This window comes from Schistocerca gregaria, unplaced genomic scaffold (assembly GCF_023897955.1).
Source record: "Schistocerca gregaria isolate iqSchGreg1 unplaced genomic scaffold, iqSchGreg1.2 ptg000454l, whole genome shotgun sequence".
Taxonomy (NCBI): Eukaryota; Metazoa; Arthropoda; class Insecta; order Orthoptera; family Acrididae; genus Schistocerca; species Schistocerca gregaria.
The window spans coordinates 103,163-175,251 of record NW_026061873.1 but is presented as its reverse complement, the minus strand read 5'-3'; positions in this window follow the sequence as shown (position 1 = coordinate 175,251).

Here is a 72,089-nt window from a genome sequence, read left to right as displayed (position 1 = left end):
ATGCAAGAAAATAACTGTGCACTCACTAACAATGCTGTCTCTGATCATGGTGCACAGTCAGTTAGAATAAAAACGACAGTGCCTCTGCTCAGTGAAAATCCGAATAATTAATGATTGAAGAACAAATGTTTCTTAGAATGCTTTACGAAAAAAAAACATGGGATGAAATTTATAATGAACTAAATGCTAACACAAAATTTAATTTATTCTATGATAAATTCATATAACTGTTTGAAAATAGTTTAAGAAGACAGAGGGATTCATATTGACAATGTTTCCTTTGATGAAGCTCAAAGCCAGGTAATAGCTGCATAACTAATAATAAATTTTCTCTCAGTTCATGATGCACAGTTACTCAGGATAAATAAGACACTGCCTTACTGTATAAGACGTCTAAGTCGATACCAATTAGAGTAATTAATGACGCTAGGACAAATATTTTTGAGAATGGTTTACAAGCAATGACATGGGATAAAATTTAGAACGAGCCAAATGTTGACTTAAAATTTAATTTATGGAACTATAAATTGATATCAGAATTAGAAGACAGCTTTCAACATAAGCAAATTAGAAAGAACATTAACAAGCGTATAAAACACATGGATCACTAGAGGAATTTAATCATTTTGTGAAAGGAAAATGGAAATATATACACTCCTGGAAATGGAAAAAAGAACACATTGACACCGGTGTGTCAGACCCACCATACTTGCTCCGCACACTGCGAGAGGGCTGTACAAGCAATGATCACACGCATGGCACAGCGGACACACCAGGAACAGCGGTGTTGGCCGTCGAATGGCGCCAGCTGCGCAGCATTTGTGCACCGCCCCCGTCAGTGTCAGCCAGTTTGCCGTGGCATACGGAGCTCCATCGCAGTCTTTAACACTAGTAGCATGCCGCGACAGCGTGGACGTGAACCTTATGTGCATTTGACGGACTTTGAGCGAGGGCGTATAGTGGGCATGCGGGAGGCCGGGTGGACGTACCGCCGAATTGCTCAACACGTGGGGCGTGAGGTCTCCACAGTACATCGATGTTGTCGTCAGTGGTCGGCGGAAGGTGCACGTGCCCGTCGACCTGGGACTGGGCCGCAGCGACGCACGGATGCACGCCAAGACTGTAGGATCCTACTCAGTTCCGTAGGGGACCGCACCGCCACTTCACAGCAAATTAGGGACACTGTTGCTCCTGGGGTATCGGCGAGGACCATTCGCAACCGTCTCCATGAAGCTGGGCTACGGACCCGTACACCGTTAGGCCGTCTTCCGCTCACGCCCCAACATCGTGCTGCCCGCCTCCAGTGGTGTCGCGACAGGCGTGAATGGAGGGACGAATGGAGACGTGTCGTCTGCAGCGATGTGAGTCGCTTCTGCCTTGGTGCCAATGATGGTCGTATGCGTGTTTGGCGCCGTGCAGGTGAGCTCCACAATCAGGACTGCATACGACTGAGGCACACAGGGCCAACACCCTGCATCATGGTGTGGGGAGCGATCTCCTATACTGGCCGTACACCTCTGGTGATCGTCGAGGGGACACTGAATAGTGCACGGTACATCCAAACCGTCATTGAATCCATCGTTCTACCATTCCTAGACCGGCAAGGGAACTTGCTGTTCCAACAGGACAATGCACGTCCGCATGTATCCCGTGCCACCAAACATGCTCTAGAAGGTGTAAGTCAACTACCCTGGCCAGCAAGATCTCCGGATCTGTCCCCCATTGAGCATGTTTGGGACTGGATGAAGCGTCGTCTCACGTGGTTGCACGTCCAGCACGAACGCTGGTCCAACTGAGGCGCCAGGTGGAAATGGCTTGGCAAGCCGTTCCACAGGATTACATCCAGCATCTCTACGATCGTCTCCATGGGAGAATAGCAGCCTGCATTGCTGCTAAAGGTGGATATACACTGTACTAGTGCCGACATTGTGCATGGTCTGTTTCCTGTGTCTATGTGCCTGTGGTTCTGTCAGTGTGATCATGTGATGTATCTGACCCCAGGAGTGTGTCAATAAAGTTTCCCCTTCCTGGGAGAATGCATTCACGGCGTTCTTATTTCAATTTCCAGGAGTGTATGTTGGGAAGAACAAGTAGAGATTCTGCAGTGATTGAACATTACAAAAGTTTTTCATAATAATCACATAGGGAGTCTCCCAATGCTCAATCTTAGGTCTGCTATGGTTCCACATATATGTAAACGATTTTTGGTCTAATATACAGCAAGTGGAATTGGTTATTTTTGTGGATGACACTAGTATGGTAATCGTTCCAAGCATACATATCTTAACAAATGAGATGGTAAACAAGATTCTTAAAAGTATAATTGTTTTTCTGCTTACAGGCTTACCGTCTATTATAAAAAGACACATACTCAGTTTTGAACATCTAGGGATACTATATCAATGATCAGGGTAAGGCACATAGTGGGGAAATAATAAGTAGGGTGGAAACTTCAGTATTCTTAGGTGCCCAAACTAAAGTTAATTTAAACTGCAAAAGCACATTTCGTTGCTCCCGAAAAAACTTTGTCCATGTAAACACACTTAGAATCATTGTAAATTTAGGGAGAAACAAAACAGAAAGTTGACATTTACATGTATTTTCATTCAATAACCTCTATGGAATAATGTTCTGGTATAACTCATCATTAAGGAAGCAAGTCTTCATTGGTCAAAAATGTCGTGCAAGAATGATATATAGTGCTCACCCATAATCATCTTGTTGACATCTGTTTAAGGAGTTGGGCGTTCTGACTACTTCTTCACAGTATTTTTATTACCTCATGAAGTTGACTATAAATAATCCAGTTCAGTTCAAAAGGAACAAATTACAATACCAGAACAAAAATGACATTCATTATTCCACATTAAAGTTTAGTTATCACAAAAAAGGGTGCACAACATTGCAACTAAAATTTTTGGTAACTTACCCAGTGATTTCAAATTTTACTTAGTTGTCTAAGATTATATTACAAACTGAAAAAGTTTCTAGAACGATAGTTTCTCTCCTCAATTATTATGGCCAATTGAGTCAATGATGAAGAGCTGGCAAATATTTTTCACGAAAATGTCCATTAACAACAGGAAATTATTCGTGACACATAACATGATTTGGTGGTATATTATGTCTTGCAGCAATATTTCGTTGTCTGAAAGTGTAACATGGACCATAGAAATTCTTCAGATAGTGAGGATGGAAGCATGAAGGAGAATGTTAAAACGTGATGGAACCACAAAATGCAGATGATAATGTATTAGAGTAACTAAGAAGAAATTAGAAGGGCTGCCGTAAGATGACCAGAATTAGAGGGCGGAGGTGTAAAGAGTATATACGAAAATGGACTCTTTGCAGCAGTAATTCAGTATGATGTGCGAAATAATCACCCACATTAGAACAGGAAGATATGTAAAAGATAACGAAATCAGTTGCTGGACAGTTGTCAGTTGAGTGAAACACACAAGACAACGTATTCTCAGGAGCTCCTCACACTACAAATTTCGCTTTCAGTAATTTTCTATACTGTTTGTTTCTATGAAAATGAGGTTAGCAAACGCAAGAGATGAAATATAAGTTATTTGTAAAATTAGGTTGAAGAGAATATTTGAGACTCCTAGTAATTAGAAAAAACTCACGTGTATGCATTTTTTGTGTTAAACGAATAATGATCTTGAGCAGCTGGTGGGCAAATTTCTTATCCTGAACATTGTCAGCTAACAAATTTTCGCACATAATCCGCTCAATGGAATAGTTATGCATCATTGACATCTGACATTCTTATTTATACAGGGTGTTAAAAAAGGTACGGTCAAACTTTCACGAAACATTCATCACACACAAAGAAAGATGATATATTATGTGGACATGTGTCCGGAAACGCTTACCTTTCATGTTAGAGCTCATTTTATTTCTTCTCTCCAACTCACATTAATCGTGGAATAGAAACACACAGCAACAGAACGTACCAGCGTGACTTCAAACACTTTGTTACAGGAAATGTTCAAAATGTCCTCCGTTACCGAGGATACATGCATCCACCCTCCGTCGCATCGAATCCCTGATGCGCTGATGCAATCCTGGAGAATGGCGTATTGTATCACAGCCGTCCACAATACGAGCACGAAGAGTCTCTACGTTTGGTACCGGGGTTGCGTAGACAAGGGCTTTCAAATGCCCCCATAAATGAAAGTCAAGAGGGTTGAGGTCCGGAGAGCGTGGAGGCCATGGAATTGGTCAGCCTCTACCAATGCATCGGTCACCGAATCTGTTGTTGAGAAGCGCACAAACACTTCGACTAAAATGTGCAGGACGCCGTGCGGGTTTGGGGGTTAGAATAGGTCCGCGGTATTCCTGCCTGTCCTAAGAGGCGACTAAAAGGAGTCTCAAACATTTGGGCCTTATATGATGGTCCCCTGTTGGGTTTGACCTCCATCTCTCAAAATTTTCCGAAGAGCGAGCCGATTGGGGAAGGGCGCTTTACTTGGTGCATTGTGTCCATCTTGCGATCAGACCGTTCGCTTGCTTATACACTGTTGAATTGCAGTCCTCTCCACTCTCCATCTCTTGGGCATGACTCTGTTTCTCCGTGCAGATTACACCTTGCACTGTGCAGTGCCTGTTTCTGCACCGACGGCGACCATGGACCACATGTTACCTAACATCCAGCACGGTAGCCAGGCTGTTGTGGTGGGGCCGCCATGTACCCTATTGATTGTAGCCCCCTGACTACACAGGGATCGCTCTACTGATGCCTGCGCCGTTAACTACCCACGTATGCCAAGGAGTAGATGCCTATCCTCCTGGGGTATCGGGACTCCCGGCAACAGCCATCCTGCCAGGTGGCTTTTGCCGTGGCTGGGTGGCACCTGTGGGGAGGGCCCTTGGTCGGAGTAGGTGGCATCAGGGCGGATGACCCGCAATGAAGCGTGGTACATCGTCTCTCGCTGGTGGCCAGCCGCCAGCAGTCTCTAAGCGTTCTCGGGCTCAGTTTAACGCTCAGAAGTACGATCCGAAAACGTTTCCCTCCCTGGCCACAGTGTGGGAGAAACGTCTGTCTCAGGATGGCAGTAGCAGTTATTCGCCCCGCTTCTTAGTTTGTATGAGGGCTGATGGGGAGTCTTTGCTCTCCACAAAGCCTCAATTCTTCGTCAAGCATTTAGAGGACAAGTTTGGGGAGGTGGAGGGCTTGTCAAAATGCGCTCTGGGTCAGTCCTGATATAAACGGCATCCTCTGCCCAGTCACGATGGTTACTCGCTTGTGAGAAGTTGGGGGATGTTGCCGTTATGTTCACACCCCATAAGAGTTTAAATATGGTCCAGGGAGTTATTTAACATAGGGATCTTCTTTTGCTGTCTGATGAAGAGCTGCGCGCCAATTTAGAGCGCCGAGGTGTACATTTCGTCCGGCACGTTCATCGGGGTCTGAAGGAAAATCAGATTGCTACCGTTGCCTTCATCTTGGCCTTAGAAGGGGATACATTACCGGAAAAGGTCAAGGTGATGGTCTACCGATGTGACGTTAAGCCCTATATCCCTCCCCCGATGCGGTTCTTTAAGTGCTGGAAGTTCGGCCATATGTCTTCTTGCTGCACTTCCAGCCTCACATGTCGAGATTGTGGACGGCCATCACATCCCAATACACCATGTGCCCCGCCTCCCATCTGTGTCAACTGCGGGGAGCACCATTCACCTTGCTCGCCAGACTGCCGAATTTTCCAGAAAGAGCGTAAAATCATGGAATACAAGACCCTGGGCAGACTAACCTATACTGAGGCCAAAAGGAAATACGACCGACTCCATCCTGTGAGAATGACATCTTCCTACACTGCTGCTACAACACCTGTGCTAGCCCTGTCTGTTTCTCCAATTGCGGCTGGATCGACGAGTAGTACAACTCCTCCTGCCCCCTCGCCAGTGGGGGCTCTACCCACCGGGTTGCTCCTGCGCCACCTACCTCAGGAGAAACACCATCCCACCCATCGGGGATGTCCATCCCCACTTCTAAGCCAGAGAAGTGTCCAACTTCTTCGGCTTCTCACGCTTGCAAGGGGTCCCTTGGGGGTCCCTCCCTTTCCAGGTTTCCGCCAGCGAGAAGGCTGACGACTGACAGTGGCGTAAGTGCCCGCAATCCGCTGGTCGTAGGGCTTCACGGTCCTCCTCCGTCCTGGAGACTGAATCGGTGAAGCCCTCCCAGCCGGTGCGACCCAAGGAACGGCGTGAGATATCCAAGAAGAGCTCTCAGCCCAAGGAACTCGTGGTGGCAGCCATCCCACCGCAACCTTCCAGCTCTGCGTCTGAGGATGAGGTGGAGATTCTGGCGTCCCCTGAGGACCTCAATCTCGCCGGTCCATCAGACGCCATGGAAAGCACTATCACAGGTGCTAAATCGGAGGCAGCAGGTGACCCAGTGGCGTAATCTCCCTTCCCAGTCCCGTCACGCCTTTCTCAGCCATGGACACACCATCCTCCAGTGGAACTGCGGTTTCTTCCACCATCTAGCTGAGCTCCGCCAACTTACCAGCCTTCACCCTTTCCTCTGCATTGCTCTGCAGGAAACTTGGTTTCCGGCAATGCGAACCCCCGCCCTCCATGGCTACCAGGGTTATTATAAGAACTGGGCAGCTTATGAAAGGGTGTCTGGTGGCGTCTGCATATATGTCCTGAACTCTCTTCACAGCGGGTCTGTACCTCTCCAAACACTTTTAGATGCTGTCGCTATTCGGGTGTGGACGCCACAGGCTGTTACCGTCAGCAATCTTTACCTTCCACTGGATGGTGATCTCGTGCAGCATGTCCTGGCTGCTCGGATAGCCCAATTGCCGCCACCTTTCTTGTTACTGGGCGACTTTAACGCCCATACCCATCTGTGAGGTTGGTCAGTGGCAACAGGTCGAGGCGCCATCGTTGAGCATTTATTGGCGCAGCTTGATCTCTCGATATTAAATGATGGTGCCTTCACACACTTCAGTGTGGCGCATGGCACATACCCCGACAAAGACCTTTCGATCTGTAGCCCTAGCCTCTTACCGTCTGTCCAATGGAGAGTGCATGACGACCTTTGTGGTAGTGACCAGTTTCCGATCTTTCTGTCACTACCACAGCGTCAGTCTTCTGGGCGCCCTAGCAGATGGGCTGTGAATAAGGCTGACTGGGACTTGTTCTCCTCCACTGCCGCTATTGAGCCTCTCTCTAACGATGACAGTAATGCAGTGGTTCAATCGGTCACCACCGGCATCGTTACTGCCGCCGAATCTGCGATTCCCCGTTCTTCTGGGTACCCTCGGCTGCGGACTGTGCCTTGGTGGTCGCCTGAGATCGCTGAAGCGATTAAAGCTCGCCGGCGGGCGCTCCAGCTTTACAAGCGACATTCCTCAATCGAACTCCTTATCGCCTTCAAACGGCTGCGTGCGCGAGCCCGCCGCATTATCCGCCAACACAAGCAGGAGTGCTGGGAGCTGTATGTGTCCACCATTGGCCTCCATGTCACTCCATCGCAGGTCTGGGTCAAGATTCGCCGCCCCTATGGCTATCGGACCCCTGTCAGCGTCCCTGCGCTCTCACCGAATGGAACAGTTTGTACTGACTCCGACGTCATTGCAAACCGCTTGGCAGAGCTCTTTGCTCTGAATTCCGCTTCTGCCAACTACCCCTTGGGCTTCCGCTCCATTAAAGAGCGGATAGAATGTCGGAGTCTTTCTTTTCGCACCCAGCATCCTGAATTGTACAATGTTCCATTCAGTGAGTGGGAATTCCGCAGTGACCTCGCCGCTTGTCCTGATACCGCTCCTGGCCCAGATAGCATCCACTCTCAGATGCTGAAACATCTTTCAGTGGACTGCCAGCGACACCTCCTCGACCTTTACAACTGCATTTGGGTCGAGTGTGAGTTTCTGTCGCAATGGCGGGAAAGCCTTGTTGTCCCCGTTCTGAAACCGGGGAAGAACCCTTTGGAGGTGGACAGCTACCGTCCCATTAGCCTCACCAACGTTCTTTGCAAGTTTCTTGAACAGATGGTGAGCCGGCGCTTGAATTGGATACTGGAGTCTCGCGGCCTTCTGGCTCCGTCTCAGGGTGGGTTCCGTAAAGGCCGCTCCACCACCGACAATCTGGTGAGCCTAGAGTCGGCCATCCGTACTGCCTTTGCCCGCCATCAGCATCTGGTCGCTGTCTTTTTCGACATGAGGAAGGCGTATGATACGACATGGCGTAATCACATCCTCTCTACGCTTTATGGATGGGGCCTTCGGGTCCCTCTGCCGATCTATACCCGTAATTTTCTGTCATATCGTACTTTCCGCGTGCACGTCGCGGCCTCATGTAGTTCCTCCGAAGTCCAGAAGAACGGTGTGCAACAGGGTTCTGTTCTAAGTGTCTGTCTGTTTTTAATAGCCATTAACGGGCTCGCTGCGGCCGTGGGAAATTCTGTCTCCGCTTCCCTGTATGCTGTCGACTTCTGCCTTTACTACAGCTCTATTGGCATTGCAGTTGCTGAACGTCAGCTACAGGGCGCAATCCGCAAGGCGCAGTCTTGGGCTGTAGCGCACGGTTTTCAGTTTTCGGCAGCCAAGACCTGCGTCATGCATTTCTGCCGGCGACGCACTGTTCACCCAGAGCCGCGGTTTTATCTCGACGGCGAGCTTCTTACAGTGGTGGAGTTACATAAGTTTTTGGGGTGGTTTTTGATGCCCGGTTGACTTGGCTGCAGCTTAAACAGGCGTGTTGGCGGCATGTAAATGCTCTGCGATGCCTGAGCCACACCAGGTGGGGCGCCGACCGATCTACTCTCCTACGGCTTTACCAGGCGTTAATCCAGTCCCGTCTGAACTATGGGAGTCTGGCTAATGGCTCAGCATCCCCATCTGCGCTGCGGGTGCTGGACCCAATCCTCCACAACGCGATACGCCTTGCCACTTGTGCCTTCCGGACCAGTCCTGTGGACGGCATACTTGTGGAGGCAGGTGTCCCTCCACTGCGGATACGACGCCAACAATTACTGGCTGCTTATGCTGCCCTTGTTTTTAGCTTGCCCGAGCATCCAAATTATCGTGTCCTGTTCCCGCAGTCCCTCGTCCATCTGCCAGAACGTCGGCCCAGGTCGGGTTGTCCGATCGCCGTACGCGTCAAACAGCTTCTCTACGGGCTTGGATGTTTCCCTGTACCACCTCCTTTCCGGGCCCCTCTGCGTACACCCCCATGCCTTCGGCTCGACTTGGCACAGGGCCCAAAGGACTCAGTTTCTCCGGTGGCCTTCCGACGCCGCTTTTATTCCATCCTGGACACGTATCAGGGCTCTGGCGTTGTCTATTCCGACGGTTCGATGGTTCCTGGTCGTGTCGGTTATGCACTAACTCTAGGGGACCATTCTGAACAACGTTCGTTGCCGGCTGGCTGCAGTGTTTACACTGCTGAGCTGGTCACCATCTTTAGCTCCCTAGAGTATATCCGCTCCTGCTCAGATGAATCCTTCATTATCTGTAGCGATTCCCTGAGCGGTTTACGAGCTCTCGACCAGTGTTTCCCTCGTTCTCGTCTGGTGATGGCTATCCAGGAGTCCCTGCATACTCTTACCCGTTGCGGCAGATATGTGGTCTTTGTTTGGACCCCGGGTCATGTTGGGATACCCAGAAATAAAACTGTTGACCGCCTGGCGAAAGAGGCCACTAGTGCACCATCTCTGGAGATTGGCCTCCCGGCGACTGATTTGCGGGCACTATTACGCCGCAAAGTTTTCGATTTATGGGACACTGATTGGCGCAACATGCCCGTGCCTAACAAACTCCGCCGTATCAAGGAGACGACTACTGTGTGGCGGTCATCCATGCGAGCTAACTGCAGGGAATCAGTCGTCCTTTGTCGGCTCCGCATTGGCCACACCTGACTGACGCACACTTATTTACTGTGTTGTCAAGATCCCCCTCTCTCTCGTTGTGGGGCGTCCTTGACGGTGGTCCATATTCTGTTTTAGTGCGCCCTTTTATCTGTGCTCAGGCAGACTTTTGCGCTGCCTGATACGCTCTCTGCGCTTTTATCTGACGACTCTTCCATAGCGGACGTAGTTCTGCGTTTTATTCGGGCAGGGAGATTTTATCGCTTAATGTAAGTGTGTGAGTTTTTGTGTTGATTCTGGCCTATGGCCTACGATTTGTCTGATTTTTTTTCATGTCTTTCTCGATGGTTGGCTTTTCCGTTTTTGTTTGTATGGTCGGCCAACCACCGTCATACTCTGTGTGATTTTAGTTCGTCTTGTCTGGTCTTTGTCTACGTTTCTCTTGTTCTGTGTCGTCTGTCTTATCGTCTGTCTTATCGTCCGTTGATCGTTTTATTCTCAGTGGGTGTTTTTAGTATTTGGAAAAAGGGACCGATGACGGTAGCAGTCTGGTCCCTTTAACCCCCACAAACCAACCAACCAAAATGTGCAGGACCTTCATCGTGCATGAACCACATGTTGTGTCACACTTGTAAAGGCACATGTTCTAGCAGCACAGGTAGTATCCTGTATGAAATCATGATTACGTGCTCCATTGAGCGTAGGTGGAAGAACATGGGGCCAAATGAAGACATCACCAACAATGCCTTCCCCAAACGTTCACAGAAAATCTGTGTTGATGACGTGATTGCACAACTGCGTGCGGATTCTCGTCAGGCCACACATGTCGATTGTGAAAATTTACAATTTGATCACGTTGGAATGAAGCCTCATACGTAAAGAGAACATTTGCACTGAAATGAGGACTTACACATTGTTGGATGAACCATTCGCAGAAGTGTACCTGTGGATGCCAATCAGCTGCTGATACATGGTACAGAAACAACTGGTTCTCCCGTAGCTTTCTCCATACAGTGACGTGGTCAATGCCTTGTACAGCAACAACTTCTCTCACATTGAAATTAGGGTTATCGTCAACTGCACGAAGAACAGCCTCGTCCATTGCACGTGTCCTCGTCGTTCTAGGTCTTCCCCAGTCGCGAGTCATAGGCTGGAATGTTTCGTGCTCCCTAAGACGCCGATCAATCGCTTCGAACGTCTTCCTGTCGGGACCCCTTCGTTCTGGAAATCTGTCTCGATACAAACGTACCGCGCCACGGCTTTTGCCCCGTGCTAATCCATACATCAAATGGGCATCTGCCAACTCCGCATTTGTAAACATTGCACTGACTGCAAAACCACGTTCGTGATGAACACTAACCTGTTGATGCTACGTACTGACGTGCTTGATGCTAGTACTGTAGAGGAATGAGTCGCATGTCAACACAAGCACCGAAGTCAACTTTACCCTCCTTCAATTGGGCCAACTGGCGGTGAATCGATGAGGTACGGTACACACGGATGGAACTAAAATGAGCTCTAACATGGAAATTGAGCGTTTCCGGACACATGTCCACATAACATATTTTCTTTATATGTGTCTGCGGAATGTTTCCTGAAAGTTTGGCCGTACCTTTTTGTAACACCCTGTATAGGTTCTATGTGTATCTATAAACGTTTATAGCTTCTACGAAATTTGGAAGGTATCAGTGTATGAAAAATATGATGAACAATCAAAGATTATTTCCAAATGAAGAAAGTGAAATAGCAGAAGACCTTCTAAAACAATGGCTTAGAGGCATTTCGGAACTAGCGAGGAGGCGCAGTGGTTAGCACAATGGACTCGCTTTCGGGAGGACGACGGTTCAAATTCTGATTTAGGTTTTCTGTGATTTCCCTAAATCGCTTCAGGCAAATGCCAGGATGGTTCCCTTGAAAGGGCACGGCCGGCTCCCTTCCCTAAGCCGACGAGACCGGTGGCCTCGCTGTCTGGTCCCCTCCCCAAATCAACCAACCAACAGAGACATCGGAAGAATCATATTGGAATACAGTTTTGTTATCGATTTGTAGACATATTAGATTTATTCTCTCTATGACTCCTTTCCCCTGTCTTCTTTATCTTCGTGGATGCATATTTATTTTTTCCTCGACACTTGGACGATAGTTTACATATGAACGGCGGCTTTCGTCAACGAATTAGACTATCACATGTGGCGATAAAATTGGGAAGTTGTAAGGCTGCAAGTATATGTCTTGGTGGGATTGTTAGAAAAATACGAAGCAGGATCCGCTTTGTACTTCGTACCTTGTATTTTAGATCGATAACCTATGTCTGGGGAATAAATAAATTACTGTAGTTATTGAGTCTGTCTAGTCTTGCTGTTCGTTGAGTGCAATAATGATTTCTTCAGATTTACTTACCTCATTAGTAACCTCAACAAGGGTATGTCAGTATAATACTCAGTATGTGATTAGTTCACGTTGTTTGATCATAATAAACAAAGATCTGAACCGATTTGTAGCACCTATCACGTCAGTTGACCGGCATAAATATTGCCTCCTCTCGCTCTCAGAGAAAACGATATGGCCTACAAATTATTGCGAGATTACGTAGCTAAGGTCTTAAGCTTTAAAATCATCTAAGATTATTGTATGCATCATTTATAGTTTACTAGTTACTGTCGATCATGGACAATATAACGTTTATAACCCAAACTTTTTCGAACATGCCTAAGGGCCTCGAACACGTGTAGCCACTCGCTAAGTAAGCCTTCTCAGTGTTTGTGTGCTTTCTTAACTGCGCCCTCAGAGCTTCGGCGCAAAACAAATCTGGAGCTGCATTTTGTGGAGGGCCGGTGCTTTCCCAGAAGTGACCTCCTGCTGCGAGACTAGGGGTGGCGGCAGCCCGCCTTTGTTTGTTTGACGTTATATAAGACGTCACTCAGCGGTAGGGTGACGGGAGGGCGACGCCAGTTGTCTGCAGTAACCACATTAGCAATCTGCAGACAAACATGACACTTTGTCCTGTCGTCGTCCTTGTGCCTCCACAAACATTCCCTGGCCGCGGTTGTGTGTTTCGGACAACATAAAGAAGAGGTTCAGTCACCGAAGTAAAGGAACAGCACATATGTTAACTGCTTCTTGGAGTGAAAACTTTACAGTTCTCTGTTAATACATCGAAAGCGGAGTCATATGCCCTCCTGTAAAATTGCTGAAGGGAATGAAAACTGAACATCAATTAAGTTTGTCTGTTTTTTGAGGACGTTGGTGTAAGAGAAATCGTTACCCCTGTTCATAGATTTGAATCCACTTCTGTCATTTACGAACCCAGGGATTTCTAACGTGGTGAAGCCCTCTATTGGTGATTAAGTAGTTACACCAACGGAATAGAGTCTCAGTTGGACAATGATATGAATCTTTATTAAAGGTATTTTGGGATGATAGTGCTGAAATAATAATCTACTGTCAGAGATATTTCGAATCTTCGAATAAATTTTTACTTTGTTATTTACATTTCTAGTGGTGATCATGTCATCTGGTTGCACTACCATTCCCTGTTACTGAATAACCCACTTGCGTTATTCATTTGCGTGTATAAAAGAAAACGAAGAATGCTCAGAATGCTCACATGTGCATTTCACCAAGTGTCGTGTAGGTTGCACATATATCAGAAATTTTGTGATGACTAAATCTTATACAAATGGTCCGCCCCCGGTAGCTGATTCAGTCTGCTTTCCGCAGCGCTGTGGCGAGGACGTCTTGTTTACGTCCCGTCCGCGCGGTCGCGAGTGCTCGTAGTTGTTTACTACTGCGTTGTCGCTAGTTTAGCGTCCATGACTACCGACGGAACATGGCACATTCATACAGACAAACCACCATCAAGATCAGTTTTCAACCCGATAATGCACGACCGCGAGCTTTTGAAGTGGAACGTTTCCTTCATGACGACGTTAAAATTGACCCGCGAGACGTAATTGGTATCCATCTCTCTATCACGAGCAGTGTTGTCTACGTCAAGCTAGTAAGTGACGAGGTGTGCAACAGAATCGTGAGCGCACATGCCAACGGTCTGAAATTCAAACATTCTGATGGCCATATTCGGGCGGTCTCTATCGATCACGCTGGGCTTGGCCTACGTACGATACGCGTCTTCGAACTCCCTTTTGAAGTACCACTGGACGTAGTCACCGCGGCTTTCCAGCCCAACGGCAGAGTAATCAGCCATATGGCCGAAAAATGGACCACCTTTACAACGTACCCCGTTCTTAACGGGGTACGACAGATTAAAATTGAATTGACCAAACATGTTCCGTCATATCTGTCATCGGCGGATGTAGGGCGATCATTATGTATGACGGTCAGCCACGCACTTGCTCTGGTTGTGGCCAAGTAGGGCACGTCCGTTCGGATTGACTCCGACGACGGCTTACTCAAATCCCGACAGGTGAATCTATGACTCCTTCTACGGTGACGACCCTTCCTCTCAAATACGCCGAAGTTACACGGGCAGCAACCTTTACCTCTGCTGACGACATTAGTCCGATAACCGCCCTCGATGGTGAGAACATAATGGCTTCTGCAGTACAGGATCCGGCACCCCCACCTGAAGATAATCACCGACCGACCTTGCAAGAAGGCGTAGATGCCAGGATGGACACTGACCCACGGGTTGTGCCGACAGCAGCTTTTCTTCCAGACACCGGAGCAGCTGAAGAAATCTACCCACATTCAGATACTGAAGCACACGTCCGTAAACAGCGTTCCCCGCGAAAACACAAGAGACGGCGGCGTGCTCCATCGGACGAGTGTTTGCAGCAATCGTCTGCCATGGACTGTGGAAATTCCGACGACGGTACCGGCGGTACAGAGGCCGCTGTAACTTCAAACTCAACAGATCGCCGTGGTGACGGCTTCAGCCCCTCCGACCCCACAGAACAGCAGGATCACAAGCAGACAGCCGCTGCCGATTCCCAGCCAGAAGAGCCGATGGAGTCAGCGCCGAGTGCCACAGCAGCCACTAACAGCCACCAACAGCCGATGGTATTTCATGGCGACTGGGCAGACGACTGTGAGGCACACTCCTTGCCCATCGTGTCGGACGACACGGGGGGAAATTTATCCCACCAGTGCTGACGCTTTCCCGCCATTAGGTAGAGTGACGAGACAGCCTTACAGGGGTACTGATGGCCAACACAGATGCTGTGGATAGACCTCAAACTTATCGCATTGCAAATATAAACATCAACACTATACGGACGCGCGCTAAGTTATCATTGCTTCAGGATATGTTGAACTCGGCTTCCATCGACATAGCCCTCCTCCATGAAGTGTACGTCGACGACTTCCCAGACATGTACGGTTACGATGCTTGCGTCTCTCCAGCTTCCCCAAAAGGCAGCGGTGTCGCTGTACTTCTTCGGGAAGGGGTAGTGGCAGACGATATCCTGTTTCTGCCTGGGGCAAGAGGAACGGCACTCACAGTACTGGGTGTCCGCCTTATCAATATCTACGCACCTTCCGGGACGGACAAACGTCGCGAACGTTCACGATTCTTTGCGGAAGACGTCGCCCCGCTCTTCCAAGGCCCCCACGTCCATCTGTCGTTTGGAGGTGACTAAAATTGCGTACTGGCGCCCAGAGACCAACTCCCACGACATAATCCTTGCCCGGAACTGGAGACGCTAATTCGAGACCTGCAGATGGTGGACACTTGGGAACATCTTCACAGCCACCGACCGGGATTCACGCACTTCACGAGTCACTCTTCCAGTCGTATCGACAGGATTTATGTCTGACGCTCTCTCGCCGCTGGAACACAAGATGCGGAACTGTGGCCTGCAGCATTCTCGGACCACTCAGCTTACATTTGTACCGTCACCCTGCGGCGGCAACAAGTGTGGAGAAGCCGCAGCCCGTGGAAATTAAACATCGCTCACCTGTCGTACCCGGATTGCCCCCAAGCCGTTGAGGATACGTGGCATTCGTGTGAAAATCCCCTCCGTGCATATCCCCCAACGATCCGCTGGTGGTTGGACTGCGCCAAACCGTCACTGAGGCGAACGTTGATAACCTACGGTCGCGACCACGCTACTTGGCGAAGACATACACTCGACTTTTACTTCCGGGTCCAGCGCGACTGCGATACTATGGCGCCGTCTCCGGAACGACAAACGGCGGTCCACCGTGCCAAGGCTCATATTCTCGTTCATATGCGACGCCACCTAGGGGGGGTAGTCATCCGCTCGAGGACGTAGGATCGGATGTCTAGCGAACGCCCGTCAATGTTCCACGTCCTTCGTGAACGTAAACGACGCCAACGAGCGCTGATACGCTTCATCGACACGGAGGAGGGTCATCGCCTCACCACGCAACAAGACATAAACACAGCGTTCTACAGTCATTAATCCCAGCTCAATTCCGCACAGACCCCTGATCCGACAGCACTGGAGGACGTCTCTCAGACGATTTACGGCACCGTCACCCCGGTAATAGAAGCGGCCTTGATGGAAGAAATTACAGAAGAAGAAGTGATCAACGCCATTAGAAAAGGGGCTGTCAACAAGTCTCCGGGTCCTGATGGGCTCCCCTTGGAATTTTACCGGACTTTTCAATATTTATTAGCCTCCCGATGGACGGACATCTGTCGCGAACTACTATCCCCGGACGTGCCGCTCCCTGCGGCCCTTGTGGAAGGGATGATTATTCCTATTCACAAACCGTCCGGTGGCTCACGACTGCAGGACTACCGCCCGTTGACGCTATTGAACTGCGACTTTAAGATCTTTTCTCGACTGTTGGCGGCGCGGATACGCCAGACGCTACGCAATGTTATCTCACCCGATCAGACGTCATTGGGAGGCGACAATAATATTCAAACGGCACTCAGCGAATATCGTGACTTGATCTCACTGGCGAGGGCATGTAGTCTGAAGGGTGCACTGGCGACCATCGATTTTAGTCAAGCTTTCGACCACAACTATTTCGAAGCGGTCCTCCAACATATGCGGTACCCACAGCCATTCGTCACTGTCGTCATGCGACTACTCCGCGGCGCGACGTCCAAGGTGATAGTCAACGGCCGACCTACGCAGCCCCTCACCATTTCTCGATCGATACGCCAAAGCTGCCCTCTGTCCACTTATACTTTACGCTGTGGCCACAGAACCTCTCCTCTGCGGCCTGCGCCAACGACTAACGGGTATGACGTTACGAGGCCACACTTTCCGATGTAAAGCGTACGCTGACGACCTGGTGATTGTCATCCGCAACGGTGACGACACCGCTAGCGCACTAACTTGGATAGCGAAATATGGCATGGCCACTGGTAGTCGTATCAACGTCGCAAAATTGGTGGCGATGAACATCGGGGTCGGATTGTCTGAGAACAGTGTCACCCCCTTACAGCTCAGTGATAGTTTGAAATGTCTCGGCATTGATTTTACAGACGATATACGACGGACCGCTGCTCACAACTTTCGAAGGCTTTTACGAAATGTTCGGACTGGAATTGCCAACAACCGCCTACGAGCCCTGGATATCGTCCAACGGACCCAGTATGTCAACACACATTTAGCGTCACGCATTCCGCACTACGCCCATATATTACCTATACCGGTGATGTTAGCTCGCCGTATACTTGCGGCTTTTGGGTCCTTCGTGAGTTCTGGAATGATTTTCAAGATCAAATATGAGACTCTCACCCTTCCCCCGGATCGGGGAGGGCTTGGCCTTTATCACGTTTATGACAAAGCGGTCGCCCTATTTGTCAGCACATTAGTCAAACTATGGCACCGCCGTCCGGACAGTCTGACCAGTTTGTTAATAGAAGAACTAGCACCGCCCTCCCTGTTGCCGCCTGTGCCAATACACCACGTCCCCTCTTCGCTCTTCTACATCGGTGTCTTTTACCTCGAACTCAGTTACGTTCGACTTGCCTTACCAGCGACTCAACTGGCGACGGCAAAGACTCTTTGTAGGGTCCTGCAACGTGGACGACCCGATAACGTCGTGGAGAGGAAGCACCCAAACGTCAACTAGCGAGTAGTGTTGAGGACAATTCACCACGTAACACTAGACACTGACGTCACGGCGATATGGTATATCACTATCAACGGTAAGCAGGTGACCAGATCAAGGCTTCATGCGATCCACATGGTAGACTCACCCATGTGCACGAGCTGTGGCGTTCAAGACAACGATGAACACCGTCTCAGCTGTGGCGAGTCTACAGCAGTGTGGCACTTAGTGAGGCAAATGTCAGCATATTCCTTCGGGTAACGCCGCATCATATCGACCCCAAGACTATCTTATACCCGGATGAAACGTATTACCCACGCACTAAAACTAATGCAACGACGTGGCTTCGTGGACATGCAGTGCACTATTTGTTTCAAGACGGCACTAAGGACACTTTAGACTTTTGGAACTATTTGCAGGAACGGCATTGCAAGATCCTCCGTAACCCAAAGTATCGACAATATTTTTCCAATTTTTTGTGGAGTGCGTTCCACGACCCTCCACGTAGCTGGAACATCACGGGTAAGAGAAGCTAAAATTACAATACGATAATAGAACACTACACGGTACAAGGTGGGATCTACTTTCATCATTAAGAGAAGTCATACCTGGATGATACAGCAGATGGAGAGTTTCGTTGGGAACCCTCACACTCTGTAGCAGTATTTGTCCCATTTCCTCTTTTTGTCCCCGGTGCGAAAAGGTCTTCGCAGTTTTAGTTTTCCCATCCGGTGCAAGATGTAGCACTGGTTAATGGTGGTATGGATTCCACCCTTCAGTTTTGTTTCATGGTTTCCTTCGCCCCGCACTTTGCTCTCTTTCTTTATGCCCTTTTCTACAACTATTAGTATGGTTTTAGTTACGTGCGTCCCCAACTCGACGCAACGAGTGCACTTACTAGTTTTCTGTTCCTTACTGTTAAAAGAAATAAAAATAAAAATTAAAAAATAGTGGTCAGCGCGACAGACTGTCAATCCAAAGGGCCCGGGTTCGATTCCCGGCTGGGTCGGAGATTTTCTCCGCTCAGGGACTGGGTATTGTGTTGTCCTAATCATCATCATTTCATCCTCATCGACGCGCAAGTCACCGAAGTGGCGTCAAATCGAAAGACTTGCATCAGGCGAACGGTCTACCCGACTGGAGGACCTCGTCACACGACATTTCATTTCATTTTACAAATGAACTTGTCAGTTAGTTTTATATGTTGTCACATAGGATCGATATAGGATTTTAACACAATGGCATGTTCGATGTAGTTTTTTAATAGTATGATTGACAGTATAAAAGTGGTGACCAAAGCTCGTTTTGTTTAAAATCTTTCTGTTTGAATATGTTAGTCAAACATGAAACAGTTCCACGTATAACATAACAAAGAAATGAAATTATTGCGCTAGTCGTACACTGGTCTTACTCAAAGAGCCTAAACAGCCCATCACCCATAAAAACATAGAACCCAAAATATATTTTATTATTATTAGGTGGCATTGAAGTTAGTTGACTACAGGCATACAGTACAAGTACGGATCGATAATATGGTTTAATGTATATTAGCTAACGAGAAAATACCTATTATGTAAACGTAAACACCCCACGTAATGTAAAAAAAATAAAAAAAGATGTCCACTGGCTGCCAAACTAATGCAGCACGTGGTGCAGTTATAAAGCTACAAGAACACATGACAGGTAATGGAAAGTTAGCGCGCATCACTTATAATGGCGGACACCAAGCTTACTCAGTTAAAAGTGGAAGTATTTCATGTGTGTCGTCAGTCTCTCTTTCATTACTCATTATTTTCGCGCTGGTATTTTATTAAAACGCTCATTGTTAATGTGTAATCATCGACACAGACACTCTTTTATATATTTTGTGGAGTTGTTTAAATATTCCGATACAAAAGTGGCTATGTAACTTATAAACTATTAAAGAGTCCATTTTCTTCCGTTTTCAGTTTATATCATCTACACAGTCTCTCAACTTGTTAACTAATTTTTTTCGCCTCAGGTATGGATCCATTTTTGGTTCAACTGCGTCTTCTGCCACTCATGTACTGCACCCTCCCGAGACAGTTTAACAAAATTTAAGTTGTCAACAATTAATTTTGAACTAAAACGATTAACAAACCAGCTTACTGGTAACAATTGTTCAATATACATACGCTTTTATACTTCACACACGTCTTCTTTGCAACTTGGGCTGCAATCGAGTGTTAATATTCGATCCACCAAGTCTATACTGCCAAAAAAGGAAAGAATCGTACTTCAGTGCATCGTGATTCGTTTAGCTAGACTGAACTATCATTGTCTGTCACCAATAAATCAAACTCTCATACAACGCCTTCATCACACAACTAATGTAACACGAGAAAATCACAAAATTAAATTGATAGCTTCGAGTCGAGTAACGCGAATTATCAAATAAATCTAAATCATTTACTCAGTATCAGCTGCGAGAAATACCGTTAAATTAAAACACAATAGTGACGATCTACATTCCTGTGTTGAAACTGTCTTTTTTGTTGTACTTTTAACACTTCACGTCATCTAGTTAATATTTATTGTAAGCCTTCAGTAAGCTTTTCGATAATTGATGATAACTCTGTGTAGGGCATCTACGTATCTGTTCTTTGTTTTTCATACGATGGGTGCAACAGTTTTGTTTAGACAACGAAAAGAACGACGACTTACTTTCTCAGGTGAACTTCTTCCTCACTGACATCTCAACGGAAAGCCTTCCTCGCTGAGTAGCTCACTGTTTATAATGATCTTTGACAGACCGTGCGCTAAATTCGGCACCATTAACTGCAATAATAGAAAAATGCTAGTTGTTATATCAGATTATATGCCGTGTACAGACCTTCTCCATAAAATTTTGCTGATCTGAAAAATAAAATATAGTCTGTCAGATTCACTGCTCAGGATGTTAGCCCTAATTTTTGTGTATAAAATAGATTCATATATTGACGTCTCCGGTACGTGCACAGATACTGAAATTTTGGTAATTCCCAAGAATGATTGCCTATCGAAGTTGGTGGGGTCCAAACGATACATATCGAACGTGCGATAGTAAATCGATTACGGAAGTCTCGTGGCGGGCGTTATGAGTATGTTTCAAGTTGTCACTACAAAAACGACCAAAGAAAAGTGTTGGAGAAGCATTTGTAAATTCAAAGGAGACGACTTACCTTACTCGTCGTTGGTGTTATCGTCTTGTAACAGACCGTGTGATGTATAAAGTACAGGGGCAATTCCATTTTCCTGTGGCCAGGATAAACTCTGCCAATATCGCGCAGGAATATCGGAAGAGTGTCGCATGCATCGACTTTTCCCTGCAAACGCCAAGTTGTGGAAGTACAGGTACTGGAAGGAGTACAGTCCGTTCCTCTGTCCTGGACGCCCTTCTCTTTTTATGGGAGACTTGACAGACTTCCACAGCCATTCTATATTCTGGGTGTGGACACTGTGGAGTTTGTCTCTTTGGAAGACGCTAGAGTGGTTCACAAATTCGTGGTAGAACCCTTCAGCCTTCAGAGTCTGGTACGACTGAAATCTTGTGTGATTACTTTTGTTCGAGGCAGTATGAAGTGTTTTATGAGACCGATTAAACTCAACTTGTCTCGGGACAATACCCTCACAACACTTGCGGTACTCTCTTTGCCCGCATCTCGTGGTCGTGCGGTAGCGTTCTCGCTTTCCACGCCCGGGTTCCCGGGTTCGATTCCCGGCGGGGTCAGGGATTTTCTCTGCCTCGTGATGGCTGGGTGTTGTGTGATGTCCTTAGGTTAGTTAGGTTTAAGTAGTTCTAAGTTCTAGGGGACTGATGACCATAGATGTTAAGTCCCATAGCGCTCAGAGCCATTTTATTTGGACACCCTTTCTGTTCCACCGATAACCCAAATATGATCTACTTCACTTTTAGAAGGCCGTCCTCTCTGGTTCTTTCGTCTAATATATATAAGATTCGTCTACTTCTACTATTTTATTCGGTCCTCCAATTTAGTTTGAGTGTGGCTGATTAACGTCTCTGCAAGTTAGTTTTACACTTTACACATCACAGAAACTAAAAAGTGTTGTTACATTGGAGACGTACACGAATTCCGTTAAAAATATCTATTACATGCATAATTGTAACATGACAGTTTTGTTATCCGCATTAAATATTAGTTCACGTGTATATGTACTGCTTCAAAAATTGCCAGAAAAATGGTACCGTGGGAATGAATGTTGAGAAAAGGATTAACTTTGTGGTGTGTTTGGTGCGTTATGTGAGTGCAGTTCATATTCAGCCTTTGATGCCGGCGCCGTGCGCTGTGGCCGAGCACCAGTGCCCGCTGCACGCCGCATTTTTTGCGCGCCCTGCAGCTCTGCTCTGTCCTGCTTTCACACTCGTAGTGCTGTCGCCATTATTGGACTTTGTACTATATATTTATTAGGCAAGATTTATACAAATCACTCATAAGTGTTCCATATTAATCGTCAGATTCGGACGATGATTCCCTTTCATCTTCAGAGTCACTATCCAGTATGTGAGAAAGAGTTTCATCCACAGTATATCGCTTACCTGCCATATCACTTCTAGTAGAAACAGAAGTTAACAACACGTCACTTCAGATCAGAATCAAGGCGGGAAATGAGCGAAACAAACACTTTGAAAGTGATTGCAACTGCATCTAGCGACTGTTGTTAACTACAGACGTTGAACAAAGCCGCTAGATGGTGCATAGGTCAAGCTTCCACACAAGTCGAGCGTAGTGAAGCGGAGAAGTATGACGCGAAGCGGAACTGCTGCACCAGTCCACCGGTTGAGCGCCACATTCGCTCCCGACTTCTACAGAAGTTCATCGTAGCGAAAGGGTTACTCGCGGGGATTGGATCCGGTTTATAAGAATCAGTTTGGCACCTAATTGCAGCACTCTCTCATACCCTAGCCAATAGACACAGCCAGAGTTCGAGCTCTGCGACAGTTCCCAACTCAGGTCATGGGCGGCACTGTCAAGTTTGATTTCTGATATCCATCAAACTCACTCTGAGTTTCGATTTGTGTCATGTTAGCTTTATTGCCGACAGCATTGCAGTTACTAATCTGTTTCGTGCTGTCATTATTAATATTACTCCAAAATTGTTTCAACTGCGAGTAGACGACCTAACGTATTTAATTCACCGTGACAATGTAAACTTTAATCCGACTATGTCAGTGTTCGCCCGCCCGGTTGGCCGTGCGGTCTAACGCACGTCTTCGGGCGGGAAGGAGCGCCTGGTCCCCGGCACGAATCCGCCAGGCGGACTTGTGTCGAGGTCCGGTGAGCCGGCCAGTCTGTGGATGGTTTTCAGGCGGCTTTCCGTCTGCCTCGGCGAATGCGGGCTGGTTCCTCTTATTCCGCCTCAGCTACACTATGTCGGCGATTACTGCGCAAAACAGTTCTCAACGTACGCGTACATCACCATTACTCTACCACGCAAACATAGGGGCTACACTCGTCTGGTGCGAGACGTTCCCTGGGAGGTCCACCAGGGGCCGAACCGCACAATAACCCTGGGTTCGGTGTGGGGCGGCGGAGCGGTGAAGTGGACTGCGGTAGTCGTCGTGGGGTTGTGAACCACTGCGGCTGCGGCCGGGACGGAGCCTCTCCGTCGTTTCTAGGTCCCCGGTTAACATACAATACAATGCAATGCAATGTCACTGTTCTCCTGCGGTCGGTCAGAATCCACTCCACATGTTATTTTCAACTAGTATCCGCACTGCGCGACAATCTCGCTCCCCACTGTCTACTACCGATAGTTTATTCTCGAGTCTTGTACAAGCTTCCGTAAGGATCACATACTCACACAATGAAAATCTGGAACCTAGCAGTTACAATTGGAAACTGATTGATAAGGGTTATCAAATGTCTATTTCGTAAAAGTACCTGCAGATATTAATGAAATATGAAAAATAAATTACAAGGTCTTTTCTTTTTTACTGTTTCCTGTTCACCGCACTTGAGTAATCTTAACTCTGGTTACGGTTCTCCCACAGTTGAAGTGCGAAGGAATGGTTGGACCCTTATTTTGAAAATATAATTTTAAGCTAAACGTCAAAGCAGCAAAAATATTTCTGAATTTATATTTGATGACGAACTACAGTTTCAAACACAGAAACTTAGTTCTTCAATTCAACTTAACTGTAATATATAAGGTGTTCAACTTTGCTTCCGCCGTTTGCCGATAGGTGGCGGCAACGATAAGTAGCGGTCGAGAGAAACAGATCGCAGACGTCAGGCAGTTAGCCTTGACCTCGGTCAACATAACCTCATTCAGACATTAGTCGATTTGTGTCTGCGTAATAAAGTCAGTTTACGATCCTAATTCTCGTCATTTGCGGGAGGTGTTACTGTTTTGTTTTAATATGAACAAAACAGCGGCGAGTCTCATCGAATGTTCTCAAGCACGTATGGTAAGGACGCTATTAGTGAAAGAACGTTGCGTGAGTGGTTTCAACGATTCAAGAGCGGTGATTTTAACGTCTTAGACCGGCATAGTGGTGGAATAGAGAATGTTTTCGAAGATGCAGAATCGGAGGCATTGCTGAGTGAAGACTCTCGTCAAACTTAAGAAGAATTGGCACGATTAGTGGGAGTGACACAGCAAGATATTTCAAAACGTCTCAAGGCTATGGGCACGATTCAGAAAGAAAGAACGTGGATCCCCTGTGAACTGAAACCGAGAGATGTTGAACGGCGTTTTTGTGTGAATAGTTGCTTCAGAGACAAAAACGGAAGGGATCTGCATCGCATTGTGACCGGGGACGAAAAATGGGTTCATTACGATAACCTAAAGGCAGAAAATCATGGGGATATCTCGTCCAAACCGAATATTCACGACTCCGAGATCATGCTCTGCATTTGGTGGAACCAGCTCGGCGTCGTGTGGTGCAGTATGAGGTGTTAAAATCAAGTGAAACAATCACAGGTGCTCGTTATCGAACGCAGTTAATGCGTTTGAGCAGAGCATTTAAAGAGAAACGGCCGCAATAGAGCGAGAGGCACGATAAAGTGATTTTGCAGCACGACAACCCTCGACCCACGTTGTAAAGGAGGTCAAAATGTACTTGGAAACGTTAAAATGGGAGGTCCTACCCCACTCGCCGTATTCTTCACACATTGCTCCCTCTATCACCTGTTTAGATCAATGGCGCATGGCCTGGCTGACGAAAAGTTCTGAACTCGTGAAGAAGTAGGAAATTGGATCTATTCTTGGAACGTTTCAAAAGATGAACAACTTTTTCGACGCTGGATTCGTACAGTGCCCGAAAGATGGGAGAACGTATTGGCCACCGGTCGAAAATACCTTGAATGATACAAGTGTAATCAATTTTTGTCTCTAAAGCCTCAAATGTTGGGGAAAAACGGGGGAAGCAAAGTTGTACACCTTGTAAACAAATTTATGCCGGCCCTGGTATCAGATTTTCAAATGTCGCATCGGTAGTACATCTATACCTTTTACAGTTAAGTTGAATTTCAGGAATAAATTTCAGTATTTCACAGTGCTTGTAGAGATATTTACACGGCTTGGAAATTGCTATGTTGGTACTCAGATCTAAACCTCCGGGAATGACGAGGATCGTAAGACGACAACATGTTAATATGTAACTCATTAGAAGGTTTGCTCCATAACGAACGTTGTATAATATATACAGGGTGTTACAGAAAGGTACGGCCAAACTTTCAGGAAACATTCATCACACACAAAGAAAGATTATATATTATGTGGACATGTGTCCGGAAACGCTTACTTTCCATGTTAGAGCTCATTTTATTACTTCTCTTCAAATCACATTAATCATGGAATGGAAACACACAGCAACAGAACGTACCAGCGTACCTTCAAACACTTTGTTACAGGAAATGTTCAAAATAACCTCCGTTAGCGAGGATACATGCATCCACCCTCCGTCGCATGGAATCCCTGGTGCGCTGATGCAGCCCTGGAGAATGGCGTATTGTATCACAGCCGTCCGCAATTCGAGCACGAAGAGTCTGTATATTTGGTAGACAAGAGCTTTCAAATGCCCCCATAAATGAAAGTCAAGAGGGTTGAGGTCAGGAGAGCGTGGAGGCCATGGAATTGGTCCGCTTCTACCAATCCATCGGTCACCGAATCTGTTGTTGAGAAGCGTACGAACACTTCGACTGAAATGTGCAGGAACTCCATATTGCATGAACCACATGTTGTGTCGTACTTGTAAAGGCACGTGTTCGAACAGCACAGTATCCCATATGAAATCATGGCGGTGAATAGAGGAAGTACGAAACTAAAATGAACTCTAACATGGAAATTAAGCGTTTCCGGACAGATGTCCACATAAGATCTTTTCTTTATTTGTGTGTGAGGAATGTTTCCTGAAAGTTTGGCCTTACCTTTTTGTAACACTCTGTATAATATGAGTCGACCAAAAAGTTCCGTTTTAGGGCGTTGCTGCAGCATATATATAACGTAACTTGACGTATATGTGGGTATATAAACAGTAAGATGCAGGCAAGGGATTAGTGTGGTATCCCTTTCTATCCGACGTGTGTTCGGTAAATGTCTAAACGTGGCATATTACCAAATGCGTCGAAAAGGGACCAACGTGCTGTTATTGTTTCCTTCACTGCCGAAGGATAAGCAGCGGTAGACGCCCTTCAGAGAATGAAGAATGCGTGCGCTAAGGGCTGCTGGTGCTTCACGATAACGTACGTCTCCACATTGCACATGCCGTGACGCATTTGTGCCAACTACTGATCTCTGCCCCATGTGATTGTCATACCTTTCGTCCCTTCAGAAAAGCCACTGAAGGATGGACGATGTGTAGCACGCAGCAACGGACTTCTTCACGCAGCAGGACACCGTGTTTCATCAACATGGTGCACCGATGGGGCGAGTACCTCAATGCTGACGGGGATTTCGCCGGATTGAAATATCGTTTCTGGATTGTACGGCCTTCGAACAGAAATATTTTGATCAACCCTTATATGAAGACCTTGTCTTGATAATGTTTCCGTGTATGCATTGGAGTAAGTAAAAGTCGTAAAACATAAACGCTCTCTTTGTGTAAGAACCAGACGCTGTGGACAGAAAGGGAGACTCATTTGTTACAAAAGGGTGAAAAACATTTTTCAGGAATCGTCAGGAAACTATTCTTCCTGCCAAACTAACATTCTCTCTTCTACTGTTGCGGAAGCAGTGAACTAATGGCCCATAATGAAACAAGAACCAGGAAATCATTGTAGAACTGTAGCTGTGTCGCCTGTAAAAAGGACTGTCAATACGTTTCACCTGGCCAGATGTAAAAACTTTAATAATCGCATTAAAACTACGAATTTCGTAAAAATTACACTAACTACGTATTACAAGAGTAATACTAATATAATTCGTTCAGTTGTTAAAATGAGTGCTTGATTTTTAATTACAAATGAGAATAACTGCAAATGTCACCTCCTCTTCACATCGTGTTTAATGATAGAAACTCAGATTTTCGTCTACGTCTACATCATACTGCGCAAGCCACCAAATTGTGTGTGACGGGGGGTACTTACGGTACCACTATCTGATCCCTCCAGCCCTGTTCCACTCGCGAATACTGCGTGGGCAGAATGATTGGCTGTAAGCCTCTGTATTGGCTCTAAGATCTGTAATTTTCTCCGCGTGGTATGTGGAGGGAAGTAATATGTTGTCCGACTCCTCCTGAAAAGTGCTGTCCCGAAATTTCAGTAGTAAATCTCTCCGTGATGCACAACGCCTCTTTTGTAACGTCTGCCAATGGAGTTTGTTTAGCATCTCCGTGATGGTCTCTCGCCAGCTAAACGATCCCGTGACGAAACGCGCCGCTCTTCGTTGGAACTTCTGTCCTAACTGACAGGGATCCCAGATGGATGGACAATACTCAAGAATCGGGCGAACAAGCGCCTTATAAACCACTTCGTTCGTTGCTGACTTAGACTGATCGCAAGAATCGTAAGGAAATAGGAGTCTGGTGTCTGCTTTTCCCATTATTTCTTTTACGTGGTCATACCACTTAAGGTCGCTCTGGATAGTTACGCCTATCGGATATTTTACGGCATATGCTATTTCCAGGTGCTTGTCATCAATGGTATAGCTGTGTAGTTGCGGATTTCTTTTCCTACTTATATGCAATGTTACATTTATTTACGTTCAGGGTCAACGGTCAGAGCCTGCACCACTCATCGAATCTGTGTAGGTCGTTATGCAAATTCGTACCATCTTGTGGCGTTGCTACTATGGTATAGACAACTGCATCATCTGCGAATAGCCTTGAAAGGCATCCCACGCTTATATATATATATAGTGTAAACAGCAACGGTGCTATAACACGTCCCTGTGGTACTCTGCATATTACCTTTACATCTGCCGATTTTGTTCCGTTCCCCTTCATGTGGCTTACGTTGTTAGTTATTGGTGAAACCTGCTAAGCAAGAGAAAGCAGGATTTGGTTACGCTTGTGGACGGGGCCGTTATACACAATTTATTTTAAACCAGTAATTCCATACTCAACAATAAATAAAAAATATCACACGTTAATAATGAAGAAGTAAACAACTGTCTAAAAAAGAGTTTTCAGTGTGTTAGAATTTAGCAAATCACCATTAAATACAGATACAGCAGATAATGTTTTAAAAGCAAGCCACAGTGATCTGGGCAGAAAGTCTTACACGCCAGGAATGGCAATATATTAAGAATTGTATAAGAACTAGCTGCAATTCACAACTTACTGGTATTGGAATATTAAAGGTAAGTCGCCACAAACACAGCAGAAGGCATCAGAGGCCAGGAATGACAAATTATAATTTTAAGGCAGATGGCCACAATCACGCCAGGAACGGCAATAATATAAAAAGTTTAGAAATCTGCTGTAAAACAGCAAATACAATAGCAAAGGTTAATTAAAAAACAACGCTTTCAAAGTTAACCAACCACTGAACACTACACTGCTAGATTTATTCCAGAAGGTGACCAGAACTATTAAGTAGACATATATAACCTCTAATGTAGGCATTACAAGGTATTGTAGTAAATAATACAATACTAAAACACAAGGACCAGCACATAAGTTCCCTAAAGGGTACTGAGGCAGATTATACCCGCAGAAGGCGTGAGCTGAAGGAGCGTAACACAGAACTATTGGCCATCAGTCCTTTTGGAACACACATGTCTTACAAGAACCAAGGGGCCACAGACGGTGCTCCAGGAATCGACCTCAGACAAGCTCCGGCAACAAACACTTTCGCGAGCGATGAGATTGACAGCCGAGAGTTGCATTCACTTCACGAGATGGTAATTCAGACGAATGACTAATGGTAATTTTGGTGAAGCTACCTGACGTCTGATAAACCAAATGCAACGATGGAACAATACGCCAAAGCTGGAACCGGCAGTCTGTATTACGTCCCCAGAATACTGTGTTTAGAGCCCCCGGAACGAGAAAGCAATCACTACAACCGGAGTAGAAGAATCACCAGCCGGCCTACGATCAAGAAAGCTTCCAAAACTACGCGCTTTACTGGACAGCAGAGGAAAGGCGAGGAAACTTACACTGCCGTTACGCACACTAACCCCCAGGGTAGGTAACTGGGACGTTAGCGGCCACCAGGCAAAAAAATTACCGTTTGTTGAACTTAACAAATTGTAACAAGTTGAACGCAGTAAATAGTAATAAGAAGCTAATCAGATCTGCCTTTCCCAAGCACTCCACTCGCTACTCTTCGCGTCGGCGAAACTACGAGCAGCAACACGAACCCAAGTCACTGGAGAATCGCGAGATATCACATTGGTGGAGGTTTCTGTACATGGATTGAAATGCACTGACCTTAAAGCTTGCTGGATCCGGTTTACGACGAGGTCGTACTCCCTCGTGAACACAGCCCTTCCATCCGGCAGTCCATGCGTACCGCCAGCGGCCCCGACGTGTTCTGGCACTGTGCGGGCCTGGCTCCTCCTGAGTCCCCAACCGAACTGGCCAACTCACACGACCCAGAAAACCAACGACGTCGCCCCAAAGATGGGGCAACAGTTACTACATATCGATAACAGCCGCAGCTGCCACTAGCTGGCATGCAACCCTTGCGAAACCGAGTGGCGCCAGTCAACACGAGAAGCTGACAAACAAACTCAACCGTGCCAACTAAACGATACCGTCTGGCCTCAAACAGAGGGCGAAAACTGTACGTTGTAGAACAGCACCAACGTGACCGCAGCACGGCTCAGTTGGTGTCACACGCAAGCGTGGTGGAGGCAGGGCGTGCATTGTGGAGGAGGAAATTATAGTTTAACGTCCTGTCGACAACGAGGTCATTAGAGACGGAGCACAAGCACGAATTAGGGAAGGATAGGGAAGGAAATCGGCCGTGCCCTTTCGAAGGAACCATCCCGGCATCTGTGTGAAGCGATGTAGGGAAATCACGGAAAACCTAAATCAGGATGGCCGGACACGGGTTTGAACCGTCATCCCCCGAAAGCGAGTCCAGTGTGCTAACCACTGCGCCACCTCGCTCAGTGGCGTGCATGGTCTGTATGTAGACAGTCCACGTGACCACTGCCTAAGTCTGACGTCAGCGTGCAATAATCACTCACAGACAGCACGCCGCAGCAGTGGCAGTGGAGGGTACATGAAAGATGTCAAGGGAAGCGGAAAACAATACAGTCGTTGAAACTTCCTGACAGATTAAAACTACGTGCCAGACCGAGACTCGAACTCGGGACCTTTGCCAGTCGTTGACATAATCTATATCTACATCTACATCTACATCCATACCCTGCAGACACCTGACGGTGTGTGGCGGAGGGTACCCTGAGTACCACTATCGGTTCTCCCTTTCTATTACAGTCTCGTATTGTTCGTGGAAAGAAAGACTGTCGGTATGCTTCTGTGTGGGCTCTAATCTCTCTGACTTTATCCTCATGGTCTCTTCGAGAGATATACGTAGGAGGGAGCAATATACTGCTTGCCTCTTCGGTGAAGTATGTTCTCGAAACTTTAAAAGCCCGTACCGAGCTACTGAGCATCTCTCCATCTTCCACTGGAGTTTATCATATCTGTATCGCTTTCGCGATTACTAAATGATCCTGTAACGAAGCGCGCTGCTCTCCGTTGGATCGTCTCTATCTCTTCTATCAACCCTATCTGGTACGGATCCCACACTGCTGAGCAGTATTCAAGCAGTGGGCGAACAAGCGTACTGTAACCTACTTCCTTTGTTTTCGGATTCCATTTCCTTAAGATTCTTCCAATGAATCTCAGTCTGGCATCTGCTTTACAGACTATCAAATTTATATGATCATTCCATTTTAAATCACTCGTAATGCGTACTCCTACGGTGCTACTTGTGGGCTTGAGCAGTAGGCGCCCGCTTCCTGCGCCCGTGGTGACTGCTGTTTGCCATTCACTGGCGACGAAGGGTGGAGTTTGCACGCCAGTACTGCAACTGGACGTCCACCGAGTGGCCTTTTCAGGTAAATCACGTTTTACGCTTCATCTGAATGAGACATCTGAAAGCAGGTACCCTTCAACAGTCATCGGAATGGTCCAGGCGGGGGAGGGGGTGATGGGGAAAGGGGGGGGGGGGCAACACTATGACCTAGATATCTTTCCGTGGCCTTCCGTGGGTGATATCGTCATTCCGGAAGGCACAGTCGATCATAACATGTATGCATCCACCACTGTGAACCGTGTCGACTTCTATATGCAGCTCGTTTTTCCTCAGCACCACTGCATCTATCATCAGTACAATGCAACTTGTCACACAGTTGGCAGTGTACGTGTGTAGTTCGAAGAGGACCAGGTCACCAAACTCCACGGATTTAAAACCAGTCGAGAATCTGGGGGACCACTTGGATCCGTGTGTTCGCACCACGGATCCTCAACCTGGATACCTATTGCAGCTCGTATCGCAATTGGAGTTGGGGTTGCATCAGAACACGATTACTGACCCCGTGGAGTGCGAAAAAAGTAAACAATATTATTAAAATGGCTCAAATGGCTCTGAGCACTATGGGACTTAACCCTAGAACGTAGAACTACTTAAACCTAACTAACCTAAGAAATCACACACATCTATGCCCGAGGCAGGACTCGAACCTGCGACCGTAGCAGCCGCGTGTTTCCGGACTGAAGCGTCTATAACCGTTCGACCACAGAGGCCGGCAAAACCTGACGTCCTGCTATGACTAATGTACAATGAGGGGCAAAATAATAATTTAGGCAAAATAATAATTTAGAGTCCAAGAACAGAGCATTACCAATGCCCAAGTTCAGAAGAGCCTGTATTCACATCTCAGCGATTTGTGGAGATTCAGCTTGCTGTTTACGACTGCAAATAGAAGCAACACAATAGTTAGGATATAGTATTTGTCAAGATACATTGCAATTTAACTCATCCTTTCGCTTCGTTTGGAAATCATTATTCGAACTCGTAGACACGGTCGAAATATAAGAATTCCACGTCGGTAGAATTACTGCGACCAAAGTTGGCCGTCAGTGACGGACCGGCGAGGACGCGTCGTCGCCGCCCCGCCGGCCTCGTGGCGTTCGCGAGCGCGAGACGCTTACTACAAGCTCACTGCAATGACATGACGAACTCATTTAGGAAGAACACTACCAAGATTACATTCCAAGCCGAATATCCGAGACCGCGAGCACACGAAGTAGAAAACTTGTTGCGTGAAAAACTGCGTCTAGATCCAAAGGACACAACTGGTATTCACTTTTAGCACACAGCCAGCGTAGTCAATATTTAGATGATTGACGAAGAACAGTGCACTGCCGACAAACCACAGTTTACGTACTTTGATGGACTTACCGGCGCTGATACCGCTGAACACGCAGGCAGGGGTGTAAGGCCACTTTCTGAGGTATCCACGAAGTCCGTTATCCCCCCCTCTCAAGTATATATATATATATATATATATATATATATATATATATATATATATATGGTATCTGTTCTCTTGGACATGTCCGAAAGAACAGATACCATCGCTGACCATGCAGCTCGTTAGAATGATATTGCAATGAAATGAACCCCCATAGCTGCTTACAGGCGTTGACATACGTCAACGGGGGCAGATGAAAATGTGTGGCCCGTACCGGGACTCGAACCCGGGATCTCCTGTTTACATGGCAGACGCTCTATCCATATGAGCCACCGAGGGCACAGAGGATAGTGCGACTACAGGGATTTATCTCTGGCACGCCTCCTGCGAAACCCACATTCTCAACGTATTGTCCCGCACTACATTCGTTGTGTCCCCGCCCATTATACTCATTCCTCACGGCGCATTGCCGATTCCCGTAAGAGTTCGGGCACTGTTCGTGCATTCGCACAATGTGGATTTCGCAGGAGGCGTGCCAGAGGTAAATTCCTGCAGTCGCGCTATCCTCTGTGCCCTTGGTGGCTTAGATGGACGCCGGCACGGTAGCTCAGCGTGCTCGGTCAGAGGGTTAGCTGCCCTCTGTATTAGAAAAAAAAACTGAGATAATCGAGCAACAACGAACTTAAACGGATGGCTTACGACGTCCGCCCCGAGCAGATGCAACGAACAAAATGAAAATGAGATGTCGTACAATTATCGCGTACGATGGACAACCGGGCACATGCTCAGGAAGCAGCAAGGAGAGTCACATTCGCTCTGATTATTTGCAGGGGCGGATCGCCAAGAGTCCTTCAAGAGAAGCGGCACAGCACGTTCCTCCATCGATCCTGCCAGTTACTTATGTACATCTGCGACGTCGTGCGGCGGGGATCGGGACATGCTGCCACCGCAGGCGGGCGAAGACGCTGTTGATGAGCCACATACGGTCCTCCTTATGCAGACGGAGTCGCCTGATTGACCTGAACAGCAATCGTCACCTCACAACGAGCGGCTGGATGTTGATTCACGAGTCGTGCCAACCCGAACTTTCCTCTCTGAAGGCGCCGAGGCACGGAGGCACGCCGTCTCGGGACTGTCTCTTGTGGGCAGGGGCAAACGATCACACCGATGTAGACAGTGTCGTGGATGTCCGTGCTCCGGAGTTGTCGACCGACGCTGCTCACTCTTAGGAACTGCCACGACGGACTTTTCTTCTTGCTGACACTAGTGCGGGGATGGAGGGGCGATGGAACACCGACGCAGCCGCGAGGAATCGTAACAAGAGGGGCTTCTTTGATAGCCGATGAACCACACCGACAGCCTCTCTCCAGTAACTCGTGGGCGGACGACTCTCAGGTGGGCACACCACATGCAGAAGAGGGGGAGTTACATCATCCTACCCATCTCCTGCGGACAACATGGTAATGGTAACGTCAGGGTGGCGTGCGGGTGAGCGAACCTGTCGCCACCGGGTGCACCGATGACTGACGCTGCCGTCGAGGGCGAACGACAGTCATGTCGATTCGTGAAGGATAACATCAATATCATCCAGTTGCGCGAGAATCTTGCATTGTTACGCGACACACTTTATTCAGCCGACACTGAGGTGGCCTTATAGCAGGAAATATACATTCTTGGCTTCCAGGACATTTCTGGATGCACGACACGCGTATCACATGCGTTGGATACAGGCAGTGGCCCCGCAAAACTTTTCAAAGAAAGTTTAATAGCGACCGATATAAGTTACCTATCAAATGCCAGGGGCATGGCTCTTATAATCCCAGAGATACTCCTCGTCAATGATTACGCAGCGTCCGGTACCAACAAAAGGCGTGAACGTTCCTCAGTTCTTTACTGAGGAATTAACACAGTTATGCCCAGGCAGGATAGATGATATGGTGATCGGGGGCAGTTTTATTGTACAATTCGCTATGACCAAATTCCTCAGCATACACTACGCCCAGAACTCGGCACTGTCATTTGCGAGCTCGATTAGATAGACACTTGGATCATCATCTGTGCTGATAGGGTTTCGCGCACTTTACGGGACATTAATCAGGCAGAATTAAAAGGATGTATACATCCCGCTCTCTCGAGGATGCGGTCAAGGCAGCCGAGTTGTGGCCAGCTGCATTTACTGATCACACTGCTTACGCCTGTACCATCAAGCTTCGACGACAACTACTATGGCGTAGGCGCTGCCCGCTTACCTGATCTCAACGGAATGTCAACCGGCAGTTGGAGACACGTGTAGACTGTGCCTACTTAAACCTAAGTAACCTAAGGACATTACACAACACCCGGTCATCACGTCGTAGAGAAAATCCCTGACCCCCCCCGGGAATCACAGAGTTTTACTACGCCATCCTCAGGTATTGTTCCGTTATGCGACAAACACGGGCTCGACAGATGACTGTCAACCGAGCACGTCAACACTGTGAAGGGACCATCATTTGAACTCGTCAAATGGTTGGAATCATCAACGACTGCCCTCCATATCCCACGTTGTTTTTGTTGGAGTCTTCAGTCCTGAGACTGGTTTGAAGCAGCTCCTTATGCTTCTCTATCCCTCTGAATCTGCTTAGTGTATTCATCTCTTGGTCTCCCTCTACCATTTTTACTTTCCACGCTGCCCTCCAATACTAAATTGGTGATCCCTTGATCCTACCAACCGATCCCTTCTTCTAGTCAAGTTGTGCCACAAACTTCTCCCCAATTCTATTCAATACCTCCTAATTAGTTATGTGATCTACCCATCTAATCTTCAGCATTCTTCTCTAGCACCATATTTCGAAAGCTTCTATTCTCTTCTTGTCTAAACTATTTATCGTCCATGTCTCACTTCCATACATGGCTACACTCCATACAAATACTTTCGGGAAAGACTTCCTGACACTTAAATCTATATTTGATGTTAACAAATTTCTCTTCTTCAAAAACGCTTTCCTTGCCATTGCCAGTCTACATCTTATATCCTCTCTACTTGGACCATCATCAGTTATTTTGCTCCCAAAATAGCAAAACTCCTTTACTACTTTAAGTGTCTCATTTCCTAATCTAATACCTTCAGCATCAACCGACTTAATTCGAACACATTCTATTATCCTCGTTTGGCTTTTGTTGATATAATCTTTTATCCTCCTTTCAAGACACTATCCATTCCCCACAACTGCTGTTCGTAGTCCTTTGCTGTCTCTGAGGTTTGCCGATGACATTGAGATGAAATAAATACATAAATCTATACTCGATGTTAACAAATTTCTCTTCTTCAGAAATGGTTACCTTGCCATTACCAGTCTACATCTTATATCCTCTCTACTTCGAACATCATCTGTTATTTTACTTCCTAAGTAGCAAAACTCCTTTACTACTTTAAGCGTCTCATTTCCTAATCTAATTCCCTCAGCGTTACCCGACGTAATTCGACTACATTCCATTATCATCGTTTTGCTTTTGTTGGTTTTCATCTTATATCTTCCTCTCAAGACACTATCCATTCCTTTCATTTGCTCTTCCAAGTCCTTTGCCCTCTCTGACAGAATTACAATTTCATCGCCGAACCTCAAAATAAAAATTCGGAGTATGTATTAAAATCCATGGAGAAGAAATAAAAACTTTGTTTACTTCACTGCTTACTCAATATACAGATTGAATAACATCGGGGAGAGGCTACAAACCTGTCTCACTCCCTTCCCAACCACTGATTCCCTTTCATGCCCCTCGACTCTTATAAATGCCATCTTGTTTCTATACAAATTGTAAATAGCCTTTCGCTCCTTGTATATTACCCATGCCACCTTCAGAAATTCAAAGAGAGAAAACTTTTGACAGTGTTGACTGGAATACTCTAAGGAAAGGTCAACCTACGTTTCTAGCTTTTGCAGACATAATCTATTTTCTAAGATAAGTCGTAGGGTCAGTATTGCCTCACGTATTCCAATATTTCCTAACTGATCTTCCCTGAGGTCGGCTTCTACCAGTTTTTCCACTCGTCTGTAAAGAATTCGCGTTAGTATTTTGCTGCCATGACTTACTAAACTGATAGTTCGGTAATTTTCACATTTGCCAACACGTGCTTTCTTTGGGATTGGAATTATTATATTCTTCTTGAAGTCTGAGGGTAATTTTTCTGTCCCATGCATTTTGGTCACCAGATGGTAGTTGTGTTAGGCTTGGCTCTCCCAAGGCTGTCAGTAGTTCTAATTGAATGTTGTCTACTCCTGGGGCCTTATTTCGACTTAGGTCTTCCAGTGCTTTGTCAAACTCTTGATGCAGTATCATATCTCCTATTTCAACTTCATCTACATTTTCCTCCTGTTGTATGATATTGTCCTCAAGAACACCGCCCTTGTATAGACCCTCTATATACTCCTTCCACATTTCTGGTTTCCCTTCTTTGCTTAGAACTGCGTTTCCATCTCAAATCTTGAAATCCATGCAAGTGGTTCTCTTTTCTCCAAAGGTCTCCTTAATTTTCCTGTAGGCAGTGTCTATCTTTCCCCTAGTGACTATCACGACAGCTGTCCCGCAGAAATATGTGGACGGCAATCAGCGCAAAGCGTGTGGCACGTGGTGTCCACTGACAAGCAAATATTCTGTTAGGCCGAATTATGACAATGGTATGATGCACACAGGAGTAAAAAACAAACCAGTTTGAGATGGGCTATAGTACCGTGTATACACGTATTCTGGGTCAGGTGCACAAGCCATGGACTACTTGGGTTGAGTTTAACGTGAGCTACTGATGTGTTTGGCTTTATTTAGGGCTGTCCACATGTTTCGCTTTCGTTCCTAAGTACAGTGTGCCTGGTGGTTCATAAAGAAAGTTTGCTTCACTCCAGACTTACGTCCATTGTTATTCCGTGGTCACGTGATCGGACGACATGCTCATATCACTGAGGCCTGTATGCCCTCAACGTGCACTCCTGTGAGAACATCATTTACCGCATTCACCAGCTAGTAGACATTATAAATAGATTTCATTTGCCGGTTACTTGTTTACTCTTTTGTGCAGAGTCAATGTATTTATGGCAAACAAACCTCATCAAGTTCCATCGCCATGCCATCACTTTATCCTTGTCCCTCAACACAGTACAGGTGTACAGCAATAAAGCTAGTTCACTGCGCAACTGGCATGTGAGCAACAATATTAGCCTGTTCCGTCTTCACTGGTGATCCAGATGTGATCTGTGCATAACATTTGGTGAAGAACTTTCGCTGATGTCTGTGACATGGAACCATTAGGTGACAAACCATCCAGTTTTTTGTAATAAGCCTCTGCATCCTTACATTTGTCCTATAGCCATCCCTGCTTAGCCATTTTGCACTTCCTGTCGATCTCATTTTTGAGACGGTTATATTCCTTTTTGCCCGCTTCATTTACTGCATTTTTATATTTTCTCCTTTCATCAATTAAATTCAATATATCTTCTGTTACCCAAGGACTTTTACTAGCCCTCGTCTTTTTACTTACTTGATCCACTGCTGCCTTCACTACTTCATCCCTCAAACCTACTCATTCTTCTTCTACTGTATTTCTTTGCCCTATTCCTCTCAATTGTTCCCTTATGCTCTCCTTGAAACTCCTTACAACCTCTGGTTCTTTCAGTTCATCCAGATCCCATCTCCTTAAATTCCCACCTTTTTGCAGTTTATTGAGTTTTAATCTGTTCATAATCAATAGATTGTGGTCACAGTCCACATCTGCCCCTGGAAATGTCATACAATTTAAAACCTGGTTCCTAAATCTCACGCATCGAGTGGCAGCTCGAATTCTGCGTACGACATCCCGTGTCCTATCAATTGATGAGTCATCGATAGGTGGGATGCATAATATCCGCTCCGCCCTGTGCCGCTGATTGCCCTCGCTAAGGTGCGTCGCGTATCGGGAGCTCTGGCTGCGATGTTCGTCAAGCATTTGATTGCGTCAGTCATACGTACTAAACTGCTGTTCTTCAGAATAAGCATTACCCCGACGCTTCCTCCGAGGTGTTACTCGTCTCCTACGTGGCGCAACAGGGAAAGCGCTTGTCAACGTTAGACTGTCGAACACCTTGTAAATTCGCCGCTGTGTTACACAGGTACGCCTATTATGGACAATACTGTACGCCCTGCAGTAGAACCTTTGTTGTGCGGGCTGCGACACCGCCTCACGGGTTTGTCTCTTGGTGGCTTCTTTTTTAGGTGTACTGCGTATGCTGATGATCTGATGTTACCTCTTCGTGACGAACGTGATGTTCGCAAATCATTGGATTGGTTAGCCACTTCGAAGCTTCGAGATGCCGTGTAAATGTACATAAATCAATGGTTTTGAACACTGGCGTGGGATGACACCTGCGAGGGTGGCACTGCGCGATAACATCCGTTGTCTCGGTATCGACTTCACGGACTACATCTCACGCACGACCACCATCAATTATCGGAGTCTCTTGCAAGTGCTGGGCTTGTGGATCTTCGTCTTCGTGTGTAGGACCTACATCAACGGACCGAATATGTTAACGTCTATCGGGCATCACGAATTCCGCACGTAGCGCAAACACTACCGATGCCTAAACACATAGCTCGGAGCATCGTGGCCGCATTCGGTTCCTTTGTCAGCGCTGGAATGATATTAAAGGTTCGATATTACTCCGTCACTCTTCCGAAAGAACGAGGCGGACTTGGCCTTGTCAGTGTTCACTATCGAGCAGTATTTCTCTTCGTTAGTTTGCACCGCAGGCTATGGCGACGATGACCGACCAGCCTCACCGGCCTACTGACGGATGGCCTGGCACCGTGTTCCCTTGACCCTCAGGTCAGACACGGGTGCCCTTTTCCTGCTTTGGCAGGCTTTACCTGGAGTACGGCAACCTCCCCGTCTCTCGCTTACCAACAGCCAGTCACCTGCCGCACACTACTTCGCCGCCGGTCGCTTAATGTCGTCGAATTGACGTGTCCTACCGTGCACTGGAACGTAGTATGGTGCTCTGTCAACGCGGTGACGCTCGATCCTGGTGTACGTTCGACCTGGTATTCGAGGGACTCTCCATAGAACCCATCTTGCAGATTCGCCTTATGTGTGAACTGCAACGTCTAGAATAGAGACCAACACCGGCTCCATTGTGGGCCAGTGGAAGAGATCTGGTGTTTCGAGCGTCAAAGTCTGGCTCTCTTTTTACGTATGTCACCCTCTTATGCCGATTCCCGCACTCTACTCTACCTGGACGATGTTTATTATCCGAGGACGAAACACAACGCTGTCACGTAGATACAGTGCATGAACTACAGCTATTAAAACATCGATATCTAAGCCTCTTGTGGCGGTAATACAACACTAATGCTGTAGGTAGATAATAAATTTAAACAAATTTAAAGAAATTAATACAAATTTACAGAGATTATATTCGAAGTGAATTGGAAACACGCTACTAACTCCCATCGGCTGCTAGAGCAAATTTCGTGAGCAGAGTGGATGGTTGTAGTGCTATAGTCGTTAAAAAAAAAGATTTATGTCTAGTTCATGTAATACAGTTATTCATATCTCAGCCTGTTATGGCGGTAGCATGAAACTAATGCAGCAGATAGGCAATAAATTTATAAAAATTTGAACAAATTATATTCGAATTGAAAGGAAACACCATACTAACTCTCATCAGCTGCAAGAATAAAGTGTTAGAGCAAATTTCGTGAACATTCTCAAAGACGGTGGCGAACACACTTGATGGTTGTAGAGGTTCTAATTGTTTAAATAAGGACTTATGTCCAGTGCAAGTAATAGAGCTATCGATATCTTAGCCCCCTATGGCGGCAACACGACACTAATGCTGTAGGTAGATAATAAATTTAAACAAATTATATCCGAATTGAATGAGCAGGCTCTAGTGGAGGCAACACAACACTAACTCCCATGATTTGTGGGAGTAAGCTCTTAGAGGCAGTACCACAATCCTCTTGGAAAATGCACGTTAATTTCGCTCTAACTGCTTAATAAGGACTTATGTGTAGAGTTGAATGATTTGATGTAACATACCGACAACCTATATCTCAGCCTCGTGGTGGTAACACACTAATGCCGTAGGTAGATAATAAATTTAAAGAAATCTAATCAAATTTAAACATATTTAAACAAATTTATAAAAATTATATTCGAATTGAATGACAATATCATAATAACTTGCATCAGCTGCAGGAGTAAGCTCTTAGAGGAAAATTCGTGAACATTTGGCAAGAGCATGGCGAAAACACTTGATAGTGGTACTACCTCTAATGGTTTAAATAAAGACTTATGCCTACTTCCTAGGAAGAGTTGACTTAGGTTAGTGGAGATAGCCAATTCTTTCTCGCCATTTTTTTAGGTTAGTAGAGGTAGCGCAATTGAGCTATCATCCCTCCAAAAGCCACTATCTTGGATAACGGTAATCGTGTCATCAGCTAACATCAATCGCGTTATCAGTTGCCCCATTACTTGAAGTTACTCATTCTGAAACACTAAATTTTGAAAGTAACGTTAAATGTAATGCAAAAAAAGACGTTCAGTAACCTCAGTGTAACTTAATGCAAAATTTAGAAAACGGCAAGCATTTATTTTTGACTATTGAAAGATTGAACTGAATTACCTTTAAGCATATGAGAAATCGGTTTCACTTTTAAAATAACAACAATCAAATAAATACCAAGGTAGCAGAAGTCACTCTCTAAGGTTAATACAGAGTAAATGAAATTGCGCTCTCTTAATTTATATTGTTGTAGCCTACAGTCCTGAGGCTGGTTTGATGCAGCTCTCCATGCTACTCTATCCTGTGCAAGCTTCTTCATCTCCCAGTACCTACTGCAACCTACATTCTTCTGAATCTGCTTGGTGTATTCATCTATTGGTCTCCCTCTACGATTTTTACCCTCCACGCTCCCCTCCAACACTACACTGGTGATCTCTTGATGTCTCAGAACATGTCCTAGAAGTCGATCCCTTCTTCCAGTCAAGTTGTGCCACAAACTTCTCTTCTCCCCAATCTTATTCAATATCTCCTCATTAGTTATGTCATCTACCCATCTATTCTTCAGCATTCTTCTGTAGCCCCACATTTCGAAAGCTTCTATTCTCTTCTTGTCTAAACTATTTATCGCCCATGTTACACTTCCATACATGGCTACACTCCATACAAATACTTTCAGAAACGACTTCCTGACACCTACATCTATACTCAATGTTAACAAATTTCTCTTCTTCAGATAAGCTTTCCTTGCCGTTGCCAGTCTACATTTTATATCCTCTCTACTTCGACCAACATCAGTTATTTTTCTCCCCAAATAGAAAAACTCCGTTACAACTTTGTCACATTTCCACCTTCAGCATCACCCGACTTAATTCGACAACATTCTATTATCCTCGTTTGGCTTTTGTTGATATAATCTTTTATCCTCCTTTCAAGACACTATCCATTCCCCACAACTGCTGTTCGTAGTCCTTTGCTGTCTCTGAGGTTTGCCGATGACATTGAGATGAAATAAAAACTTTGATAGAATTACAATGGATTTTAATACCTACTCCGAATTTTTCTTTTGTTTCCTTCACTGTTTGCTCAATATACAGATTGAATAACATCGGGGCGAGGCTACAAACCTGTCTCACTCCCTTCCCAACCACTGATTCCCTTTCATGCCCCTCGATTCTTATAACTGCCATCTGGTTTCTGTACAAATTGTAAATAGCCTTTCGCTCCCTGTATATTACCTTCAGAAACTGAAAGAGAGAAAGCTTTTGACAGTGTTGACTGGAATACTCTAAGGAAAGGCAAACATAGGTTTCTAGCATTTGTAGACTTAATCTATTTTCTAAAATAAGTCGTGGGGTTAGTATTGCCTCACGTATTCCAATATATCTACATAATCGAAACTGATCTTCCCCGAGGTCGGTTTCTACTAGTTTTGCCAATCGTCTGTAAAGATTTCGCGTTAGTATGTGGCAGCTGTGACTTATTAAACCGACAGATCTGTAATTTTCACATCTGTCAATTCCTGCTTTCTTTGGGATTGAAATTATAATATTTTTCTTGAAGTCTGTGGGTATTTCGCCTGCAGATGGTAGAGTTTTGTCACGACTGGCTTTCCCAAGGCTGTCAGTAGTTCTAATGGAATGTTATATACTCCCGGGGCCCTGTTTCGACTCAGGTCTTTCAGTGCTCTCTCAAACTCTTCACGCAGTATCGTATCTCCCATTTCATCTTCATCTACATACTCTTCCATTTCCATAATATTGTCCTCAAGTACATCGCCCTTGCGTAGACCCTCTATATACTCCTTTCACCTTTCTGCTTTCCCTTCTTTGCTTAGAACTGGGTTTCCATCGGAGCTCTTGATATTCATGCAGTTGGCTCTCTTTTCTCAAACGGTCTCTTTAATTTTCCTGTAGGCAGTATCTATCTTCCCCCAAGTGAGATAAGCCTCCACATCCTTACATTTGTCCTGTAGCCATCCCTGCTTAGCCATTTTGCACTTCCTGTGGTTCTCATTTTGAGACGTCTGTATTCCTTTTTGCCTGCTTCATTTTCTGCATTTTTATATTTTCTCCGTTCATCAATTAAATTCAATATTTCTTCTGTTACCCAAGGATTTCTGCTAGCCCTTGTCTTTTTACCTACTTGTCCTCTACTGCATTCACTATTTCATCCCTCAAAGCTACCCACTCTTCATCTACTGTATTTCTTTCCCCCATTCCTTTCAATTGTTCCCTTATGCTCCCCCTGAAATTCTGTACAACCTCTGGTTTAGTCAGTTTATCCAGGTCCCATGTACTTAAGTTTCCACCTTTTTGCAGTTTCTTCAGTTATAATCTACTGTTCACAACCAATAGATTGTGTAAGAGTCCACATCTGCCCCTGGAAATCTCTTAGACTATACAACGGTAAGATACAACTTAAAACCTGGTTCCTAAATCTCTATCGGATACCTGCTAGTATCACCAGGATTCTTCCATGTATACAACCTTCTCTTACGATTCTTTAACCAAGTGTTGTCTTTGATTAAGTTGTGCTCTGTGCGAAATTCTACCAGGCTGCTTCCTCTTTCATTTCTTACCCCCCATTTACATCTACATGACTACTCTGCAATTCACATTTACGTGCTTGGCACAGGGTTCATCGAACCACATTCATTCTATCTCTCTACCATTCCACTCCCGATCAGCGCGCGGGAAAAACGAACACCTAAATCTTTCTGTTCGAGCTCTAATTTCTCTTAATTTATTTTGATGATCATTCCTTCCTATGTAGGTTGGGCTCAACAAAATATTTTCGCATTAGGAAGAGAAAGTTGGTGACCGAAATTTCGTAAATAGATCTCGCCGCGACGGAACTCGTCTTTGCTTTAATGACTTCCATCCCAACTCGCGTATCATATCTGCCACACTCTCTCCCCTATTACGCTATGATACAAAAGGAGCTGCCATTTTTTGCACCCTTTCAATGTCCTCCGCCAATCCCACCTGGTAAGGATCCCACACCGCGCAGCAATATTCTAACAGAGGACGAACGAGTGTAGTGTAAGCTGTCTCTTCAGTGGATTTGTTGCATCTTCTAAGTGTCCTGCCAATGAAACGCAACCTTTGGCTCGCCTTCCCGACAATATTATCTATGTGGTCCTTCCAACTGAAGTTGTTGATAATTTTAACACCCAGGTACTTAGTGCTATTGACAGCCTTGAGAATTGTACTATTTATCGAGTAATCGATTTCCAGAAGATTTCTTTTGGAACTCATGTGGATCACCTCAGACTTTTCGTTATTTAGCAACTGCCACCTGCCGCACCATTTAGCAATCTTTTCTAAATTGCTTTGCAACTGATACTGGTCTTCGGATGACCTTACTAGACGGTAAATTACAGCATCATCTGCGAACAAAGTAAGAGAACTGCTCAGATTGTCACCCAGGTCATTTATATAGATCAGGAACAGCAGAGGTCCCAGGGCGCTTCCCTGGGGAACACCTGATATCACTTCAGTTTTACTCAATGATTTGCCGTCTATTACTACGAACTGCGACCTTCCTGACAGGAAATCACGAATCCAGTCACACAACTGAGACGATACCCCATAGGCGCGCAGCTTGATTAGAAGGCGCTTTTGAGGAACGGTATCAAAAGCTTTCCGGAAATCTAGAAATACTGAATCAACTTCAGATCCCCTGTCGATAGTGGCCATTGCTTCGTGCGAATAAAGAATTAGCTGCGTTGCACAATAACGATGTTTTCTGAAACCATACTGATTACGTATCAATAGATCGTTCCCTTCGAGGTAATTCATAATGGTTGACGTCGGTTTTCAGTAGGGTTTTGGAGCATATCCTGTATTCAATGATACAGGTCTGTTGTTCGATGGATTACTCCTACTACCCTTCTTGAACACTGGTGCGACCTGCGCAATTTTCCAATCTGTAGATACAGATCTATCGGTGAGCGAGCGGTTGTATATGGTTTCTACGTAGGGAGCTATTGTACCAACGTAATCTGAAAGGAACCTAATCGGTATACAATCTAGACCTGAAGACTTGCCCATATCAAGCGATTAGAGTTGCTTCGCAACCCCGAAGGTTACTTCTAAGAAACTCATGCTAGCAGCTGTTCGTGTTTCAAATTCTGGAATGTTCTATTCGTCTTCCCTGGTAAAGGAAATTCGGAAAACTGCGTTCAGTAAGTCCGCTTTAGCTTCACAATCGTCGGTAACAGTACCATCGGCACTGCGCGACGAAGGTATTGACTGCGTCTTGCCGCTTGTGTACTTTACATATGACCAGAATTTCTTCGGATTTTCTACCAAATTTCGAGACAATGTTTTGTTGTGGAACCTATTAAAAGCATCTGGCATTGAAGTCCGTGCCAAATTTCGCATGTCTGTAAATTTTAGGCAATCTTCGGGATTTCGCATTCTTCTGAACTTCGCATGCTTTTTCCGTTGCCTCTGCAATAGCGTTCGGCCCTGTTTTGTGTACCATGGGGGATCAGTTCCATCTCTTACCAATTTATGAGGTATGAATATCTCAATTGCTGTTGCTACTATATCTTTGAATTTGAGCCACATCTCGTCTACATTTCCGTAGTCAGTTCGGAAGGAATGGAGACTGTCTCTTAGGAAGGCTTCTAGTGACACTTCATCCGCTTTTATTTTGCGTTGGTTTCTGGTGGATTTGGAAGAAATGGCATTGAGCCTAGCTACAACGACCTTGTGATCACTAATCCCTGTATCAGCCACAAACACTCCAGAGCTAATAGCATCGTGACTAAGAGGTCAAGTGTGTTTTCGAAACCATTTACAATTCAAGTGGGTTCGTGGACTAACTGCTCGAAACAATTTCGGAGAAAGCATTTAGGACAATCTCGGAATATGTTTTCGCCTACCACCGGTTTTGAACAAGTATTTTTGCCAACATAACGAGGGAAGGTTGAATTCCCCACCAACTATAACCGTTAGAGTGAGGGTATTTATTTGTTACGACACTCAAATTTTCTCTGAACTGTTCAGCAGCTATATCATCGGAGTCTGGGGGTCGGTAGGAGGAGCCAATTCAGTTGTTAAGTATAACCACCGCACATAGGAATTCGCACTGAGTACCTACTTCGGCTTCACTACAAGATAAACCACTACTGACAGACACAAACAGTCCACCACCAATTCTGCCTAATCTATCTTTCCTGAACACCGTCTGAGACTTCGTAAAAATTTCTGCAGAACTTATTTCAGGCTTTAGCCAGCTTTCTGTACCTATAACGATATCAGATTCTGTGCTTTTTATTAGCGCTTGAAGCTCAGGGACTTTTCCAGCGCAACTACAACAATTTACAACTATAATTCCGACTGTTCCTTGATCCAAGCACGTCCTGTAATTGCCAAGCACCCTTTGACATTGCAGCCCATCCCGCACTTTCCCGAGGACTTCTAACCTAAAAAACCGCCCAGTCCACGCCACACAGCCTCCGCTACCCGTGTAGCCGCCAGCTGAGTGTAGTGAACTCCTGACCTATTCAGCGGAACCCGAAACCCCACCACCCTATGGCGCAAGTCAAGGAATCTGCAGCCAATACGGTCGCAAAACCGTCTGAGCCTCTGATTCAGACCCTCCACCCGGCTCTGCACCAAAGGTCCGCAGTCGGTTCTGTTAACGATGCTGCAGATGGTGAGCTCTGCCTTCATCTCGTAAGCAAGACCGGCAGCCTTCACCAAATCAGATAGCCGCTGGAATCGAGAGAGAATTTCCTAAGATCCAAAGCGACACACGTCATTAGTACCGACATGTGCCACCACCTGCAGCTGGCTGCACCCTGTGCTCTTCATGGCATCCGGAAGGACCCTTTCCATATCAGGAATGACTCCTCCCGGAATGCACACGGAGTGCACACTGGATTTCTTCCCCTCCTTAGCCGCCGTATCCCTAAGGGGCCCCATTACATCGCCTAACATTGGAGCTCCCAACTACCAGTAAGCCCACCCTCTGCGATTGCCCGGACCTTGAAGGCTGAGAATGATCCTCTGAAAGAGGGCAGGCAGCTACATCTGGCTCAGCCAGAGACAGTGCCTGAAACCGGTTTGTCAGACGCACAGGGGAGGCTTTCTGATCAGCCTCCGGGGACGCCTTTCGCTGCCTGCCACGCCTTGGAACGACCTCCCAATCAACCACAGGCGAGGGCTCAGCCCCACTGCGGGCAGCAACCGGGGCAACCACAGCGGCAGACCGATCTGGGGACAGACGGGACGAGGTTGACATCCCCGTGATACCCGAGCCCGGCTCCCCACAGTGGTGCCCATTGGCAACAACCTCAAGCTGCGCGACCGAAGTCAGCGCCGATTGCAGCTGTGAGCGAAGGGATGCCAAGTCAACCCTCATCCGAACACAGCAATCGCAGTCCCTGTCCATTCTAATCGATGTTTCTTAACAGTTACCGAAACACGAGAACGTGCCTAGATAACGCAAGCGGAACACGCAAAGAATATATCAACTAACCTGTACCAATGCCTAACGACTGCGCTACAATCTGCTGAATCAGTTTTGATATTCTTATGACACTCGATGATTGCATGGAAAGGAAAGGGACCCTGCATGGTAATAATGTGTGAGGACAATGCAACACAGGTGTCCTAGAAATTTTAACTTTTGCAAGTTATTATTCAAGTTATTCATACTCTGTGAATGAAATGTTGCTGGTTGAAGCCTCTCTACACTACAATGTTTGTCAATTAACAGTCCTTCGATATTGTAGCTGTGCGGATGACAAGTATGTAGCCGACGACAATGCGGAGCTGCTGTTGCTGCTGCTGCTTGATGAGAGGAACCCCGAGTCGTCTCCAGAGCCACGGATACGTACGGGACAGGCAACAGCTGAAACTGCAGCTTCCCCCGCCTGTCCACTCCTACCGTGCTCTCAGTAATCGCAGGTTAACGAGTGAGGGATGTCTACACTGGCGCGAGTATAGGTACACACCGGGTCGGCCGGAGCGTTCAACAAACACTTCCGCACTCTTTCATGACACAAACTGCTCTGCCTCCCATCTGCACGCCACGCGACAGAGGCTCTCCATGCGCAAAGATAAACATCGGTACAGCTATTATCATTTCGTCGTTGCTATTAATACATCTCAATAAAGCTCCCTTGGCTATTACCCGGCAATTTATAATATTTCTATTATAATTACAATCAATTATATACAGTCAAATTTTTATTTAATACGTAATCGAAGTATTGATGTATTTAATTTCTGTAGTGCAGCATATAGCATCAGAATCAAGAGTATAGTGCAAGATATCAACGAAAATTAAACGGCGAAAATTTTGGATGTTGCAGACGGTACTTTGTCTGCATTTTTGGTGTTATACCCTCTATGAGACATGTGTATATTGATGATTACCCGGTACACGCCTGATCACGTGGTACCGTAGACATGCCAGAAAATGGAGAGACACGGAAATCCATTGCAAATAAATACATAAAAAACCACATTTAGACGTCAACTGCTAGGAGTCTCACGCGTACATCCGCAGGACTATCTCATGTATATATGTTTGAGGGAATCCCATCATTCCCAGAGTGACAGGTAGGTATTGCAACTCGCCGGACAATGATGTGACCGCCCAACATTCACCAAGCTTTTGTATGAACAGAAGGACCTCCACTTGCTTTGCCTGTAAGGTAGGACGATAATTGCCCGTGGATGATACTGAGGCCAAGATGATTTACTAATCATCAGGACACAGTGGTTGCGAATGCTGAGAGATATCGTAAACCAACCATTAACCAGGAAAGGAATCCTTTTACATTGACAATTTTTTTGTGAAATACGTCTTTCTTTATGTGTGTGGCAAAGGCATTGCCCAACCGTAAGGGAAGCTGCTAAGAAGTAATTCTGCTGACTGCTTGTAGAATCCTATCTGGCTAATCAAACGTAAAGAAACGACCACGGTGAATAAAGTGCTCGGAATACTGCTGCATCCAGTAACTGACCTGTGCTGATATTTCGTCCGAGACTTCTTCGTAGCCGTAATATTCTTCACAGATGTCAGCATCTTCCGAATTGCTGTTTTATATTTTTTATTGAGGTCAGAGTATGTGTTACTCGATGCATATATCTCGCTTACCAAGTGGAATGGTGCTACGAAGGTAAGTTCACCCAGAGTTTCAAGAACTCTGAAGGAATTTCGTCTACTACAGCTGCCTTCTTTTGATTTATGTGTTTCAGTGCTCTTCGGCAACTGCTGTTGTTATAACGTCAAAACTCAGAGATTGAAAAATATTCCCGTTACGAGCAATACTATCGCTGAAATGGGTAGTTTGAAGCGCGAGAAGTTGTCAGATACTACCCTACGCCTTGTACTGTACATGAACGCCTGCGGTTCAGCGGGGCAACCTCATGGCTGGATGCACGTTCCCCTCACGCTGCGGCATCCCGTCACACCGGTAAGCTCTGCGGACTGCCGTGTCTCATGCAGAAAAGGTATTTGGCTGGTGCATAAGTTCTAACGTAACACAGACGTTTATCAATAATACGTTCTCCTTCTCTATTTAAAACAATCCGTCAACGCTGGAGTACGTTTTATATTCCGCGACTGTGGAAATCACGTGGTTTTGAGGCGAAGAACTCGTCGAGCCATGTTCATAGAGCATCTTCATTGGAAAGGGAAGTTCCTTCAAGGTTGTATCTGTGTATGAGGACACCAGATCAGCTGAATAACGTGGTTGCGGAAGGACTCCCCAACACAACTCCCGTATAGTGTCTTCCCTCAGCCTAGCAAAATGCGGGTGGTCGTTATCGTGGAGCAGCATCACTTCACGCGGTCTTCCTCCTTGTCGTTCTTGGATTGCGTCTGCAAAACGTCGCGGTTGCTGAGAATAAACGTCAGCAGTGATGGTTACACTTCGGGGAAGCAATTCGTAGCGCACCAGATGCATAACATCATCTTTTGTAGATGATTACAGGTCGTTGTTCGGGGAGTTGCTGCTTTGCTAAGCTCAACCATTCCTTTCGTTTCCCTGTGTTAGCATTGTTGTTGTTTGCTGTCTTCAGTTCTGAGACTTTCTTGATGCAACTCTACATGCTACTCTATCCTGTGCAAGCTGCTTCATCTCCCAGTACCTACTGCAACCTTCATCCTTTAGAATCTGCTTAGTGTATTCATCTCTTGGTCTCCGTCTACGGTTTTTACCCTCCACGCTGCCCTCCAGTGCTAAATTTGTGATCCCTTGATGCCTCAGAACATGTCCTACCAACCGGTCCCTTCTTCTTGTCAAGTTGTGCCACAAACTCCTCTTCTCCCGAATTCTATTCAATACTTCATCGTTAGTTATGTGATCTGCCCATCTAATCTTTAGCATACTTCTGTAGCACCACATTTCGCAAGCTTCTATTCTCTTCTTGTCCAAACTATTTATCTTCATGTTTCACTTCCATACACGGCTGTCGTGCGGTAGCGTTCTCGCTTCCCACGCCCGGGTTCCCGGGTACTATTCCCGGCGGGGTCAGGGATTTTCTCTGCCTCGTGATGACTGCGTGTTGTGTGCTGTCCTTAGGCTAGTTAGGTTTACGTAGTTCTAAGTTCTAGAGGACTGATGACCATAGATGTTAAGTCCCATAGTGCTTAGAGCCATTTTTTGAATAACTGTTGTAGAATTAAGGAACATGTTTTATGTGGAAGAACTGCGATGTTTTTGGAAAATGAATATCTCTTCTATAAAAGTCAACATTGACTTATCAGGATGGCAACGTGAGAAGGCAGTATTGAATACTGAAAAGAATTGTCAGCACCATTGCTCTTTGCAACGTATGTGAGCCGTGACTGGCTGGATGGGTGCCTTGCTTTTTTTTTTTTTTTTAATCATTTGTTGTAGCCCAGTGGTTACCGCAATAACGTTGCTGTCTTCTCTCCGTGAGCCGCAGCAGTGTGTATCGATACTAGTACTGCTGTACTATGTCTGGTGTGGCGGATATGTTTTCCGGGTGTGCTGTGTGTGACAGTCGGTCCGTTGGGTCAGAGCAACGAGGAAGTCTCTGTGGCGCGTGGTCAGACCGGAGCCGCTGGCGGCGTGCACGTGCGGTTGGAGTTGTGAGGCGCTTGTTGCGAGGGTTACGAAGTTCGTCAGCCACCGAAACTGGACTCTAAAGTTGAGTGCTCACTTAACCTACTATCAAGCCTCAACTGCTATCACATCTCTTGGTTTGATCCTGGTTGTCACTTTCTGAGAGATCCACGCGAGCAACAACGTGTGTGCATTGAAGTCGACTAGAATTGCAGCCGTCTTCCTGTGTGGTGTTAAACTTCATTAATGAAGGAATGACTTAAATTAAGTGTACCAGAGGTATCTCCTGTGTTGTGGCCGTTGACGTTCCAGTGACCTAAAATGGTTGTTGACGTAGTTTCTGACAGTGTATTTTCCACATCGTGTTGGTATTGTACAGCACAGCGTGTAGTGTGACAGCTAAGGTGTTGGTAGTTTTGGGCGTTTATTCTCATTTGGCTTGATTGGCCACCAGTATCCGGAACGTTTTGCGATTGACATCTTGTTGTCGTTTTGCTGTTCAGATGCAGTAGAAGTGATGTTGTTGGTTGGTTCCTCGGCTGGCTTTTTGTTGGGTTGCCTTTTGATTAAGAAGTTGTCGGTCTGGCTGCCTGTTTCACCTAAAAGTGAGTTAGTTACTTCCCCAGGTTGGAACGTTCTGAGCGCCGCTCCTTGTGTTTTACAGAGTGATTTCCTTTTTAGTCTTAAGTACTGTGTGTGGCCTTCAGCGGAGTTTTTTCTTATTGACATTTCAAGGCTTTTCTTCTTAGGCCTTAAGGCGTAAAAAAAGTTTCTTGACTGGTATGTGGCCTTCAGCCGAGTTTTCAGCCTTTTCAAATCAAGATTTGAAAATTTTGTCTAGGATTTAAGCCGGAAGAAATATTTTGTAGTTTTTATGTGGCCTTCAGCCGAGTTTTTCAGTTAAAGCCCAGACAAAGAAACTTCCAATTTTTAATTTTAAGACGTGAGATTGTTTGGGTTTCGTATGTGGCCTTCAGCCGACTGTTATGTGAAGCATTTTAGGATAAAGACTTTAGCCTATTTTATTTGAAATTCAGAATCTCTTCCTTTAGGCCTTAAGTCGTAAAATTGTTTTCTCCATGATGTGTGTTTTAATCTCTATTAAATTAAAAATTCAAAATCCTTGTCTTGCCCTTAAGTCATAAGATTGTTATTTTTTAATATGAGGCCTGCAGCAGAGTTTTACACGAAGTATTTTGAGATCAGGCCTTCAGCCTTTTCAAATTGAAAGCTCTTCTTCCCAGGCAAAATCCGTAAAATTGTTTTGTTGATATGCGGCCTTCAACCGAGTTTTCAGCCAATTTAAATTAAACTTTGAAAATCTTTGTCTCGGCCTTAAGCCGCGACACTATTCTTGATTAACGTGAGGCCTTCAGCCGCGTTATATGGGATAAAATTAAAGCTAAGGCTTTCAACCTATTTATATTGAAGATAAAAAAAATTCTGAAGAAGTGAAACCGCCAGAAGAACTCCTGTACCTTGCTTAGGCCTTGTGCCTTGGATTTTCGATGTGGCCTTCAGCCGATCTAAATTAAATCAAAGGAGGTCTTTCGTTAAAACCTTGAGAGTTTTGATTCTTGCTTGTCTGATTGTGTGTTTTAAGAAATAAATTTTGTATGTTGGTGTGCAACTGACAGTAACATATTTTGACCTCTTTCCACAAATATAACCGCATCCGCTCCGTCCTGCTAGCCCAGGGATTTCACTGGTAGCAGAGCGTGGTTACGTTTGTGTTCTTGCCATTTCAGTTACTGTTAGTTTCAATTTTATTTCTGTTCTGTGACACCACATTGTTTTGGGTGTTGATTGTTTCAGGTGTATTGTAATGGCGGTCAGTCAGAGTCCGGGGATCGGCCTGCTCAGAAACATCTTGTTTACGAGTTGGAAATAAGGCGCCAAGCTACTGAGGGCAGTGATCCGGATTTAGTGGCCCGTTTAGGTGCTGCCGTTTTTCAGCCGGTTGACGTCACGCCGGCGGTGTTGGGTGAGAGAGGAGCGGCCACTGAATTTTTGTTGAAGGCTGTTAGGGGCCTTGTGGACACTATTTGCGTTTTGGAAGGCACTCAACCTAGTGCCAGACTATTGGATACGGTGTAGGCCCAGTTAATGTATTTAACAAATCGGAAAGCGGATTTGGGCATGTTAGCTTTGGAAGATCACCATTAAAAATTAGCCGCCGAATTGGGCTCTTTGGTTAGTGCATTGCAGTTTAATGTTACGTTTTTAGATTTGGTGAGAAGAGGATTGAGGAGCGGAACTTGCTGTATTCGGGAGAGGGCGAGAGCCTGCCCGGGATGGTACTGTTACGTCCTCGGTGAAGTTAGACGCAATGTTTGCCAAGTTGCCTAATCCTCTCGTGATATTACTGAATTAGTCGTGGAGCGGCTTGAACAGGTCGAAAAATTATTACGGTTGTCGGTTCGTCTTGAACTTTATGCTTCTCCCTTTCGTGGTTCCACACCAAGTAATTTTGTCACTGCCGTACCTGTTAGCTAGAAGTGAGTTGCAGAACCTCCTCTTCCGAGCCATGACTGAAGTGTTCTCCTTACAGCAATTGAGGGAGCTCGTCATTAGGCAGAGATTGACCACCGGAGTTCGAAAACAGCTTGAATGTCGTTACATTTGGGAGATGCAGCGGGATAAAGAGCAGTTACATCAGTATGTGGACAGAGTTCAGACGGCGTCCTTGGCTTTCTTAATCGATTTGCCTGAACAACAGCCGGTGTCTATTGTTCTTAGGGGAATGCGCGTTGCGGATAAGTAGCACTATGTTTTCCGTAATCAGCCTTCAGCTTGGGAAGAACTCCGTGCCGCGGTTGTAGCGATATGGGCGTTGCCGCTTGGATACGATGTATGTCACGAAGTTAAGGGGCAGGCCACCGGTGGTGGCTAGGGAAATTCCGAAGTGTCTGCATCCGCTGAAGCAGTAAAACTGGAACCCCGGTGTTGTTTCAGGTGCGGCAGCACGGCTCACTTGGAGCTCTCTCGGATTCAGCCTCGCGCTCTCAGAGCCAATAAATGACGCCGGACTGGGCAGCTATCTCGTGATCGAGCCTTTAGACGCTGGCGTACCCGTGTTGTCGCTCCCTCTTCACCGCCCTCGCCTTACGTTTGTTCTCGAGTAGGTGGCGAACCGATCTGTGCTCTTTCCGATTCTGGTAGCTCATTTTCATTATTGTGCTTCGAGTGGTTTTTGGAAGTTGGTCATTTTACGAAACTTCGGTCGGTGCTTTCTCCGGTGCAGAGATGTCGGGTGGCCAATGACCAGGTGTTGCCTCTGCATGATTGGGTCCGAGGGAGTATATCGATGGGGGATTTTTCCTGGCCCTTGTCATTAGCCTCGGTCAAGGAGCTGCCGGTCGATCTAATTTTGGGATGTGATTTCAGTAAATACTGGGTTATTCTTGGATTATTCTGGGCACACCTTTTTCTTTAAGTTAGCTCCTTTGGAGAAGTTTCTACATCTACATCCATACTCCGCAAGCCACCTTATGTTTCGTTTTATAAGTGCGCTAAACGTATTGTGCATCGAAATGCAGATGCATTGGCCGTTCAGGATGTGGCTAATGAGTTTGATCTTACCCATCTCTCGCCGCATCACGCTTCTCAATTACTGGATTTGTTACAGAGTTTTCCTGAGCTTCTTAGTGATAACTTGAGTGTCACTAATGTTCTTAATTACCATATCCTTCTATCCGACGATAGTCCTGTCAGGCAGCCAAATGCTCCAACAAGGAGTTATTACGCCTTCTACATCTACTTATGCTTCCCCCACATGCCATGTTCCCAAGGATCAGGAGCACTATTTCATACCTGTGGTTAACTACCGGGTGCTTGAACACTAAGGTTGTCTTTGAATGGGCCTCTGCCTCTGATCTACATAACTTTTACCTGGTTTGCCGGTACTAATTGGTTTACTGTTCTTGGTTTGAACCAAGCCTGTTATCAGATTCCATTAGCTGAAGAATGTAAACATGTTACTGCATTTTGTACTGATTGGAATCTGTTTGACAGAGTTCCTTTTGGTTTGGCAACTCGTTTGCTGGATAATATCCTTAGGAACTTGAAATTAGTGTTTGCCTATAATTATTTGGACGATTTAGTCATCTATAGCCGTTCGTTTCAGGACCATTTGGATCATATCCAGAAAGTTCTTTCGAGGTTTCAGGGAGCCGGGCTGACTGTTAAACCCAGTAAGATGACATTAGAAAGGCAGCAGGTGTTCTTCTTAGGTCACCTAGTGTCAGGTCAGAGTATTCGCATCGAACAAGAGCGAACTAAGACCATACGGGCGTTGCCTCCGCCTACTGATAAACGCGGAATTTGCTAGGTTCATAGGCATGTTGAACTATTTTATCGTTTTGTCCCTAATTTTGCTTAGTTGGCCGTGACCTCAAACGAACAGTGCCGGAAGAGAGTGCGTTTTGAATAAGGACCTGTCCAGGAGCCCGCGTTTGAGTATATTAAGGCAGCTGTAGCCAATCCTCCATTTCTAGGAGTACCACACTTTAATAAAAGGCTTATTGTCCAAAATGACACATCTAATGCTGGTATTTGAGCTGTTCGAAGGTCAGACGCAGCCATTAGCTTACGCGTCTCGTCGGTTCACTGGCGCCGAACTTAAGTACTCCATCTACGAGTGCAAGGCGTTGGCCGTTTTGTTTGCATTGGAGAAGTATCACTTCTGCCTTGAGCATCGGGAATTTCAGTTAGAAGCCGACAATCAGGCTTTGAGCTGGGTGCTGGCTAGGCCGCGTAAAACTGGCCGTAGTGCCAGATGAGAGGTACGCATTTAATTTGAAGTTAAACACGTGAGAGACACTGAAAATATCCTTGCGGATGTCCTCAGCCGGTAGTTCGCCGAATCTACACCTAGTGAGGGAACCCGGGAGACAGATGAAGGCAGGATTGGGAGAAATTCCTCTTTAGTTTGATGTCGTTTAGCGTCGGGATCAGGACCCTATTTGGCTGGGGAACTGTCGCATGAGTATATTATTAACAGTTGCATTCTGCGTAAAAGGGTCGGGCATGCGAAGCAGTTAAAGAAGTTTGCCAGTAGCTCTGGTGCGCCCGGTTTTTCGGTACTTTCATGATTCGTTGGTGGGTAGCCACTTATAAGTTCCTAAGACTCTGAAAAAAGTCAAGGAGCATTTGACTTGGCCCTCCATGGAGCGAAATGTCAGAGAGATGGTATAGCAATATCGGCTGTATAATGTAGTCAAACCCAAGAAAGCTCTTCAACAGGGTTTGCTGAGCTCTGAGCGCGAGTCCTGTCCTACGCACAAGCTCTATATCGATTATCTAGGACCCTTTCTTCGTACTAAGAAAGGTCATCGATACGTGTTAGTTATTATTGATGCGTTCTCCGGATTCACTTGGCTCCTTCCGAGCCGTAACGTCACTGCTACCACCACTATTTCTCATTTAACTAAAGTTTTCATTGTTTTTGGCCCCCCTAAGAAAATTGTTAGCGATAATGCGCCGGCCTTCCTTTCGGCTCCTTTCAAGGCGTCCTATTTTCAGAACGGTGTCAAGCATATCACGACTGCGTCGTATTATCCGCAGGCATGCTTTACGGAGAGGGTTAACCGAAATCGTAAATCCGCTTTGATTTCAGAAAACGCCTAGTAAGTGGGACTCTAGTCTTCCTTGGCTTAGTTTTGCTTTTAATACCACCAATCATGAAGCCTTGGGAGCTACTCCCGCCTCTTTGATCCTTTCCTATCCTGTTAATTCCCCTTTTTCGAACTCGTGGGGAATTCAAGATCTAGTTCCTCAAGTCATCAATGAAAACTGGAACCGTCCCAGACGTAATATACTCAGGGTCCATAATAATCAAGGTGAGCGTTACAATCGTAATCGGCGAACATTTAGAGGGAGGCCAGGAGATCAGGTCTATGTCCGTAGTTTCCCCAGTAGGCAGGTGCGTGTCGGAAATATGAGTAAATTTACTCCTCATTTTCTGGGGCCTAGCACCAATTTGCGCATTTTAGGCCCGGTGAATCTGCTGGTTAACGATAACCATTCCGGTAACCAGTACTGGGTTCACCTTAGCCAGGTTAAATCCAGTTAGTTCGTCTGATGGTTAAGTAGCCCCCCTCCCCTTCCGGCATCGTGTTTGTTTGAGGGCGGGAGGTTGAGCCGTGGCTGGCTCATGTTATGCTTCCCATTAAATCTTGGTTTTGGTTGATATTCTGTGATTAGTCTCTCGCGGTTATGCTGTTATCCTCTCTCTCCGTGAGTCGCAGCAGCAGCGCGTATCGATATTAGTACCCTTGTACTATCTATGGCGTCGCACTTATAGTTTTCCGACTGCAGCGCGTGCGGGTAATGCTCCGGTCCTTTTGCCTCAGAAAGTCTACAAGGAAGAGCTATGTGGTCTACTTAGTTCTGGTGCATACCGGAAGATTAACAAAGATCCTACTATCAAGGTGACAGTATGGACTGCTGCCTTGCTGAACGCATCATCACTACCAAAGGAAGTCAAAAGAAGTACCACCGAGATATTATGGTCTTCCTAAAGTTCACAAAATGTCTAAGTATGAGAGTGTAGAGGTCTATGAGACCTATAACGAGCGCTATTGGTTCACCGACGTATTTTTCTGCCAAACACTTGGCTTCCTAATTAAAACAATTGGTAGGAAAATGGAGTCACCACATTCGTAAGTCTATGGATTTTATTCAGAGACTTAACACGTCAAAACTAACTACCACATCATTATTATTTAGCCTGACGTTGCTGTCATTATGCACCGGTACCTTTAAAGGACTCTTTCTCTTATCAGCCAACATCTTGATAAGAACATTACGGCCTTATTTGAACATGTGCTTTTATCATCTTATTTCCAGTTTAATGGTGAATTTTATGAGAAGATTGGATAGTTAATAAAAATTTGCTGGTTTCCAGCCGCGTCGGGTGGTTAAAATCCCACGGGCTTTCGACTGAGCTCTCCCCGGTCATTCTCAAGTGGTAAGACTGACTGCTGTGTCGCCGTGGCCGCGTCGTTATACAGCCGCACTGCTGGATGTGACGTCACTGGTGCTCTCTTCCACGCCATATATGATCATGTTTTCATACCGCGTCCATCGCGCCCGTTTTAACATCGCGATAGCCGGGTCCCAGGCTGTGCTGAGCTGCAAACATCCGTCCTTGTTGATGGTGTTTTCAGCGGTTTTTATTTCAATAGCTTCTTTTATGACGCTATCGCAAAATCCCTCCGCTTTCATAACGACAGATGTTTCGTCGAATAGAATTCGGTGTCCATTTTCTAAGGCGTGTTCTTCCACGGCTGATTTTTCTGGATAGCGTAGGTGTAAGCACCTCTCGTGTTCCTTTCCGACGTTGCTCTACCATGCGTACTGTTTGGCCGACGTAGTAACAGCCACACTGACATGGTATCTTGTACACTCCAGGCGTTCTTAGCCCTAGGTAGTCCTTCACAGGCCTTATGAGCTGACGAATTTTTGCTGGGGACCTGAACACCGATGAAATGTTATATCTCTTCAGGAGCCGGCTAATCTTTCCCGACACTGTACCACAGAAAGGCTAAAACACAAGTTTCTTGTTTTCTTCTTCGGTGGTGTTCTCTTCTCTCTTAGTTTGTTTTTTGCGTGTCGCGCCAGATATAGCCTGTGATACCTGTCCGTGGCTGTACCCGTTTTCCCGGAAGACGTTTCGGAGGTGGCTCAGTTCTAGTGGCAGACTTGCTGCGCCTGGGACGACTTTAGCACGATGGACGAGGGTATTCAGAACGCCACGTTTTTGTGCCGGATGGTGGTGGCTGAGAGCGTGCAGATACTGATCTGTGTGTGTGTGTGTGTGTGTGTGTGTGTGTGTGTGTGTGTGTGTGTGTCGGTTTTCTGTAGACACTGTGGCTGAGGTGCCCCTTGGTTTTCCGTCGAATGAGGACGTCAAGCAAGGGCAATGTACCCTCTGTCTCGACTTCCATCTTACACTTGATGTGGCCGTGAATGCTGTTCACGTGTTCCAAAATTCACGACCATGGGGCTACATGATGAAAGTGTCATCAACGTAACGCTAAAGGCAACTTGGTTTAGCTGGAGCCGTGTCCAAGGCGAAGTCTTCAAATTTTGCCATAAAAAGTTTGGCTATGGATAGAGCCAGAGGGCTTCCCATAGCCACGCCGTCCAACTGGTCGAAATACTGGCCGCCATGTAGGAAGTACGACTATGTCACTGTGTGCTTAAACAGTCCCACAATTGTGCTATCAGATAATTGTGAGAGGAGATCTATACAGTCTTTGACCGGAACACGTGTAAACAGGGAGACCACACCAAAACTAACCATCATATCTCCTTGACTAAGACACAGTTGTTCAATTCTGTTGAGAAAGTCGACGGTGTTCTTGATGTGATGCACACAACGACCCACATGCGGTGCAAGGAGGCTGGTCAGGTGTTCTGACAGTCTATAAGTGGGTGACCCAATGGTGTTCACAATGGGACGAAGAGGAGAATCCGGTTGTGGATTTCTGGTAGTCCATAAAGCGTAGGTGGTCTCGGCGCCTGAGGGAGCAGAGTCTTAATAACGCCCTCTTCCAGCATTGACTGTTTTAGAAGCTCTGATGTCTTCCTCATTATTCTTGACGTGGGGTCCCGTGGCAGTTAACGCTATATATCCTCTTCAAGCATTAACTGAATTTTGGCATCGTAGTCAGCTTTATTTAGAATGACGGATGCATTGCCCTTGTCGACTGGCAGAACCACGATGAGTGCGTCGTTGCGGAGTGCGTGAAGACTATTGCGTTTAGCCCTAGTCAAGTTAGACCTCGGTGGTTTAGATTTTGAAATGATGCGACACGTTTCGCGATGAATTTCGTCAGCATTCTCACTAGGCATCTTACGGATTGCTTGTTCAACCCCACTTATATCATCACAGACAGGGATGCTCTGAAGCGCTGGTGCGAAGTTAATACCTTTCTTAAGCGCCGAAATGGCACCCGCATCGAGCTCTTTCTCCGTCATATTGATGACAGTTCCTTCTGTTGATTTCCGTTCTGCACCGTGTTGTTGTTAAGAAATCCGCGCGAACTACCCTTTCTGTTTCTCTGTGGCCTTCTTTTGCTGTGGTGGCAGCGTCGACCCACTCAAAATCTAATTGTGAGAGTACCTCTGTCAACTGCAGATGTATAGCCAGCAGTTCGCGACCTTTTAAATCCAGCTGCCTCCTAGTCAAGTATATCGTTTCCCGCAACAGGGCAGAGCTGGCTGAACGGTAGATTCACCTGGCTGCCGAGGTAAATCGTGGAATCGCGTTCTCATCTCAACAGCGTAGCAGGAAGGCTACAGAGCTTAACAGGTTAGCCTTCTTCCCAAGCAGGTTCCCTAGGCGCCACGACCCCCCCCCCCTCCCTGTAGAGGTACGCCATGTATGAATGCGTGGTTTCGTAACCATATGAATTAATAAGATTTTCTCGGGCTTCCAGCCACGTCAGGTGGTTATAATCCAACGAACTTTCGACCGAGCTCTCCTCGGCCACATCAAGTTTACGATGGAAGTCGAGACAGATGATGCACTGCCCTTGCTTGACGTACTCGTTCGACGGAAAACCAACGGGCACCTCAGCCACAGTGCCCGCAGGAAACCTACACACACAGATCGGTAACTCAGCCACCACCATCCGGCACAAAAAGTGGCCTTCTGAATACCCTCGTTCATTGTGCTAAAGTCGTCCCAGACGCAGCAAGTCTGCCACTAGAACTGAGCCACCTCCGAAACGTCTTCCGGGAAAACGGGTACAGCCACGGACAGGTATCACAGGCTATATCTGGCGCGACACGCAAAAAACAAACTAAGAGAGAAGAGAACACCACCGAAGAAGAAAACAAGAAACTTGTGTTTTAGCCTTTCTGTGGTACAGTGTCGGGAAAGATTAGCAGGCTACTGAAGGGATATAACATTTCATCGGTGTTCAGGCCCCCAGCAAAAGTTCTTCAGCTCATGAGGCCTGTGAAGGACGATCTAGAGCTTAGAACGCTTCGAGTGTACAAGATACCATGTCAGTGTGGCTGTTACTACGTCAGCCAAACAGTACGCATGGTAGAGCAACGTCGGGAAGGAACACGAGAGGTACTTACACTTACGCTATCCAGAAAATTCAGCCGTGGAAGAACACGCCTTAGAAAGTGGACATCGAATTCTATTCGACGAAACATGTCGATATGAAGGAGGGATTTTGCGATAGCTTCATAAAAGAAGCTATTGAAATAAAAACCGCTGAAAACACCATCAACAAGGACGGAACCCGACTATCGCGATGTTAAAACGGGCGCGACGGACGCGGAATGAAAACATGACTGTATACAGTGTGTTACAAAAAGGGACGGCCAAATTTCAGGAAATATTCCTCACACACAAATAAAGAAAAGATGTTATGTGGAGATGTGTCCGGAAACGCTCAATTTCCATGTTAGAGCTCATTTTAGTTACGTCAGTATGTACCCTACTTCCTCTATTCACCTCCAGTTGGCAAAATAGAAGGAAGGTAATGTTGACTTCGATGTTTGTGTTGACCTGCGACTCATTGCTCTACAGTACTAGCATCAAGCACATCAGTACGTAGCATCAACAGGTTAGTGTTCATCACGAACGTGGTTTTGCAGTCAGTGCAATGTTTACAAATGCGGAGTTGGCAGATGCCCATTTGATGTATGGATTAGCACGGGGTAATAACCCTGGCGAGGTATGTTTGTATCGAGACAGATTTCCAGAACGAAGGTGTCCCGACAGGATGACGTTCGAAGCAATTGATCGGCGTCTTAGGGAGCACGGAACATTCCAGTCTATGACTCGCGACTGGTGAAGACCGAGAACGACGAGGACACCTGCAATGGACGAGACAATGCTTCGTGCAGTTGACAATAACCCTAATGTCAGCGTCAGAGAAGTTGCTGCTGTACAAGGTAACGTTGACCACGTCACTGTATTGAGAGTGCTGCGGGAGAACCAGTTGATTCCGTACCATATACAGCGTGTGCAGGCACTATCAGCAGCTGATTGGCCTCTACGGGTACACTTCTGCGAATGGTTCATCCAATAATGTGTCAATCCTCATTTTAGTGCAGATGTTCTCTTTACGGATGAGGCTTCATTCCAACGTGATCAAATTATAAATTTTCAGAATCAACATGTGTGGGCTGACGAGAATCCGCACGCATTTGTGCAGTCACGTCATCACCACAGATTTTCTGTGAACGTTTGGGCAGGCATTATTTGTCGGTGATGTCTTGATTGGGCCCCATGTTCTTCCACCAATGCTCAATGGAGCACGTAATTATGATTTCATACGGGATACCCTGCCTGTGCTGCTAGAACATGTGCCTTTACAAGTACGACACAACATGTGGTTCATGCACGATGTAGCTCTTATACATTTCAGTCGAAGGGTTCGTATGCTTCTCAACAACAGATTCGGTGACCGATGGACAGGTAGAGGCGGACCAATTCCATGACCTCCACTCTCTACTGACCTGAACCCTCTTGACTTTCATTTATGGGGGCATTTCAAAGCTCTTGTCTACGCAACCCCGGTACCAAATGTAGAGACTCTTTGTGCTCGTATTGTGGACGGATGTGATACAATACACCATCCTCCAGGGCTGCATCAGCGCATCAGGGATTCCATGCGACGGAGGGTGGATGCATGTATCCCCGCTAACGGAGGACATTTTGAACATTTCCTCTAACAAAGTGTTTGAAGTCACGCTGGTACGTTCTGTTGATTTGTGTTTCCATTCCATGATTAATGTGATTTGAAGAGAAGTAATAAAATGAGCTCTAACATGGAGTTAAGCGTTTCTGGACACATGTCCACATAACATCTTTTCTTTATTTGTGTGAGGAATGTTTCCTGAAAGTTTGCCGTACCTTTTTGCAACACCCTGTTTGTCGAGGAAGAGAGCACCAGTGACGTCACAGCTAGCAGTGCGGCTGTATAACGACGCGGCCACGTCGACACAGCAGTCAGTCTTACCACTTGACAATGACCGGGGAGAGCTCGGTCGGAAGCTCGTGCGATTGTAACCGCTGGAAGCCTGAGAACATTTTATTAATTCATATCGCCGAGAAACCATGCATTCATACAAGATCGATGGTGTTGTCATGGGACGCCCCCTCTACCCTCTGGTAGCTAATTTATTCATGGAAGACTTCGAGGACAAGGCACTGGACTCAGCAAGTTTTAAACCAACGGTCTTCTGGAGGTACGTGGACGACACATTTGTGGTATCGCCGCACGGGATGAATGAATTACATCGATTTCTTGAGCATTAGAATTCCATCAATTCTAGTATCAAATTTACTATGGAAATATAAAAAGACGTTTACCTCCCATTTTTGGATGTTGTCGCTCGCCGTAAAGTTGATGGCACATTAGGACACGCCGTATACCGGAAACCAACGTATACAAATCTATATGTTCATGCCAGTAGCTGCCATCACCCTTCACAGACCGTAGGTGTTCTTAAGACCTTAGTGCATAGGGCACACTCTATTTCCGATAAAGACAATTTGCAACAAGAGCTTACATACCTTAAGAGCATTTTTAAATCGAATGGATTTTCCCCGCAACAAATTTGTAGAGCATTCAATGTAAAACCTAGGAAGAAGATATTAATTCTTTCAAATCTAGTACTTTTTTGCCGATGTGAGTGTATTCTTGAGAAACTCTGTATTGTGGTGGTCTTTCACCCCCCCCCCCCCCCCCCAACGAAGACTGCTGCAGCTATACTCTGTGAAGGACGATTTACAGCTTCGTAAAGCGGGTGTGTATCAGATTTATAGCGGAAATTGTGAGAAATCGTACAGAGATCAAACACGCACCGTTCATGAGAGATGTGTAGAGCATCGAAGATACAAACGCTTATTACAGCCAGACAAGTCAGCTGTGGCCGAACATTGTCTTGGTACAGGTCATTCCATGAATTACAGTGATGTGAATATTTTAACATCCACGTCTTCCTTTTGGGAATCTGTCTTCAAGGTATAGAGATTAGAGCAGCTAATAATTTAATTAACAGAGATAATGGTTTTAATTTGGACAAAGCATGGAATCCGGCTCTTGGGGTAATTGAACTGCAGAGAAGTCGTCACGGTGTCACCGCCGCTGATCATACATCGATAAGCGAATCGAATGTCTGTACGCCTTCGCCACAGGCGGTGCATGTATAAGCGTATTTCTTTGCCGCCGAACATCTCTGACTCGCATGCGCAGTACCGCCGCGGTGGAGCATCTAAGGCCGCGCTTGGCATCTTGTCGTCAGTCTTATGACTCACTCTGAGGATGGCCGGACGATACGCGGCCGAAATATCAGTGGAGGAAATTTTATTTGCGCGCCTGCGTTCCCAAAATTTAATGGACTGTTCATTACACCGCGAGAAATTGAAAATGGACAGTGGTTATGAAGTTTTTTAAGTAAGAAACTGAGGAAAAATAGGGAGGAAACGTTTATGAAAAAGCACATCGCCGATACAAAAATGAGCTTGTAATGTCTTCCCTTACGTTGTACTATATCCCACAGTATGTCTCGTTTCACCAGCTATCGATGCCCCTTAATAATTACATTGTTTCATCGTATAATGCGGTCAATAATTAAGTTTTGCATGTTAACCATACGGCAAAGCACTCTTCTCTTTGCGTGCTGTCATTTGCCAAAATCTTGTTTCCATATCTCAAACCGTTTGAGATGTGAGGAATGTTGAGAATATCTCATTCTGGCTTTTTCGCTGGCTCGGACGGTTGCAGATGAGTGCGCTACATCAGGTTAATTTTTCCGTCATTGGTGACTGAGACTTCCACCAAAGTCTATAAAGAAAAATTCATTATCTCAGCTGAATTTTATACGCGGCAACATATTATGTAATGTGTACCAAACGCAAAATCTTAGCAACCCCTATTTTCTATTTTAAACTTTTTCATATTTCATGCAGTGTCTTACTTAAATCGAAGTACCATAATAACTGTCACCATTAACGAAATGATGGGCACGTCACACGAAGCTGGCATATAAAGCTATAAGTAGGGAAAAAAGATTTTTTTTTTTTTTACGGATTAGTATCTGTAAAATCGTTTGAGGAAGAACGCAGGGCGTGTGGCTCGCTTCTGCCATCGCAGTGTGTCGCCAGCCGGCTGGAAGTGACCAGACAAGGTCGGCCCCGCCTAAAGAAACAAATGAACTCGCTCAGTAACTTTTCCCTGCGCATCGGCCACTGTATCCAGCACGGACTCCACCATCTGCCACATCATATTACACGGCTTGCAGGGTATAGGGTAGATGTGGACATTGATTTTCCACAGCTGCCACTATGCTCTGTATGTAAGTAAAGATTTTACAGCGGGTTTGTTGTTCAGAAATCGCATTTGAGTGTTGTTTGTTTGTGGGAAGACTGTGTGACACCTTGTGTACGAAGGGGAAACGTCTACCAGCACGTACCAAAGTCCGAGACTGCAGTTTGTCGTTACGCTGCTCGCGCTGTCACGTGTATACGGTGCCTATCGGTTCGCGAGGGTCACGTAGGCTGTTAATGGCCTTACGTGACTAGCGCCTGAGAGGCTCGACATGCTGTTTGGTTGGCTGTGCAGGAGCACACAGACACACCAGGTCCCCTGTGTCTGGGAACACAGCGAGCTCACTGGTGGCCAGAAGAGCGCCCTCACGGACAGTGCGGCGACGTCCAGCGACAACTGCTGTCGAAGCCCACATCGACGCGACAGCAGACCGAGGCGGCCGACAGTGGAACTCCCAACAAGGAGACTGGACATACCAAAGTGGCACTATGTCGTCTTTGCAGAGGAGTCCCAGTCCTGTGTACAACATCACATTGGACGTATCCATGCATGCAAGCTCTGAGGAGGACGAACGTTGCCAGACTGCTTTCGTCATCTTCTCATGGGCTCATCATCTGACTTGTTGGTATGGGGTACCACTGGGTAAATAAGATGATCGCGTCTTGTCCACACAGATGGTAATTTGGACTGTACCTATCACATTTATGGCGCCTTAAGGACGGTGGCTATGACCCTTCTTCGAGATGTTCCTGACATTATCTTTCAACACATTACAGCAACATCGCATGTTGCCCTTGCTGTGCTGAACTGTGCCTCACACCGGAGCATATTTACCGAAATTATGGCCAAAATGGCAAAAATGGACGTTTGGTCAACTATTGTAGCAAGTACATGAAAGGTTCTCGGTTCACTTGCCTCGTCAAATTTTCAGAAAATTCCACGCTTTCGATGATACCCTCCACCATCGTCGTCAGGGACTAAAACTGACTGTCGTGAACTGGCAAGGTTCCCTCTTTCATACTCATAGGAAGGCATCTGATTTGCTGGATTACGTCACGGTGAAGCGTACAGATGTGTTGCCCCCCTACGTCGATAGATTTTGCTTGCAATCTAGCGCTGCATTCAGCACCATCTATCGCATCAGGCTGTGAACTGCGAGAAGTTAGAAAGTAAACCAACGTGCAATTGAAAAGAACTTTGCGACAGGCCTGGGACAATCACCTGCTGTGATCGGTAACATTAGACAAATGAACGTAGCAGAACCAACCTAGATTACACACACTAACATACACTTCTCAATACGCACATGTATAACACAGTACATAGCTATAATTAGTTTGAAGGCGCATTTAAAAATTGCGAGAAAAGTATGGCAAACTAACTACATATGGAACAATCATACACGTGACGAGCAATTCGGTGCCCTAGTAGAAGCAGTCCTGTCATCACGTCACCAGTAAAATCGTTACAGCAAATTAAGGGTATCACACGAATCTACTTTGAAATTTTCAAGTACAAAAGGTTAAGAACTTGTGGTAAGTGGCATGGTACAAACTGAAAGACAGGCACACAAACTAACAAATGCATGCCGAGTCATCCCAGGCACCTCTCTATGGACGGCAGTGGAGTAGTTTAGGGGTATTCACAACTACAGTTAACCTAGTAGTGAAAGGGAGTGCTTTAAAGGTTTGAAACTATCAAAAATAATTTTGGCCAGGATTTCGGTACATGTAATCCACTGTTGGTTGGTTGAATTGTTGGAGGGCACCAAACAGCAAGGCCATCGGTCCCTCACATTATGGAAGGATGGGGAAGGAAGGTGGCTATGCCCTTTCAGAGGAACCATCCCGGCATTTGCCTGAAGCGATTTGGGGAAATCACGGAAAACCTTAATCAGGATGGCGGAATGGGTTTGAACCGTCGTTCTCCCTAACTAGAGTCCAGTGTGGTAACCACTGCGCCACCATGCTCAGTATATAATCCTCTTTGCGTCGATACAGAGCGTTCCAGACTGTTGCTTTAAACAGACACCAGAAACACTGGCTACGAACTGTGCAGAGACAGCCACAACAGGGGGTGAAACCCGTGTAGGGGCTACACGTAACACGACTTCGGTTCGCTGTCAGGCCACTTGCAGTGCTGCAAGTTTATTAATGCATCATGTCGCTTTCTTATTGGATGATCTTTAGGTTCTGTGTATGTTTTCACACTTTATTAACAGGCAGTTCAGATAGTGCATTTTAGCAGAAGTCAACGAAAATTTTGGTGGAGTACGAAAAACGAATGGGAAGAAAAATAACAAAGGATACGAAGAGTACACTAACAATGGATTTCAGTCGAGGTTCTTAAGCTGTAACAAAAATACGTGAGTCTGCAGAACACCGCGCGACAAAACCAGCGTCCTTTAGTATGCAACAAAAACAAATACAGAAGCATTTAGTTCACCCTATAATACGGATGTCAGCAAAAATTAAACAGAATACGAGCAACGTATTTGCAATGCAATTCAAAGACTGCAATACACACAGAGAGGTCCTCAAGTGGTTTAAATGGCTGTGAGCACTATGGGACTTAACATCTGAGGTGACCAGTCTCCTAAAACTACTTAAACCTAACCAACCTAAGGCCATCACACACATCCATGCCCGAGGCAGGATTCGAACCTGCCACCGTAGCGGTCTCGCGGTAGAGATGTCTTAATCGGGAACATAATTTCAACTCGATTACAGCCAAACGGTAGAAATTGCATTATTGGGTTTTAAAATAAATGCACTTTGGCACCAGACCCACTCATATAAATGAAAAATATTATCATATAGTACTCGCATTTTGCAGAGCAAGAATACAGATTATCACGTCATATTTCCCCGAATTCAAAGTTCACCGCCAGGCCATTTGGAGCGCTAGTGTCGGTCTCTGCGACCGTACCTTAACATAGTCGCTACTCTTGTGATATTTTGGTATTCTGTGTGGCGGATCACCACCCTCCATTCAGTACGATACAGAGTCGTATCAGCGTGGAATGCCTCGCGGCACCCCTGTCTGTCACACGAGCTTAGTTCGTCTCGATGTGCTGCCGCTTGTCCCTGCCTGATGTAGCTTCACTGTCTATTAATTTTCGAAGCCTGAATGAGCAAAAAATTAAGTACTCTAACTAGAAGAGAAACCAGGCATTGAGCAGGTATTTATTTCTTCTAGTCTTCTGTTATTCCATCTCTTCCTCCCGCTTCACTCTGTCCACCTCCTTCCCCCCCCTTTCTCTAGCCATCCTCTCTCTCTCTCTTTATCCACTCTTCTCTCCCGTCCCTCCTTTATCCACGGCCTCCACATCTCCCCTCTCTCTTGCCATCTCGTCCTCTCCCCTCTCTCTGTCCATTTCCTCTCTTCTGCTGTCCATGTCCTCCTCCTCCTCGTCCTCCTCCTCGTCCTCCTCCTCCTCCTCCCCTCGTCTCTCTCCACGCTATCACGCTCACCCCAGCAGGAAGCTGGTGGATTTTAGATCTTCATTCTAGACAGCGACTAATATGTGTGCCAAATATGACTGAAGTCGTTCCAAGGATTAGGATGAGCATTTTACCGCTAGTTTGCTCGTATACGTACACGTCACCTAATTTCAGACAAATTTCGATCATATTTGTATACATATTTCACCTGTATGCCTAACGAATTTTCACCCTGCTGTTGTGTTTTCATATAGCTAAATGTTTATGACGTCGTATATCCTGAAATATGTGTTGTACAAAAAGATAATTTTCCAGGTAGATCCAGCAGTATACGTGGCCACTATCTGCGAAATGCGTTGTGAACACAGTTGGCAGTAAAGAGGTAATAAATTAAAACGTCACACATCATCTGACAGTTTCTCGCGCATCTCACTGTTTATGACGTAATATCTCTTGAACTATTTGTTATAAAATTATATATTTTTGTAGGTACGTTGAGCGGCATATGTGGATGATGTTTGCGACTAGAGTTGGTTTCTAATAAGTGATAAATTAAAACGTCATGTATAATCTGAACGTTTTTCACTCATGGTTCAGGAGACATGTCAAATACTGAGATGAGTTGTAGAATGATATATTGTAGGTACAAATGTAGATACTGTCTGCAAAAAATGTTGCGAATAGAATAAGTAGCAACTAAGTAATAGATTTAAACGTCTTGCATGATATGGTAGTTTTCCACGCAGTCAGTGTTTATGAAGACTTGTCGCCTAAACTACACTCCTGGAAATGAAAAAAAGAACACATTGACACCGGTGTGTCAGACCCACCATACTTGCTCCGGACACTGCGAGAGGGCTGTACAAGCAATGATCACACGCACGGCACAGCGGACACACCAGGAACCGCGGTGTTGGCCGTCGAATGGCGGTAGCTGCGCAGCATTTGTGCACCGCCGCCGTCAGTATCAGCCAGTTTGCCGTGGCATACGGAGCTCCATCGCAGTCTTTAACACTGGTAGCATGCCGCGACAGCGTGGACGTGAACCGTATGTGCAGTTGACGGACTTTGAGCGAGGGCGTATAGTGGGCATGCGGGAGGCCGGGTGGACGTACCGCCGAATTGCTCAACACGTGGGGCGTGAGGTCTCCACAGTACATCGATGTTGTCGCCAGTGGTCGGCGGAAGGTGCACGTGCCCGTCGACCTGGGACCGGACCGCAGCGACGCACGGATGCACGCCAAGACCGTAGGATCCTACGCAGTGCCGTAGGGGACCGCACCGCCACTTCCCAGCAAATTAGGGACACTGTTGCTCCTGGGGTATCGGCGAGAGAGGACCATTCGCAACCGTTTCCATGAAGCTGGGCTACGGTCCCGCACACCGTTAGGCCGTCTTCCGCTCACGCCCCATCATTGTGCAGCCCGCCTCCAGTGGTGTCGCGACAGGCGTGAATGGAGGGACGAATGGAGACGTGTCGTCTTCAGCGATGAGAGTCGCTTCTGCCTTGGTGCCAATGATGGTCGTATGCGTGTTTGGCGCCGTGCAGGTGAGCGCCACAATCAGGACTGCATACGACCGAGGCACACAGGGCCAACACCCGGCATCATGGTGTGGGGAGCGATCTCATACACTGGCCGTACACCCTCTGATCGTCGAGGGGACACTGAATATTGCAAGGTACATCCAAACCGTCATCGAACCCATCATTCTACCATTCCTAGACCGGCGAGGGAACTTGCTGTTCCAACAGGACATTGCACGTCCGCATGTATCCCGTGCCATTCAACGTGCTCTAGAAGGTGTAAGTCAATAAAGTTTCCCCTTCCTGGGACAATGAATTCACGGTGTTTTTATTTCAATTTCCAGGAGTGTATATATCAAGATAGACGACAAACAGTGTCATATAGTGATTAGCCATATCAAGCGAGAACAAATTCCCTCTCGGTCATACCACTACACTTCATAACTGTATCAAGAAGAAGATTCCGTAACCTAAACGGCAGCAGATGTCCAGGGCTGTTAAAATGACAATTTTTGCTGGACCCAGGTTGTATAATCTGAGTTGACAAGTAGCATAAATAATAGTTGAAGGAGACCAAAAGAGTGTTACAATACAGTACAAACATGGACAAAGACAACAGTATGGAGATAGCTACACATTGTATAAAAGTCTCATTCACAGTGATTATTAATTTTATAAAAATCATTCATGCACTGCAGCTTGTTTGATATTTCACTGTACACATATGGACCAAAAATTCACACAATGCAAAGCAATGATCAGTTAATGATTTCAGATTTCTAAAATCAAGGCTATGTTTTTTACTTGTGGTGGTAGGCTGTTTTGTATCTTGGTTAAATGGTGCCATTGTTCATTGTTTGGACATGGAGTTTCCTATCTAATACAAAGTGTGTGGAAATGATGATAATGTAATAATAATCCTTTGAGTTATTTTCTCTTTGTCTTTTTTATGTGTTTTTTCTGTGTTTCTTCGCTCTGTTTGTATTTTGTCTTCATTGTTGTCCCGTGGTTGTAATTGTAAATTGTGTGAAGTAACGAGTTGAAATTACTTATCCTAAATAACTGTTATTTTCTTAGCAACTGGTCATGGACCCAGGTGCCAGGTGTTGCAGTACAACAAATAAAGGTGGAAAAAATTAATCCAGTACCTAATTTAGAGTCATGGCTCAAGAGGAGGAGGAATACAAGGTACTGTTATTTAATGGGAAGAACTTTAGCAACTGAAAATTTAGGACTGAAATACTTCTATGTGAGCTGGAAGTGAGTTTTGTGTGAAAGAGATACATGGACATGGCTGAGACAGCTGTATAGTGTGCGTGGAAGCAAACTCTTCTAGGAGAGCTTGGCAAAACCGATAAGAAGTGTAAGTCTCAAGTAATCCAAAGAATTTCACAAAGTTGCTTGGAGTAGGCCTACACCAAAAATGAGAAATACATTAATTCAAACATTTGAGCTGAAAGGTATGGCTTTTATTAAGAACGACCTTTAAAGATTAATGCAAATGACAATAACTCTTGAAATTAATTTTTTGGAGTTTCGTAAGTTAATGGGTATTTTGAAGGATCGGATGATAATATTGGAGGAAC